The sequence below is a fragment of the Corapipo altera genome, unplaced genomic scaffold, assembly GCF_003945725.1.
Source record: "Corapipo altera isolate COAL_440 unplaced genomic scaffold, ASM394572v1 2b, whole genome shotgun sequence".
NCBI lineage: Eukaryota > Metazoa > Chordata > Aves > Passeriformes > Pipridae > Corapipo > Corapipo altera.
Window position 1 is genome coordinate 24,224,909 of NW_020884874.1, and position 71,784 is coordinate 24,296,692.

The 71,784-nt window shown below is 44.8% G+C and overlaps 1 protein-coding gene across 3 annotated transcripts; it reads right to left on the reverse strand.

Moving 5' to 3' along the window:
* Window positions 1-4,108: 4,108 nt before the first annotated feature.
* TAGAP (T cell activation RhoGTPase activating protein) lies at window positions 4,109-51,757 on the reverse strand. 3 transcript variants are annotated; one of them, XM_027634182.1, is made up of 12 exons: window positions 51,690-51,757; window positions 44,324-44,412; window positions 11,960-12,001; window positions 11,453-11,537; window positions 11,292-11,345; window positions 10,637-10,703; window positions 9,003-9,172; window positions 8,061-8,222; window positions 7,544-7,653; window positions 6,786-6,981; window positions 6,309-6,426; window positions 4,109-6,103 (listed from the first exon to the last, which is right to left on the reverse strand). In XM_027634182.1, the coding sequence occupies exons 1-12, from the start codon at window positions 51,729-51,731 to the stop codon at window positions 4,926-4,928; spliced, it is 2,313 nt and encodes a 770-aa protein (XP_027489983.1). In that variant the 5' UTR covers window positions 51,732-51,757; the 3' UTR covers window positions 4,109-4,925. The 3 variants fall into 3 exon arrangements, with proteins under 3 accessions (XP_027489983.1, XP_027489982.1, XP_027489984.1); XM_027634181.1 differs by having other exon boundaries at window positions 9,003-9,175; window positions 51,690-51,756; XM_027634183.1 differs by lacking the exons at window positions 44,324-44,412; window positions 51,690-51,757 and having other exon boundaries at window positions 9,003-9,175; window positions 11,960-12,056.
* Window positions 51,758-71,784: the final 20,027 nt, after the last annotated feature.

Consider the following 71,784-nt stretch of genomic DNA (forward strand, 5'->3'; position numbering starts at 1 on the left):
CAGCTTGAGACCTGCCTGTTGCAATGGAAAGTTGCAGTTGTCAATTGCAGTTTATGAAGGAGGAATGAGTCAACCTGGGAATAAGCAGTGCTGGTGTGGTGCTGCAGCAAACCACCTGGTCTCCAGTGATTTATCAGCACCAAAACCAGAACAGGCAGTAAAGAAATAAGAACTCCTATTCCCAGATTAAAAATAACACAGGTGGGATTTTTGTCAGCTGTGATACTTCTTCCTGTTGTAGTTGGAGACATTTGATAGCAATATTATAAGAGGGAACATTGTGGTAAAAATCGTCTGTGTGAAACTCTGTACAATATGTAACTGAGTTATGAGGCAGTAATTTTACTATTAGCTTTTAACATTAAAGTATATACACTCCAAGCAGTATCCCAAAACCATATATTTTGTCATTAGTGCTACAGGAAAATAGAGATCTAGTTCCAAGCAAAAGGCTGAAGAGACATAATCCCATTATAAAAAACCTCCCAAGTTCTTGGCTTTATATTAAGTGTTGGAATTGTGGACCACAATCACATTCTAGACAGTGGTTCAATCCCAAAAGGAACAGAGTTCTGGGTAACCAATGCCAAATACAAAGTGTGGACAGTTATGCTCCAAGCTACTAGTTAGTATAAAGTTGGTGTGATTGTGTTCGTTATATACTTTTACAATGGGTTCATACCAGCAATCTGTGTTGCCTGGGGTACCCAGGTAGCAATCATGGGAGGAAAATACAGAAGAAAGATTTTATGTTGGGTAGCGATTCTCTTCTGTGACAATGTCCAGTGAAGGACTTTCTTGGGTTATGTTGTAACAGTTATCACAGGAAGTGACCATGGTAGTATCATGGTGGTAGCATGGTCCATCATTGCTAAGTGACCAGAAGTTGTTCTTCCTGAGGTGTGAAGGATTCATTGTCTCTTTAGTTTTCACAGTTCTCAGAAACAAGTGCCCTTCAGATAACAGCTTTGAGAAGAGGTCAGACAGGTGAAAAAGCTTCTTCTCCAAGGCCTTGCTTGTAGAGGCAGAAAATAATCAGTGTACTGACAATGCAATTTCCAGAGAACAGGAGCATATTACCAGAAATATCCCTTACATCATAGCTTGTGAATTGCTTTGGTGAGGCTCGGGGAAAATGGCTTATTTTTACTCATTATTTCACCTTAACCTAGCTGCAAATCTCCTTCCATCATAGCCGACAGTCCGTATTTCCATACAACAAGAGATGTGCAGACCCCTTGCTGAAATCTCGTAAATTCAAGGGCCTCTGTCCATGGAAGTTTCATCCTGAGGCTTTCCATAGTTACAGCTGTGAATTAAGGCCATCTCTGGGCTCTATGAATTCTGTATTTTTTTTTCTTGTAGCTTGCAGAGATTTTACTGCTCTTATTCCGATTCTCTGCATTTGCAGAGACTAAAAAGGGGGGGGAGGGGGCATGGGGACAATGTGTGTGGAGTTGAGGCTAGATGAGTGTTGATGGAGCTTATTGCAGTAACAACCAGTGCAGATATGGGAGAAAAACATGGAAGAATTGGAAAAGGAAAACTGAAACTGGCTGACTGAGAGAAGTAGGTCTAGGGATGGAGAGGACAGAAATTAAATTGAGACTTCGACAGCAAGTCCATAGGGATAGATAGGATTTTGTTCAATTAAAAGAGATGTAACTGGATGAGATGAGGAATGCAGGCAATGAAATTGAGAGGCAATGAAAATGAGGCAGAGATGAGGAGTCAGGAGTGGAGAAGATAAAGGTCTGAGTCAGGGTTGTCTGTGGTGGCATGGAACAGAATGCCAGAATTAAGATTTTCTCCTTTGCTGCACAACTTTGGTTCCTCCCCAGAGCAGGTGCATCCTGTGGGGAAGAACAGAGTGCATCATGTGATTGAAAACAACAGCTGGATGCAAACACAAGGAACTGAATTCAAACTGCACCAACAGTCTTAATTCCAGCATTGCCTTACAAGACACGGGCTTGGATTTTCTGCTTTAATATTGCTTTCTTCCCTCTTCTAGTCCTATGTGCTTTGTATGTTTAGAGTGTCTTCATGAAATTAGAAAATTGGGTGTGTGAAGCAAGTGATGCAATAGTGATGATGGGGTAACCTGTGGAGAATGAGAGGCTTATTGCCATCATTCAATTCTTGGGCCAAAATCTTTTGTTTGATCTTTCTGCCTGATGAGTTAAAGGCAGCTTTGGCAAAGGCACTTGTAAAACAGATAATTCACTTGTTGGATATAGCCGTTAAAGTGCCTTACTCTTGGAGGCCAGGATAGCTGGGCTGGATCTTAGAATGTGATTGGACTGGTAGCACGATGAAACTATTTTCTGAGCCAAAGGCAGATGAATAAGTGCTAAAGCAAAGCTCTCTACTTTCTGTGTCATCCTAGGCTTTTGAGGTCTCTTACATGCTTATATAGAAGAGAAATCACTTCTATGGAGAAACATGAGTGAAAATAATGCTGACTAAACAGTCATGTCTGAAGGGGTGAAGGAAGCCAAGTTACCCATCAAAAAGGAGGTAAATCTCTTTTGAGGTCCTTTTACATTAGATTTTGTTTAATTATGATGTTTCCTGGACTGAAGAAATGCAAGAGCAGGGTGAGGGTGACTGGGCCACTCTTTCATTCAATTCCTTCACATTACACCTTTTTTGTTAGTTAAATGTAGAGCTCCTCTCTCTTCCTTTTTCTGCATGGATTGAAATGCCTTACATGAAGTTCCAAATGGTCTTTCCAGGAGCTGGAAGATTTAGACTCATCTATACTGAATATTTAAGCCCAGGTAAGCTTTCTTAGTGTGATTGGCTTATCTGCCTTAGGACACCTTGGACCTAAAGAGAGACTTTCCTCATCTCTGGTGAAGTGACCATGCTTATTCACCCTGGATTTTCTGCTGGTTAGAGGGCAGAAATCTTCAGATCCTTAATATTGGCACACTCAAAAAGAATGAGTCACTTACCAAAGAAGTAGCTGTATTATTGTTTGAGTATATTTTGAGGTTTGTGTTTTCTGTTCTGTGGCTTCTGAGCCTTTCCACTGCACGCGGATTCTCTCTTCACGTTTGTTCTGCCACAAGGGCAAGATGCTTTTGTTTTTTACAAAAGAAAACTGTAATTCCCACTTGACACAGGGCAAAATGTAGAGAGCACAAATAAAAATACATGGAATTCCGTCTGAATGCAAGGAGACGCTTTTTCACTGTGAGGGTGGTCAAACACAGGAAAAAGTTGCCCAAATATGTTGCAGAGCCTCCATCTGTGGAAATATTAAAAAACTGTCTGGACATGGTCCTGAGCATGTTCTAGCTGACCCTGCTTGAGCAGGGAGCTTGGACAGGACAACCACCTATTCTGGACCACTAGGACCACCTGGCCTCACCTATTCTGTCATTCTGTGATCCAGGAGTTGGAGATTCCAGAAAATGGTAAAGGCCTTTAGTAGCTTGCAGCCAAGCCCTCTCATTCAGCTTGCTTGGAAGCAGAGTGCCACTGTTTAGGGGGCTGAGTGAAGTGGCATTTTCCTCTAGTTGCAGCCTACCAGTATGATCCATCTCACATCACTTTTGTCAGACCAGGCATTCTCCTTCCCTTTTCTCTGCGTCCTGTGAACACCTACACTTGGAAAACATTCCTGAGGAGCTGGTGTGTTGTTTTCTAATCGGCTCCACTTTCGGAACAGCATCACCTCTTTGCAGCTTCCTTTCCACCTCACTGAAAACTGCTGTTACATGGCAGTATAACTAGTTTTCCTGACAGAGAGGGATTCGTTCCCAAAATGTAGCCTGCGGCCTCTTACAACAACAGCAGTGATACTGCTAGTCATTTACTTTGCTTCCATCAACTTAGCTATGTCATGTCATTCAAGCAGACTTGCAGTACCTGTAGAATAGTATAAAAGTAGGTACCATATGTGTAGGGCCTGGATGTTTCAAAACCAGACAATGGACAGTTTAGCATTCATGCAGAAAAGTGTTTTATTGTAGTGAAGTTACACAGGACAAAAAAAGTCTCTCTGCTTCCTGATTCAAGACTCTGCTGAGCCATAAAAATACATTGCACTTCCAGTCATATTTACAAGGTTATAAGGACATCACCTAGTATTTTGGGATTTGTCTTTATTTTTTTATTTTTAATGAGCTTGAACTATTTAAAGCTGAAATCCAGAATGTTTCCCTACAGGAGTTTTTGGTTTCATTTTTTTTTGTCCTCCTTCTTTCTTTCTTTCTTCCTTTCTTTTCTTAGCCTATCGAGTTTATTTAAACTAAAACCACTTCAGACCACATGAGGGTTACTTGACACACTCTCATAATGACCTTGTAGAGCTTTGGTACCTCTAACTCCAGGCTCGGTAGATAACACTAATGCTGGTTAGTGCTCAGATCATTCTCATCACCAGCAAGCAGGAAGACAGAATGGCAGCAGGTACAGGAGGTTTATGGAAAAGTACTGAAGTGTCCTTGATGACAGAACAGGTCTTCCCCCTTTAGGATAACTGCCAACCCAATTCTTAATGTAGAAAATCAGCAAAGCATTGCATCACCTGGCGCATACATAACAAATGGTACGGAGTCTGTGACCATACAGAACACAAAAAGAAGGTGAGACAGGTTTTGGACCTGCCAACCTTTTAATTGTCCTTTCAAGATACAAATACAACATGGTTTATCATCTACTAACTAGTTTTCCCACACAACAGGTTATGTACAACACACTCGCTTACATTTTTACATAATGATATACAAGTCTTCACCACCACCACCTCTTGTGGTGAAAGAACATGACATGTCAAGCTGACAGACACTTCAGGAAGAAAAAGTTCATGCAGACCTAGCTTATTCTTAGTCTCTTGAAAGTAAAATCTTACAAAGGATGAGAAGATATCTATTTTTACAGTATGTACAGTGCAAAGAGGAAGGATAGGCTTTTTACACGTATGATTCCTTAGCATATTGGATCTGGTCTGCCTCAAAAACTGGCTGGCTGCACCTCCGAGCAATGTACTCAAGTTTGTTCTTTTGACAGGATTCAGACATGGCTCTCAATCGGTAGAGTCCTGGGGTCACAGGTAAATTCACACGGGAGTTTACTCCCACAGTGACACTGAAGGTTTCAGTTTCCACATCAGAATCCTTCGTTGCAGAAACTCTGGCACTGGGTAGATCCCTTAGAGCCATATATGCTGTATCCTGTGCACTGTTGCTGCATGGATGAGGCAGCGGAGCATCCTGGTTTGACACCGCTAATCTCATAGTTTGAACCGTGAGATTGTGGAAGGCAACTTTGGTGGCCAGGCAGTTTTTAACAGCCTCTTCATAAGAGGGTGGTCTTCCAGGATTCCTCTGGTCTACCTCTCTGAACACTTCATCAACCGACCTGAAACGGGGCCTTTGCTGATACTCCACAGGCAATGGTTTGTTATCATTAGGACTGTTCTCCTGGACAATTCTGCAGGAGAACTGATCTTCTTTCTTTGTGAAACTGTCTCTCTGAAAAAAAATGTTTTTTCCAGGCCCCCAGCTCTGGGTTTTTATTAGTGTTTTCCTGTGGTTTGCAAAAGAGAATGACATGGAATGTTTTTTGATCTCTCTGATAGGTGTACTGCAGTCTTCAGTGGCCTTGGTGGAAAAGGACTGGGGCCTATTTAAAAAGGTTTTTTTGGGACTAGAGGGCGAAACTACTGGGGAGCTGGTGAAGACTGAGCCATCAGAGCTCTCCAGGGAGCAACTGGAGGATGTTTTGGGTAGAGAGTCAGTTGATAAATGTGAAGGTAAGACTGCAAGCCGTTTCTCCAGTGCCTCCAACCCCAGCTGTTTCTGGGGAACCGGAAAATTGTCCTCACTTTTATTTAGTTTCTGTTTCCTTATTGTGCTGTCAAGGCAATTCCGGAAGGACAAGTCTGACTCTGAGTACCTCCTATCCATCATGCTGATGTCATTTCTGAAATTAGTCAGTGAAGAGGCGGAGATGTGTGTTGGATGTCTTCTGCTCACAGTAGCGTTCCTCCCTTTGCGCTGCTCCATCTCAGAGTTACAGGGGCTGCCTTCAGTTTCGGGATCTGGGCTGTCATAGGCAGAGTCATTCTGACGAGCAGCACATAGCTGTTCTGTAGGGAGAAAGCAGGCATTAGTTTTCACTAACAGGCTGAGGATCAAAGAGAACTATACAGAAAAAAATCCTGCAGAAGAGCACTGGAACAGAATCTTGAACTTTCTACAAATATCTGTGTTTCCACAGTTATATTCAAATATCAAATTAAAGAATTCAGTCCAGGAGCCCCAGTCTGTGACATCCCCAGTCCATTCTAATACCTGTGGAGCTGTCTGTGTGCTCTGGTGACTCCTCAGCTGAGGCACAGACAGGGAAAGCAATGTCCTCCTCAAATATTTCTGAGCAGTTGTTTATGAGGAACTCCACCAACACTGTCACCTGCACACAGAAAAAGTTCATTTCAGTCAAAAGGGGGGAACAGCTTTGGCCTCGCTGCCCAGAGGGCCCATGAGTGACAGTGCTCACTGTGTACCTCTTGCCCTCTGCATGCAAAGTATCCAGGAACTGTGCTGGGACTTAAGGGACTGTGGGCAGCTGCTGCTTTTGCTGAGAGGAGGCAAAATGAGGGGCAGTCTGGCCCATCACGTTGCAGGCTGAGGGGCACCAGAGCTGAGGGCCACCCTTGATATCCAGGGGTGCTGTTCTGTTGAGCTTTTGCAATAGCAGTGGCAGTGGGATCCCTATGGATGGTTCTGAGCTGCCCCAAAGGGAGTGGCTGCTTGGTCAGTTCAAGATACCTTGTCATTCATCTCCTTCTGTACTTCCAGTGGGAGCGTGCTGTCCGTCTCTGGGCTCAGCATATTTGGGCCAACACAGATGGCCAGGTTGCTGGAGTCCATCCTGTTGGTCTCAGCATTTTGGCTGATGTGGCGGAGCAGAGAGAGCAAGTGCTTGAGCAAGACAAGGTTTGGTTTAGGCAGTTTGTCAGCCACCCTGCATGAACAGAAACAAAATGTGACATTAATTGATGGTGCAGTGGCTTCTGCTTCTCTATTTGAGCAAGTCTTAATTAAATTCAGACAGACAATGCTTCCTTCAGAAAGAGTCACGTGTGTGTTTTATTCACTGCTTAGGAGAAGTATCATTCATAAATCCCCAACCACAGCTGAGCATGTGGTTAATTACAAAATTTTTAATTATGAGGTCTTGACTGAAGGGCAGCATTGCAGCAGCCCATGTTCTTGAGTAGACTTTACTGCCAGAAGATGTGAAAGGTCCATGTCAGTGCCTGTCCCACAGCACCATGACTATGTTAGCTGAGACACTGCAGCCTCTGCCCTCTTCCTAAGCTGGTTGTTTCATAGAGCAATCTCAAAAAAGTTCAGGAAGTGCTGCTGTTGGAGCCCTCTAAGCCAAGCCCCATGGAGCAATAGCAAGCTGATATAAATGATAGGCTTTTAAATGAGACTCTTAATTCTGAAAGACATCGTTGGCCTCTACCAGCCACTCCATCATATTGGGTCTGGTTGCAAAACTTCCTGGTTGAAAAACTTACTCTTTCAATTCTTCAATTTTTTCCTGCTTGCTTGGCTTCTCCAGAGCTTGCATCCACTTCTCATAGAGGTCAGCTGACAGGAGTTTGGAGGGAATATTTCGGAGAAAGTCCTGCAAGGCCAAGAAATTTATATGAAGCTTTGATACTATCTCTGAGGACAGAGGGAGCATTACTGTCACATGGGCTCTCTAGGAGGCAGGTTGACCTGAGCAGTACAATACAGGAACCAGCTTTCAGCTGCTCTTTGTTCACCCATAAATCTCACTATTCCTCCCTGGGAGGATGCTGAGGAGGAGGACAAAGTGAGTTTCCTCTGGGCATGCAGGAAATCAGCAGCACAAGTAGGTCTGAAAATCAGGTGGAAAAGGAAAATTCCAAACTTTCCTAAGCCTGAAACATTTAGTCTGGTTTTGTTCTGGCTTTAGTTTGGAGTCCCACCTAGGTCAGCTCTGGGTACTAGAGTGGGCCTGTGCAGATTAGCAATGTCCTCCCACCGATGTAGCTCAGAGTTGCTCACCTTCAAAACCACTGCCAGCAGGTGCACAGATTTGCTTTTCAAATCCACGTTGCCGCCTTTGTTGAGGTCCTCCTTCAATTCTTTTCGTGCTTTCTCATTGGCAGCTTTTCTGAATATCCCTTCAGAGAAAGGTCCTTTCATATACAATATAGCTAGGAGATCCTTCAGGGAAAAAAATCAAACAGAAATGAGAGAACAGTTACTTGGGTGCAGGAAGGTCCTTCAGCAGGACATTTCTTTAGAAACAGAAGAAAAATTGTCCAGATGTACATTGTGCTCTGATTAGTTCAGTATCTAGTTCCTGCTCCAAGTAGATTACATAGGCAAGAGCCTGATTTTCCCCCAGTCCACCCTCTTTTTGAACTGGTGAATTCCACTAACTTCAGTGGAGTCATCCTTGCCTCCTTCCATAAGGAAATAAAGGGATGGCTTAAGTCTTAGTTTGAATCCCTTCCCTCACAAGCCAGGCAAATATTGCTTGTAAGAGACCAATGCCTGTTATCAGGAGAGCCAATTCGGTGGCAGAACTGTTACCAGACCGTTTTTATCCAGAAGACAATGTTTAGGTATTTGTTGGTGGCAGTCCATAGCTGTACACTTTTTTCAGGGAAATACAGAAATCCTTGGAAGTTTATGCTGCTGAAAGATTTATTTAAATTACTGCTGTAGAATCACAGAAGTTTATACTAAGGAACAGATCTTCATCTCCTATTCCTGGTCCTGGTTTGTGTCCAAGTTACTTCCAGTGAAATCTGAGTGGGCTCAGCAAAACCCATAGACCTGACCCTTGTACATCTGGGATGGGCCCTGAGCTTATCAGGAGTGGGTGTGGAACGGAAACACCAAAATCACTCATTTCCTGGGTGCTGCAGAACAAGTACTGGTGATCCTGCCTCCCAATGAAGTCAGAATTATGATAACTGTATCCCCATCCTTCCTTACCTGGACTGGCTGGGGCAGTGTGTCATCTTCTCCACAGATAATTGCCAGAGGCTGGCCAAATAGAGTGATTTTGGCACCCAAGTCTAGCTGCCCTGGAGAATTTCCATTGGTAAAGCTTCGTCTCAGAGTAAATGATTGTGATATCAATTTCTTTCTTTTCTTTGTTCCATCTGCTGCAAGCAAAAGGAAATAAAAAATAGATTAAAAAACCCCAAACCCTGACAGAGCACTATATGGTCTTTCACGTGCGTGTAGTGCAGAGATGTATGTTGAAACAACTCAAACTAAATGGGGAGGAACTTAAAGACAACTAAGTGGTTACTAGGGAAACAACTACCTAAACTGTAAAACTGTGACCATCCCTCTAAGGCCACCACCTTTCCTGTTTTGGGTTGGGTGTTTTTTTCATTCTCGTCACTGTTTCTTCTTAGAGAGTGGGAACATACAAGGCACAGAAATAGCATTTATAGAGATTTTTGATATTGCAGTGGCTTCTGTGATAACTTTGAGGCAGATATGCCACTTGGGCAGCTGGCAATGACAACAATTTTCACTACATGGTCTGACTGTGACCCAGCCGTAGGGCAAGAGTGGAAATAGGGGCTTCTGCTTTTTGGCCTCTTTTACAGCCTGAAATAAAAACACATTGCTCCACCTCTGCCAGCTTTGGAGCCAGCTCTAACAACAGTGTCCTTCTAGAGCTAGTCCTTGCCCCCTGCCAGCCTGCCAGTGGAAGGTGATACTTGCTCCAGAGAATGGGAGCATCACAGTAGTGCCTCACTGGCTTCAGGGTCAGAAATCTCTTAGCATGGGTTTTGCATCTGCTTAAGAGGAGGGCATGATAAGAATTTAGAGATGGTAGTTGTATTGCGGTGGGGTGTGCCTTTTTTTCTCTTTCGGAAACAGTGAGAGAAAGATCCTTTTGATGGAAAGCTTTCTAAAAGATTTGCCTTCTACAAATTTCCAGTGATGTGCCTTCTACTCCAAAATGACATTGTCTTAAGCAGATGAGAAATTCTCAGGACCTGTCTTTGTGGCTTAGCACAAGTAGGGAGGGGTTAAAAACTATGAGAAAGTCACTTAACATTATAGTGTCATATAAAACGTTTGCTTCTGATACTTCTGAAAGCTGATCTGATATGATGGTGTGCTCCAAATCTGACCCTGCCCTGCTAATGGTCTCCTCTGGGTTGTTTACAGTTTGCTGAGGTTTTGCATGGTGAGAAAAAACAAGTGCTGTTGCTGCTGCCAGGAGGGTTTATTTGCTCTGGCGAGCAACAGCTGGTAACAGTACTCTACTGGCTTCCGGTGCCACACCTCAGTGGGGATGCTCGAGTGAGAAAGAAACACATTAATTCCCAACGTTGCCAGGGAACACACTGAAACAGCTCTAAGGACCAGGGGACAGGGATACAAGACCTCTGGCACTCAGCACTGTCACCTCTGCCATTGGGCATAAGGCAAAGAAGTGATCTACAAGCAAGTGGCACTCCAAGGCTTAAGCCCTCTCCTGGATGTGGGCTATGGATTACTCTCAGGGAGGGGAAGTGGGCAGTTTTGGGTGGTTTTGCACAAGTGCTGACTTGCAAGCATTATATAAGAAGGCAGTTCCTCAGTCTGTTTTTAAAACTCACCAGCTGAGAGGCAAAGTCTGTCTTCAGCATCTGCTGGGACCAATAGGGGACATTTCTTGGCATCAGCCTGCAAAAAGCATGTTAGGGTTAACAGAACTGCCACCAGTAGCAAGGGGCACCAGCAAATTGCTGAAGCTCCTCATTAATCTGCGGGAGGCTCCAGAGAATAACCAGAGCAAGCCCAACACCTGCTGAAGAGGTGCCTCAGTCCAGGATTGACAGTGCTTCACTGCCAAATAGAGGGGTCTGAGGTAAACCCTGCAGCAGCCACCCCAGTCATGCCCGGCAGGTCACAACTCTGTGCTTTTGCAGGCTTCGTGTTTGTTCCAGAGAAGCAACAGCTGGACACAGCCTGCTCTTTTGTGTTCTCCCCTGGCACTGGAAATTTCCTCCCAAACTCCTCCAGGGAGCCTTGATGGCTTTGAAGACTGAAAGATTCCTGAGCAAAGCTCCTCGGGAGCCAAGGGAATGCACTGACTGCCCCCAGCGATCCCCAGCTCCTGCTCAGTGCTGCACAGAGTTGCCTTTGAAGAGCTCTGCCTGCTCCTGGGTGAGGGTAGGCAGCCGGCAGCTCTTAGAGGGGCCACCCCCACTTTGCTAAGATATCTCACACCAGTACCCAAGAAAGAGCTGGGAAAATGTAGGGGCTGCTTACCTCTGACTGGCACTCAATCAGACTCTCCATGTTCCCAGCATTTAGTGTCTTTGACTAGGCAAGAAAACAAAGACACTGTGAGTAACTGAATGGTATAGTTTAGAAATCAGAGCTTTTAAAAATCACTCTGTTGACAGAGCTGAAACAATTAAGACACTCACAGTATTACAGCTGCTAAACACTTTCATTAGGAGTTTGATTGGGGGAGCTCTGGACACTCTGGTTTCCTTCAATCTTTTTGTTTGCCTGTTTATTGAACAGAGAATGGACAAAGAAAGAGCTTTGTAAAACTGCACCCTTCTTGTCTTTCTCCCCTGAAAGCCAATCTAGCATGTATGATCCTGAACCAGCAAGATCTCCCTTGAAAGCCCTTCTCTGGAAGGATGCTCAGCCCTGCTGCCCTAGCTGCCTCTTGATTAAAACAAAATAAAAGCAGCTTTCCAATTTTAATTCATGCAAAAAATGAGCAAATGGTGACAGCTACATATTGTCATTAATCTGCAAACATGAGGCTAAGAGACACAGTCAGCTCTGCCCACGAGCTACACTTAGCAGTGGGTACACCTCTCCCACGTCTATATTTTCATACAGCTCTGTACAGCTGCCTCTGAAGCCCCTCTGCTGACTTCATCCACAGTGCCACAGATTTTATCTCAGTCAGTACTTACCCAAGGAGTGAGTCCAGCCAGAGCTCCTTTACCTCCCGTGAACTGCAGAGGAAAGGAGAAACAGCATCACTTCCCACTGCTGCTAATCCTTTGGACGGAGGCAGGCAACTAAACAGTCTATACCACGTGTGCTGCCTTATATATGCAGAAGGGGCAGGTGGAAATTCACAGACAGGAAGAAGCATCATTGGGCAGGACAGAGACGCTACAAAATTTCTGGCTTCCTCTTTCCTTTTAGAGAAGCTACCATTTTTTTCCTTAAAGAAAAAAAAAGCAGCTCTGGTAGCTGTTATGGGTGGAAAAGATGAGACACTCACCAGGTAAAGGTTCCAACTCTCATCACCAGCTAGAGGTGGGATGTGCAGAGGGGGCTGCAGTGTGGGCAGGTTCTCCTTACCGCTAAAGAGCAGTAGGTACAGTCATTCCTTTGACTGCTCAGAGACATTAGGTTTGGCAGTTCAAAGCAGCACCACCAAGTCAAGTTACACTAAGTTAAAGTCATGGAGGAGTGGAATAGACAAGATTCGGGGAAATGTTTTTGTATATTTTTCTAAAAGCTAATGGCAACAGTTTACTGTCTGCAAGATGTAGAAACAAACTTTGCCAGTGCCAAGCAGTTCTTCACAGTCTTAGCACTGGACTTCTATAGAAGAAGTGGCACTATGTAATAATTTAGTAATGTATGACAATATGTAATATAAAATCTTGCTTAAAATATGTCTTATTAAGAATTATGTGTCCACATATTAAACTTTAATTCAGCTGAAGAGATAAAAATGTCCAGGAAAGATCTCTCTGCTCTCCCTGTAGTTTTTCATGATCTGTTGCTAACTGCCCTCAGCCTGGGCACATCAGGAATATAGTACTCCCTCTACCAGGCTATTATGAAAATTCATCAATGTTTGATGTTAAATGCATGATATTAGTTCTTTTGATTTATTGACCAAGACAAATTACAAACCTCTTCTGGGTGCCAGTCTTTTAAACTTGTGAAAAAGAGGAGTTAAAGCTGAGTCAAACAGTAGGGAATTCTTCAGCAGTGGATTTGGGTGTAAAGCCCACTTGTGAAACTGGTTTTTCTGCTGCTTCCCCCATGGATGCTCCATTTCACATGTGCAGAGGGTGGGGCTGTGTCTTAACACAGTTCTTTGCAGATGCACGTAATGGCTACATCCGCTGCTGAATTTACCCTGAAAGCCATTCTTTGCTTAACCACATCAGACCTGGCCTGTGTAGTACTGACCCTGTCTCATGCAAAACACAAAGGTGATCTCAGCTTGACTCTGGCAGAAATCCAAAGTGCAAAATTTACTTTTGGTTAGATACAGATCTGTCCAGAAGGGCAAAAGGAGAGCCACTCTGCTTTTTTTTTTTTTTTTTTTTAGGGAGGGGAGTTACTGTAGAAGACCTTTCAAGTCCTCCTGAGGTCTATCATTTCCATGCTTCTGTAGAGACAGTGGTCTGTAGACTGGTTTAAGGCTGAAACTTAGTAGAACCTCAATCAATTACTCTGCAGCCCTGTGCATTTACCACTGATCTTTTACTCACTGCTGATTTTTTTGTTAATTAGCTGTCCCATGATATCTGTCATTTCACTACTAAATTCCATGGGCTGATGCATGTGGTTGCAGAAATACTGTCATCCTGCATCACTTTCTCCTGAGAATTTCTTATGAGGCTGCTTGGCAGCTGCAGCACTGCTGCTGCTATTCCCAGCAGGATTTCTGAGACAAGGGGCATCTATTTTTTACAACATCTGTTAAATGTATATCCAAACATACCTGTCTGTTAAGTATCTCAGAGGCTTAGGGGACCTATGGACTTCAGTTCTGCCTTGCCCTCAATTCCAGCACTGTACACAGATGTATTTCTGACCTCAGTCTGTTGCATGACTAAGACACAGGGTTTGATCTGGAAAATGTGTGACTTGTGAAGAGAATGTGAGTTTAATGGGTGGTGATTAGGCAGGCCAGAAGCTTAAATTACAGTTAGGCCACAGCTGTACACAGGGCGTAATGCTTTGAGTTTCCCAGGAAAAGATACAGTAATGGGTGGTGTGTTGATAGCACATCACCAGACTGTGCATTGGCACACACTGCTGTTTCTTTATCAAATTAGTTCTAATCCATTAACAATTGTGGGGATATAATGGCCATTGAATGTGGAAGATATGTGTGTATAGGTCCACCCATATGGAAAACAATTTGATTTTTTTTTACCCTTCTGATAGCATTCTTTTTTTAATAGCTCTTTTATGGTATGTATCACAAACACTTAATTTGTGCCAAAATTATTTTAAAACAGCTTATTTTATTACAAACAAGCATGCCCCATGTGACTAGCAGGCATCCTAAAAAGCAATGGTTTGGTGAAGTAATTGTATGGCAACACAGAGGGAATCTTGACTGTTTTTCTGAAAAGCAGTAAGCAAGTATGTGCTGGCTCCTGCCAAGCACTGCAGAGCTGTGTGCAGGGTCCCAGGGTCAGAAGAGCTGCCCTCACGCCTACCAGCCAGAGCAGCTTCACAGCTTCCTCCATCAGTGTGGAAAGGGTAACACAGATGTAGCACCCAAAGCCAATCTCCACACTGCATATTAACAGAAAAGGCCTGTCCTATGGGGCTTTTACAAACGAAATTCCCTTACATGAACAGCTTCTCCAAGATCTTTACCACCCTCTACAAAAGCTCTGCTTTGCTTTGCACTTGAAATCTTTGCTGTGGTCTGATCCTCCCTCAGTTTGGTACAGATCTTACACCATGATGCTTCAGAGCAATATGTTTCTTGTCCCACAGCCACTGCCCTGTGCAAGCAGAATACATGGCAGGTGGCTTGGGCACACCTGGAGCTGTTTGCAGGTGATGTATTACTCCCAATCCATCCCTGTCTAAGTGAATGCACTCTCCTTCAAAGACATGAGATGTTTACACAAAGATCAGGGCATGGCAGAGAGGGTGGACTTGCAAGGGTTTTGTAGGAACTGTGTAGAAGCCTTTGTAGAAGCTCTTTCTCTCTTGTATGTCAGGTTGCTTCCCTCAGTTCTGCTGAAGTGCTTTACATTCACTGGAGGGAAAGCAGGAACAGAGAGGTCCTGCAGAGCAGTCAACCCTGGATACATTCAAACCTCTCAAGACTAGGTTTGCTCCTCAAGATGTGAAGGATTTTCCTTATAGAATCCAGGACATCAGTTTGATGCCTCTGCTTCCCCCTGGTCCCAGACAGCCCCTTTCTTCTCTGAGACCGTAGTTGATTTTGTGCTCCACTCCTAATCACTTTGCCCAACCAATTTTTGAAGAGAGGGCTTATATAGCACTTGCTGTCAACACAGACCAAATGGTGATTTTCCCCTTTGTGTGAGTTCCAGTCAAGCTAGGCATTTTCTCCTCTTACACTTGTGGCTCAGTGAAGAGCAGCATCAGTTGGCATGAGAAAGGAATCAGTAGCTGGCAGCAAACAAAGGAACAAAAGAATAAATCTACTGTGACTGGAGAGTGACTGTTTTCTTCCCTCCTCATCAAACCACAAATGGGAAAATCCCAGCCACAGCTCACTTTTATTCATTTCTATTACTCTTGCAAATGTTTGACACAGGAGCTTCTAGAAACTAAGGTTTGTGTGAATGAATCCTGAAACCCAGCTTTGCCACGTTGTACCAGCAAGGAGGCAGCAGGAGTGTAGCTGTGAGAAGGATACAGCAGGATGCGCCTGGAGCAGTGACTCTTTCAAGTCCATATAGAGCAGAAAGAGCCTTCAGCAGTGCCTCTCCACATGAAAAAGGGATTGTATTCCAGTTTTGTCTTCATTGCCACAGCTGCAGTCTCCCCAGGGAACAAAATGAACATTTACCAAAATAAGGAAAGCAATTATGCCCAAGTCAGAGGTTGTTGGGTTGGTTGTTTTTTTCAAAAAGGAAAGCTCTGTACAATCTGTCCATGGACTCCAGGAACAGGCTGGCAAGTGGGTTCCTGGTAACAGGTCACATTTATACATGCCTTCTGAAGGCAGCTCTGATTTCCTACCACTCACTCTCCAGAGCGTGTTAGGGATTGCATAGGCACAGTTCAGGGTTTGATTACAGAAAAGAGGATGGACGGAGCTTTGATCAGACCAATCCCTACCTCCTACCTGTAACAGTTCAGAACGAGATCCATCAACCCAGCTGGTGCTGAACTCCTGCAGGAGTCACGTGGAACCTGGGCTCGTACTAACCCTGCCTTTGGAAAGTGAAACTCACCGTCAGTTTTTCCCAGCTCTGTTCAGCTGACTTCTATCCTGAGTTAGATATCAAGGTTAGATTGTAGTGTGGGTTAGATTGCACCACCCTTCTACACACTGTGTTACTATTGCACAGGAAATAGTTAAAAATAAAAAATAGCACCATAAATACAGACAAAGGTGTATTCTGTGTCCTTCCCATTACACTCTTTTGGTTATATTTGCTTTGCAGGATGTTTTGTTTATTCTTTCATGGGTGCTTTCCCCAAGACTAAATTGGCAGCTCTAAAGATTTTTACTCATCTTCAGGTGACTGGTTCCAGTAGGTGTTTTTTTAGCTGTGGAGAACAGGTGCATATGGGACATTTTTCCGAAGGGTCTGTGCTGCTGTTCAGCTGTGTCTGAATGGGAATTACTCATTCCTTGGGCTCCCTGAGGTGGCCAGCATAAAGGCATCAGGGAATTGAAGTTGCCCATCATTTCTGACTGAGCAGATGCAGATCTAAACCTTTGCTTGCTTACAAAATGGTCATAGAGAATATGTATATTTCAGTCTGATGCCTGTTCTTCTCAAGATTTTTGGTTTAAGGTACTCAAAAAATACTGGAAAAGTGAGACACTCACTTTTTTTGTTACTCCAACAGGTTTCTCACTTATTTTGCTTCTTTATGTTGTTCATTCACAAATCAGAAACCAAGATGGGACTTTTCTGCCAAGTTCATTTGCTCTCAGGGACAGATTATGCTTCTTAATGAATACAGAGAGGTGTGAGTCTTGATTTTGCTTTTCAGGATTAATACAAATGTTTTCTTTTTGATTCTTTTTTTTTAATGTAGGCTTGTATTTCTCCTGTTTCTGCACCTTTTGTTTGGCTTTGAATTTCAGCATCGAAATTATCTCAGATCTCAACATGAGAATCAGGGGAAACCAGAGATAACCTGGTTTTCACATTGAATTCTAACTTGTGTGTGATTTTCAAGCAGAAGTCATCTCACTTTCACAAAAAATATGATCTGCAAACTGGCCGAGGAGTCAGTCTGGAATAAGACTGAGAAAAATTGGCCTGAGAGTAATTTTGGGTTTCATTGTGTATGTGCCCCATTGATAATAAAACTAGAAAAGAAAGCCAGCCTCGAGAGATGCAAGACCTTACCACTCCCCCAGCAGAGCAGGAGATGCTGTAGGCAAAGCAAGTGCACATCGCCATGAACACAGCTGTCACCACAGGTGCCTAGGAGGAACAACTAGAAGTAGTTGGATTTTCCCCATTGTTTGTCTCCACCTGGCCTCCTCCAAGCCCCAATGGTATGATGGAAACATCCCCAAACTCTTCATCATAGTGTTGCCCTTGTGAGTTTACCATTCCTCTGTTGTACCTACTTCCTAAGTAATAAGTAGAACTGCTAGTAACTGCTCATCACCACTAAGTTAACCAAGAATAAGAACTTCTATGACCATGCGCCTAGATTCCATCCTCCAGGCAAAAGTAGTGTCAGGCAAAGCAAATCTTTCCAGGCACAACTCTGCTGACTACAGTTAAACTCCCCTGAGAATATTTGACCCTATACTTGGGGAGGGTTGCTTGCTGTCATGTGCTGTCCTTGTGCATGCACATCCACACACAGCAAAATAAAATGTTCTTCTGTGAAGCTTTGGCCACCTATCAAAATCGAGATGATAAATTCAAAACAAACATCTCCATATTAGCTGGTGATTGCCATATTGTTGCTACTAGCAACAGCAGCCCTGTTAGTGTTTTATATAAACACTCCACTTCTGTATCGCTGTCCTGTTTTGAAGCATGACTACCTTATGAGGATTTCTGAAAGCAAATGCTTCTTATGGCATGGGCTCTGCCTCCTGCCACAGGGCATCACAAGATCCCTGGGCAAACGAGACCGTGGCTGCTGCTGCAGAAGGGACATGGGGAGTATGGAGGGGCACCGTAGGGTAGGGCACCAGCTCCGACCGCCACAGCTGAAGGGTACCGAGGGCTGCCGCACCTGGAACCAGGGCGGCCAGGTCCTCACTCTCACATTTGCAAAAGCACAGTGACACTTCCAGGCCAGGAATAAGAGAAGCATTCCCACCCTCCAGGGCATGCAGGACCTGGGATCACCTCCTAGTGAGAGTGGGGTCAAGGGAAGAAAAAATGCTTTTCAGGTTGAGTTCTGCTATTTGACTCATTACTGGAGAGGGCTCAGCCAGAACCACCAGGCTGTTCTTTTCAGGCTTGCATTCCTGCAAAGTTGGCCATTAATTTATGCTGCTGACATGCAGACCAGGTGCTGTTATGGCTGCCTTTGCTTATTCCACTTGTGTGTACCTGCTCTAAATCCTGCATTTGCTTTCAGACATGCAGTCACTGCACAGAAATGACAGTAAAGAGTATGTAGAGAAGATACCCTGCATGCCACAGTGCCCATTTCCCTGATCAGTGGTGGCTGAGGCTTGAAAAGAAGAATTTGTTCTCCATTTCCACTTCCTTTTAAAGGTTTGTCTGTGCTTTGTTTGGGCTTTACCTTTTCTCCAATCTATCAGATGAGTATGTTTCTTTCAGATTTTTCAATCTGAAAACAGTTGGTGTGTGTGGTATTATAGTCATGAACTGTCTTAGAATGAGCAAAGCAAATTTGTTAGGGAAGGATATATCTTTGACCAGGCTAGCTGATACAGGTGCAAAACCCTTCCTCAGGTCTGAAAAGAAATGCCTGTCCTCACTCTAAGGACAAATTGAGAAGAAATGCTATGAATTTTACTAGATCCTTTTATCAGTTACATGGTTACTTGTTGAGATAAGATTAGGTGCCCCAGAAGTACCTCAAGAAGTGTCTTTTCAAAGAGAGATGGAATCCTCTTACCTTTGGGCACCATAAGATCTAAAAATTCTAAGCCAAAAGATGTACAGTTCAGCAACTGCTGTAACATTTGTGTAAACCAAAGACCATATTTCTACAGAGTCTTAGTACTGTTTGTGCAACACTGTGAACCAATCTTTTCCTCATATAACTTAACTGAATTTAGTATTCAGAGAGTAAAAATGAACACTCATTATCCTCTAAGTTATGCCAAAACTAAGATGCTAGTACATTTTTAAGGGTGTCCTACTTCCATTTAGTACGTAGCAAGGCAAAGTGGCTATTCTTACTGCATTATACACAGATCCTCAGAGTGAATCTTTCAAACTTGAACCCCTGGAATTATTATAGCTCTAAGTAAGTCCTATCCAATGCTATACTCAGCACAAAACTGTTTCCTAAAATCAGGCACTGAAATATGGCATATCTCTGTAATTTACTCCTGTCCGTGCTACCTTAGGAGAGCCTGACTGTTGGAAGAGAGAGTTTGGGGGGCTTTCGTTACACCCCAGTGGTTGTCCCTTCTCCCTGCAACATTTCTGGTTGCTTCCAGAACTAAGCATTCCCACAGTTTTTTTGGATGAGAGTGTGCTGCAATGTAAACTTGTCATAACTGTGAGACTGACATGAATAAACAATGCAGATAATACTTCTGTTCTGACCTTAAAGGAAAAGTCCTAATGAACGTCACAAGTATGGAAAAAAATCATTGTTTTAACAATTGAACAGGCTTCCTCGGCACTCAGTAATCAAACGGTAGACAACCTATGACACAGGAATCCCCCTATTAGGGAATTTTCAGACTAACCAAAGACTCTAATTGTATTTTTGTGTTAGGATTTTGTGTGTGAACTCCAGGAGATGCTTCAGTTTGCCCTTTGATTTTCCATACAACATCTGAAAGATAGCCTGCTTTCTTTCTGCCTCAGTTTCTCATGAATAACATGCTGAAAATAATAGGTCACTGCCAGGCATAACGTGCTTTGGTATCTTTTGGTGAAAACTGGAACATACAGGACAATCCCATAAAGAGTTGCCTCTTCTATCTCCTATGTGCCATGTAGCAAAGAGAAGTCCTTAATTTTAGCCTTAATGACAAACCTTTGACAAATTAAAGCATTTTTTAAGTGCATCACCCATGAGGAAAATATGCTATTTTCCTGGACATTATTTGTGTACCTCCAAGGTCTTTACAGTTCTACTTACAGTAGAATCAAAATGCAGCACATTTCTGGCCACATCCAATACTCACTTATTTTAAGCATGCAGCTTGTCAGGATAATATATGATAATGTGACAATTAAATAACCATTTAATATGGCAACTGAACTACCCATTTTACCTAGATTCTGTAAAAAAAGTGGTTTTGAGCATGAACTCCTCTCCCTTTTCCTGACCTCTGGGAAGGGATTTGGCATGGAGACTCCAGCATGATCACAGCAGAGGCTATGCTCTAAACAAGTGGGGCTGACAGTGGGGCTGACAGTGGGAAATGGTGTCACCCAATATCTACATGCTCTTCAAGGGGTTACTTCCTTCACCGTGAGCTTGGGAAGGGCCACACAGCACTGAAGTAATTGCAACTGCTGTGTACCTTCAGGCTCCTAAGGAGGCTCTTGCCTTGTATTTTCAACATAGAATAACTGCTGGAAGTAGGAGGTAGCTGCCAATTTCATAAACTTTGTATTTAATCTTCCAAAAAAACACTGCGATAGTGACTGGAGGGATGTGTGTATGGAGGTTGACTTCTTGCTCTATATCCCAACAACAAGCCAGAGAACATTCCTTTCCACCACTGTGACACAATCTGTGTGAAAGCTGAGATGTTCGGTGTGTCAAAGTACTTGATTCAGTTCATCACTTTTCACCAAAATGTTTAGACAAATGTTTAGCTGAATGCGCTGAAGTGTGAACTGAATACTTTTGGTTCCAAGAGAGAAATCACTGCTTTATCCTTGTAATTTATAGGTTTGCCCCTTTCCTCTACTCTCATCTCAAGTAAGTGAAAATCAATGGAATTTGGATTTATGTATCACTGCAGAGCTTGAAATTCCCCTCTTTCATTTTCAGTACACTGGAGTACCTGGTCCAGAGGCAAAGGCCCATTTTATGCCCCAAAGATTACTTGTTTTAACTAATGGCAACAATATCCTTTCTTTGGTCGACCAGCAATTTTTGCTTAGCTTACCTTAGAGAATTTTGGCTGAGGTTTGGCCAGTATTCTGTGTAGATAAGGTGATTTTAATGAAAATAAGGGAAAAAAGATGCTCGTATTTTCCAGTTTCATTTCTAAATGCTGAATTATGTTGTACTGATTAAAAAAAAATCCACATGTTTCATCAGTTGAAAGCAGTTTGCTTAATTTCTGATACAGAGCTAATTCTAAAAAAGGGAATTACAGTCAGAGACTGTGGTTGTTCTTTCATCTTCCTTCTCTTTTTTCCTTCTTTATTATTATTGCTTAGCAGGTCCTAGTTTCAGTTCCTCAAAATTCAGGTTGTGTTCATTCTCCTTTTCTCAATGTGCAAGATAACACTAGTTTTGCAGAATTAATTTTCCCGCCAAAAATGCCTTCCCTCACAGTGGTTTGTGTGGCTGTTTCTGTATCCGTGTAGGTATAACTGAAAAGGGCCTGATTCCTGCAGCCTGGCTCTCCATGCACCCCAAATTTAAAACACCACCATCCTGTTTAGGTGGTGTTCAAAATTAAACAGTGATAAGTTGCTACAAAAAATCAGAAAAAAATCCCAGGCCTTTGTTTTTGGATTGTGTCTTGTGAGAGAAGACCTATAAAAGCCTGCTGTCATGAAATATTCTGTTACTTTTAATAAAAATGTCTGTCCTCAAAATGGGAATTTCCATTAGAAACCACAGACATGGTGATTTCACAATAATACATATGTATGAGGGATCCGCTTTGTGTGGTCAAGATATCACCCTCCTCCCTGTTCCTTGGAAGAGAAGAAGGGATGGAAACAGCATATGCCTACTGGTGGGATTTTATCTCCTTTGCCGTGACTTGTGCACCAGCTGAGCAAGAGGAGGCTGGAGCTGCTCTTGTCAGCTGTGGGCATCCTTGTGTTGGGGAGTTACCACTGAGGGCTCTGGTGAGGAAGTGTAGCCAAGGACCAGATCGTCAAAGTTACTTAGGGACCTGTTGCCTTTTTAATCACCACCCTCATTTAAAACAGGAGGTGGGAACGTAACTGCTTTGGCAAATTGTGTCTGAGATCGGTGTCACCAAAATCTTATGAATTAAGAGATTTCATTGTGTCCCTAGTGGAACTCTGCTCTGAATGAACTCTGCCTTGGACTAACTTATGGGGCCACGGTGAGATATTCCTTAAGTGCAATATCCTTTACTGTAAGTGGGTGCTGGATCACTACTATGCTTTGGAATATCTTCACTATGGTACCATGTGTATAAACCTTCAACAGGACTTTGACCTGCTAATAATCTTGTGCACAGGCAGAAACCGTTCCTTCTCCACAGACTTGGTGCATTAAAAGGGACACATTTGGCTACAGAAAAATGAGAAAGGTACCATTTTCCTTCATGAGCAGTGCTATAATGCAAAGTGTAAAATATGAATCCTTTAAAGGTCTTGCAAGAATTCAGGAGGTGTTTGGATCTTCCCGTATAATATGCAACAACAACAAAGGTGTAAAGAAAACCAAGCAATCGTCCTATTGTGTTGGCTGATTATGGATAACACCACTTGCGCACGTCATAGCTGATTTGGACTACAGACTCCCCAGCTTCCACTGGGCCTCACGCCATTAATGCTGGCTAACCTGATTCCTACTAACCAGCTGTCCTATGGCAGAGTGTGTGTATGCTCACACTTCTCTCAAAACCTCCAGGGATGGTTACTGTTCAATTTAAGAGCAGCTAGTAACAAATCTTCAATATACCTACTGACTGAGTTCTCTGTAGATGGGGGCTAAATTTATTTTAAGGGGGATTTGATTGTGGTCCCTGTTTTTGCTATGTATGAATCTTAAAATCTTTCATCTGAGGGACCCACAAACCTTCACAGTGTCTCTGCTGTTCAACATAAATACATAGTTTTTATATATAAGTTACAGAGTGATAAAAATACCTTTGCATTATTTTCTTTAAAGTCCACTCAGCTTTTGGGGAGGTAGAAAGTACCAAACATTGTCAAAGACATTTGCAAGCTTGGATTGCCTTGGGAACACTTTGTTTGCCCATCAACCAATAAGTGCAGGAACACTAAAGGCAAAGTTCCCATCAGTACCAATCCAGCAGCAACAGCAGCCACCATGCTGAGAACATCTGACAGCTGTCAAATTGGCCGCAACAGAGCAGGGAGATGTCAGTTGAACAGCTTCCACCTCTGCTGTGGCACATATTGCTTGTGGGCTTATGAGACGGGGAGGCAGCAGTTGATAGAGATGCTGAATGAAGAGATGCTCCTCAGATGCAAATATGCATCTTTATCTTTGAGACAGCAGCACTCACCTGGTACAAGCCACCATGACTTGTTTTTCGACTAAACTCTTAAAATAACAGTGTTCAAGCTCCTCAGCTGGTGCATAGAGGGGGAGCAAGAACACCTGGTGACATCTTCAAGGATACAAACATAACAAATAATTATTAGCAAAGACAAAGAATTATTTAACACCTATGCAGGTATAATATTCTTCTACTTTTCTCTCTCATTTCTCTTTTCAGACTGATGGTGGGGTGGAGTAAGAAATCCACATACTAGTGGATGTTACATATAATGAAATGTAGAAGTTGGGTAGATGGAAGAGAGTGCTCAATGAGGAGCAAGCAGCTCTCATCATGCCCATGTCACCCAGCTTGTGCAGTGCCCATAGTTGAGGGCAGGAGTAGCGCGGAGGTCAGAGACAGACAGGAAAAGTGACAAGCAGAAGGAACCTGTACTCCAGCTCCTCGGCTATTTACATCTGTTTTTCCACTTGTTTTGCCTTTGGGATACAGATCCAAAGTCACAGTAGAGATTGTCAAAAGGGAAAACAGACTAGAAGGGGTCTGCTGGGTTTCTGTAGAGCCACCTGAAGTTACTGAAAAAAAGCTACACATCATGCTTGCTCTGGATGAGAATGAGAGAGAGAAAAATGGTCTCTGGAAAAGTCAGCTGTCTTTACTAACCCTCACTGTTCTTTTTTTTTTTTTTTCCCTCTCCAGTTGATGGACCCTTTTATACCAAACAAAAGTGGAATGGGAATCTATGACTTTGGTATTAATAGCTGTCCAGTCATAGCCACCTCCCTGGACTTGGCTTAAGCTGGGTTGCAACTCTTCTTCCATTCAGGTTTATAAACACAGCTAATTTTCCTTGTTGGGGGCTTGGGAGCCCCAGCTTTCAAACTCAGGCTCACAAACAAGGAAATCTGAAATGAAAGGATGCATATGCCTGCACAACAAGAAATAATTTTAAAAAGGGAGGGAGGTTTCCCTCTAATAAAGATGTGGGAAATTACATTAAAGAATTGAAGAAAGAAAGAAGAATTGAAGAAAGATCTCGATTGCCAGGTCAAACTGGGAAGTAACTGGGAAGTGTCCACTTAGTGGTTGTATGGGCAAACCTATTTTAGCTGCTTTGACTCCATGTGCTCCCCTAATGTCTCTCATATGGCTACATAGAATTTTTTTTTCTTAAAATCCCTTTCTTATTCTGGATTTGAAATAAATGCATAAGGAGTGGGCTTAAGAGAAATATAAATAATATTCTTATCTTTCTTATTTAAAAATTTTAATATATCTCATTGCAACCCATGTGGTGTTTTCTAGCCCATTTTTATTTCTGCAATGAGATATGCAGCTACCTCACAGTAGCTGTGATTATGTTTCCCCTCCACACTGTTCAGTTTCTCTTGTCTTTGTCCCATCCAGCCTGAAGTTGTTTTTTTTTTTCCTGGAAATGGATTCCTCACTATACTATTAATTCTCTCATCATTTCCTGGAATAAGTTTTGCAAGAGGGGCAGAACGGAAGTTACTTCTGCAGATTACGAAGATGTTTTTCTTAGAGGCTCAAGATATCCAAAACCAGACATCACAGGGAATGATGTTGCAATTAAAATTCACTCACTGAATTTAACTTTCGTTTTGCTAGTTTGCAACAAAAGACAGCCAAGTGGCCCAATGTTGCTAGGTCTGTGACTGACATTGTTTGTCTAGCCTGATTTTCACACTGCTGTTTATTTAAGTGCAACTCTCTTCCCTTCCGGTTTCTTTGGAAATACCTTGGGAAATTAGAGTTTTGTGCAAACTGAACAGAATTTTCTTCTGATAACTTGTAAGACTCAGAAATATTTCATGGGATGAGTAAAGTGTTCCTCATCCAGCTCATCATCCTGTGTCTGAAAAGATCGTGAATTCCTCATGTAAGAGAGATCAAGGAGGCCAGGGAGGCTTGGATATCAGTCAGCAAAGCCTAAATCCCACCTTTCGTTTGACTCTGAGCATAGAGCATAAGTTTCTCCTGAAGCAGAGTTGGTCCTTCAAGTGCCTGTGCCAGCCTGTGCTATCCCAGAATGAAGGAGCTCTGCTCCTATGTGTGATATCCACATGGCTGGCCTTTCCCTTCTGTTTTCCCATTCTTACTTCTGCTGAATGTTCAAATGTTCATTTGTAGTCTCTCCATACCAATATAATGTTTTCCAGGACTGCTGTGTCAGGATTGTTCTTCAAAGTGGTCATGGCACTGTCCAAGGGAGGTGGGTGATCAGGGCTTTTCCAAATCAGGTCACTCCTCTCTTCGCTCTGTGCAAGGTTGGTAACAGGATCTGACATGCCAGGATCTGGCCCTATCCTATACTGTGGGGACTGCTCTTGGCTATTTCTAACAAGGAGCTGCCACTGCCCCCAGGAACACACAGACTGCAATGAAAAAAGGAGGTGAGGTGGAAGAAAGGTAGTGTTTTCACCCTCCTCTGGCAGACTAAGAATGGAGAAACATAAAGTTACTAAAGGCTTGTCTGACACAAAGATGGGTGAAGCCAGAAGACATCTTTATGGGAGTCCCTTTCAATCCTGTATCTCTACATCTTGTATAACTTTCACTTACTAGTGAGCTGTGCCATGAAATAAAGAGATCTCAGTGGTTCTCTAGATTTTATACAGGCAATTCATTCCTTCCAGACCTGTCACAGCCTGCAGTTTAGGATTTCTAAGAGGAATGGTGCTTACTGGTGTTCAACTAGTTTTAGACAACTCAGGTGAAAGTAAATCTCTGGTCTCCTATGACCAAGAGTGACCACTTTCCTCTTGATAGGAGTACACAAAAGATGCATGCCTGCACATCTGCCCTTCTTGTCTCAGCCATCTACACCAGGCCCTTTAATCTGACCAGCTATAATGATTTTTAGACTTACAACAATCTGCAAGGGAATACAGAAAGGTAAAAGTTTGCCCTCTTTCGTCTTGCTGAAACTGGGGGCCTTTGTCCATCTGTCCCATCTACACATACATGTCTCAGCACAATTCCTCTTACAAACCTGGCCTTGCTGTTGTGGTGCTGCATGCTTACTGCATGGCCTGCTTACAAAGGGAAGAATAATGTGATCACAGTCTAGATACAAAGTGGTGCCTCTACTTCCACTTCCCACATTCTGATACAAGCCTGAGATGACCCAGATAGAATGGCAGATGAATGTTGTGCCATGCAACCCAGCCCAGCTCTGTGAAATGTCACCAAAATTCACCAGAAGAAGGCAACAGGGAATTTAGTGGGTCAGATAAGGATAAGAGAACTACTACATCTGAAGATGAGTACCTCCTGCTTTTCATCACACCTGAATGTTGCCTTTTTGCTGCACCAAGACCCAGCCTGTGCTTCAGCCAGAAGGTTGTGCCACTGCTGCAGAGGGGAGTGGCAGGGACTCAATTCTAGGCTGCCTCCTTAGAGCAACCATGGGAACCACCTCTTGGAGAGTCACAGAATATTCTGAGTTGGAAGGGACCCACAAAGATCATCAAGTCCAACTCTAAAGCAAGTAGCCCATACTGGGATAGAACTTGAAACCTTGGCATTATTAGCACCATGCTCTAACCCACTGAGATTATCCTAGGGTCTTTGGGATTGGAGGCTCAGAGTTTCAGATGGTAGAAATCAGCAACAGTCACTGCTGTGAAGACATTCTGACTGACATTGCCATGGTTTCTTACATATGTTCTGATTTTTTCCCTCCATCCTGCCATTTACACTGGCATCGCTATCCCAACACTGCAATTGCAGAAGCGTGACATGAGCATACTTTCATTTTTTGAGATGATGGTTATTGTCAGTTTCATGTGTGGCAGCACTAAGGGTTCATGGAAGGAGCACAAGGTGTTCAAACACAGTACAATATAACAGCTTTTGCCCAAAAAGGATGCAGTCAAAATCTAAGACTGTTAGTGGACACAGCCAGTCCAAGGGGCTGGAACAAATGAGACATCCCTGTCAGTGCGAAGGTAGCAGGCATAACACCCACTGGCTATTTTTTTCTGTCTAAAACTGACACTTCTACATCCAAATTAGTTACCCAGACTCTCTCCATAGTTCAGAGAGAGAGTAAGCAGGTATGTCTTCATGGGTAGGAATTCTGTCCTACAGTAGGAATCAAAAACAGCTCAGAGGGTTTCTGCAGTTGGAACTGCCTTTTTCTGCTCATTAACTATAAAGGGATTTAAACCACAGGTTCAGCTCTTCAGTATTTCCCACACTACCACACATGGATTTTAAATACATAGTATGTATAGAGTACCATGCACAAGTAACACGCTTCCTTCAGCCTAAGAGGAAAACTGGAGGGAGCCTGTTTTCCAGATGAAGAAATAAACTGAGATGGAATAAAAATTCCTCCTTGCTCGTCTTTATAGAAAAGTGCTTCTTTCGGTTCCTGATAAAGACAGACATCCTCCTTGTGCAGCTCTTAGGAAATAACGCCACTGTTTTCCTTCCACTCATGCTGCTCACTGTATGCAACAGTAGCACTTTGCTCTTAAACAGTTCTCCCCAGTAGTAGCTCTCACTCAACTCTTTTGTGACCTGAGGTGCATCTCATTTACTCGCCAAGGCTCCCCTCAGCAGCATGGGTCTGTACCACTCTCATGCCTCCCCTATGATAAAGGAAGCCTAGGATTGCCATGTCTGATTTTTCCTGGCAGTTTTGAAATAGCTGCTTTAAGGTGCCTGCCTTGCCACTGGGGATGCTCTAAGCTGAGTTCTCCCCTGCTTTTCCCAAGGCACAGAGTGCAAAACGCTCTCAGGCCCAGACAGCAATTGGGTTTATGCCTCCAGTTTGACCAAGCAGAAGGCAGAAAGGAAAAAAAGGAATGAGAGCAGAGGCAGATCTGCAGGTGTGATTGCATATGTCAACAAGGGGCTCCTGCAAAGGCTACATAATAGCAGGTGCCAGTGAGAGGATGTTCCAGCCCACTGTGCATTCAGAAAGCAATTGCTGGTGATATTTCTTCACGCCAACCTCCTCCTCAGAGAGGAACTTGCTGGTTCTGAAGTGTTACACTTCTTGTTTGGATGTGGGAGGCTGATAAACCAGAAGCAGGGTCTGCTTCCAGGTGATGAATTAACAGGCAAGCCAGGAAAAAACCAGTCCCTTTAATCTGACGAGCTAATGATTTTTAGACATGCAACAACCTACAAGGGAGTACAGAAAGGTAAAAGTTTGCTTTTTCAGCTTGTTGAGACTGGGGGCCTTTGCCCATCTCTCTCATTAATGCTGCTAGGGACTCCTGTTCTTAAATCATATAATGGAACATAATTGGTGAGATAGAAAGCCTTCCCATGGCAGCTGATCTGCTGAGTAACTGTCTAAAAGGCACATCAGAGAGATTTTCTCTGCAACGCTGGTTCATGTGACCGACAACATCGTAAGATCCATGGCAGCTGATTGGTGTCTTGCCTCAATGCCTAGTGGCTTGTTGTGAAAGCATGCAAGTTTTCTACAACTCAGATACACTCGGTTTCTTTTAAATGATCTCTTCATTTTGTTGCCAATCAAGTGACTTAGCTTGGCTTGCGTTATTCTTTTTGAAAGCAACAACGTGCCTTTTGTTATTTGAAAAATTTGCTGAATTGCTCGTTCCCATGACCAGAATTCTCTGTTGTCTGGGACATGTTCATCATCATTACCCCACTGGGTATTTCCCCAGTGCTGAAATGACCATTGCTTGTGTCATCCTCACAGCAGCTGACTGACTTAGTGATTACAAACTACAGTATATTTGAAAAAGACAAAGGTGGGGTTTCAGACTACTTGGTAACAAAGAGAAGGCTCTGTTGTCACATTCATGCTTTATCAACTAGCACTCAACCAGCCCAAAATGAGGCAAAAGTTCTCTTGGCCCCCTGAGAAACTGCTATTTGTCAACACCACCTGTGTATGACTTCAAGCTATTTTTTTTATTTTTCACTTGAGGGTTTTAACCTTTCACAGATGACTTCAAGCCTTCGCAGACCTTCAGAAACCAGCAGACATACACATGCACACACACAAAAAACCCTGTATCCATCAGCCCCAATACAAATAATTTTTCTGTGACATAACACTGACACTCATCTAGGTTGCATTTTAAGTATGCTGAACACCATTTATCAGTCCAAGTCACTGTGGCATATTCTGTGTCTTGTCATGTTCCTGGGGTACCTCAGTGACCCATCAGGTGAGAGTCTCAGTTGATTGCAAGGTTAGCACAACAGCACCTCTGCCATCCTCCTCACCTTCAGGACAAAAACAGATGGTGAAGATGGGTTTTGCAAGGTGAGAAAAAGACATGACCAAGGTAGACTCATTCTTCTCCAGGTCTCCTCAAATCCTGGCTGGTCTCTGGGACCACTGCTAGCCAGCTCCCAGACCTCTCCATGCTTCTTTTCTTTGCAATATGAGGCAAGAGCAAAAGCAATCACCCAAACAAATCTTCTTTCCAGAGTATGAAACCTTAAAGGTCTAAGTCTCTTTTGCAAATATTTTCTAATGTGGAAGCTGTGGCAGTCAGACTCCCAAACCCTAGGGCCAGGAGGAAGGCCTGGAAGCTCTGACTGGTTCTCCAGACACAAACTGCCATCAGCCTGTGTACTCTGTGCTGGGAAGGAGCTGAAATCAGTGCAGACAGTGCTCCCAGTCTTAGGAAGGTCTTCAAGGGCTATCAGGCAACACTGGATACACAGCCACTGTAACAGACAACCTCCTGGCCACTGCTCTGAGCTGATGGTGATAAAGCAGGATTATGCTTTTGGAGTGGGTGACTATATTTCATGAAACAAGCTATTTTTATTCTATCTATTTATTCCAAATTGAACAAGAAAACTTGGATTTTGAGGAGGCTAGCCAGTCTCAGAGCTCTCTGAGCATTATCTTTGTCTTGTTACAAAAGTGCATTGTGTAAGGAAAAGAAAACAGGATCAATCCCACTAAATGCACAGTTACATGTGCAGACATCCATATACGCAGTTATGCCCACATGACTGTCATTTTTACATGGGAAAAAAAATATAGACATACAGGACAGATTTGCAGATTGCATTTATTGTTCATATCCATAATAGTTCTGAGCCACATAGAGATGGGATTTAAGGGGACAACCCTGGCCTTTCTTCATGCTGATTGTGTTGAGGTGTCTGCAGAGCAAACCCCCAAGCAACATTTAAACAACCTGAAGGCTTCTGTGTTGTGGTCTGATCCTCAGGGTTTGTGGTTTTCTGAACAGCCAAGCACAATCTCCTTATATTGTATTTAAAATATACTCAAGGAAGGGGAGGCCCAAAAATCTGAGTTGCAGAAGCATTCAATAGGAATGGAATACCCTGTGAATGAGGCTAGCATTTGTATTAGCTCTGTATTACCAGCTTCCTTCTACTTCCTGATTTTAAAAACATTTTGGGGAATTTCCTTTCTATTTTGGAACTTCTGCTTGTAGTTGCAATTGAAACCAAGACCTGTGAAGATATGTAGTGGTGGTAAGCCCCTACAAATGACCACAGCAAACCTCCATACTCAAATACTCAGCAAGAGTTGGCTGTTCTCTGTAAAGCAGCATACAGGCATGTTAAAGAATGACTAAAAAAAGTGAATTAATACGTTCCGCTATTGTCTGAGTGTTCTCATGCAACATAAGCAAGATGAAAATGTTTGAATGGGCTTATACTCAAAAATCTGTGTTTAATTACTCTTTTTTTTTCCTTGAAGGCACCTTAAAATGACACCTTTTTAATGCTGTCTGCACGCAGCTCTACAGTCTGGGCACAGAGTGGCTGGAGAGCAGCCAGGCAGAAAGGGACCTGGGAGTTTGGATTGACAGGAAGCTGAACGTGAGCCAGCAGTGTGCCCAGGTGGCCAAGAAGGCCAATGGTATCCTGGCCTGGATCAGGAACAGTGTGGCCAGCAGGTCCAGGGAAGTGATTCTTCCCCTGTACTCAGCAGTGGTAAGGCCACACCTGGAGTACTGTGTCCAGTTCTGGGCCCCTCAGTTCAGGAAGGATATTGAGGTGCTGGAGCAGGTCCAGAGAAGAGCAACAAGGCTGGTGAAGGGACTCAAGCACAAGTCCTTTGAGGAGAGAATGAGGGAGCTGGGGTTGTTTAGCCTGGAGAAGAGGAGGCTCAGGGGAGACCTCATCACTCTCTACAACTGCCTGAAAAGAGGTTGTAGCCAGGTGGGGGTTGGCCTCTTCTCCCAGGCAGCTATCAGTAAGACAAGAGGGACAGTCTTAAGGTCTGCCAGGGGAGGTTTAGGTTAGATATTAGGAAGAAATTCTTTACAGAGAGCGTAATCAGACATTGGAATGGGCTGCCCAGGGAAGTGGTGGATTCTCCATCCCTTGAGTTCTTTAAGATGAGACTGGATGTGGCACTTAGTGCCATGGTCTAGTAACCACAGCAGTAGTGGATCAAGAGTTGGACTTGATGATCTCAGTGGTCCTTTCCAACTCAGCTGATTCTATGATTCTATGATTCTGTGATTCTAAAGAAGGTAGAGGAAAACATTTCCATTAAAGGCACAGCCTTTCTTCTTTCAGTGTCAGCTAAGTTCCCCCTCACCTTCTTCTGTCACCCAAGAAGAAGCCAAAAAAAAACAAAGGCAAGATTTATAATTGTCAGTAGCACTACAATGAAAAAATTAGGGAAAACAAACAAATAAAAAAACCAAAAACAACTCCCCCCAACAACAACCAACCAAAAAACCCAGCAACAAACAAACAAAACAAAAACAAAAAAACCCCACCCACCAAACAAACCTCAAAGAACCAGAAAAGACTGTTGCTCTTCCTTGTGCTTCTCAGCAGAAAAATTAAAAAAAAAAAAAAAAGCCTAAATCTGTATCATGGTATCACGAAAGTGACAATTTTAAGAACTCTGCCTATAGATACCATCTAGGGGAATTTCTGATGGGAAGTGTATCTAATAAAATAACTGAACAATAAGTGAAACTTTTTTTCAGTACCCCAAACAATGGAAATGAAAAACTACATCTGAACCGTCTGCGAGAAGAAATTAATAAGAATACATTTAGATCTTTCTGTTCTTTTTCAGTCATCTCTCTCTGATAAGTCACTTCTCAGCAGGCCTGAATAGCATTGATGGGAAACAGAAGATGCTCATTGTCCATTAGTAAGACAAATACTGCAATTGAGGTTGAATGAGGAGGTGCAGACTCTGTTATTTCCCACACCTTCAGGCTGATAGATTAGTTCATCCCCTGAGTAATTTAAGAAATATGGGCTTTATGAAGAAATACCAACTTGTTTGAATGTAGGAGGAAAGCAAAAAGTCAATGAAGTGTGCTGAGCTGTCTGACCTGTGTGCAGGCTGGATGTTTTGCCTGTTTGAAGAGAAAGGGTGCTATGGAGTGTTTGCAGTTTAAGACTATGGCAGAGAGTCTTTCAGGAAAGCTGGTATTTTTTCTTCCCCAAGGATTTAGAGCTTAGGCTGATAATTTTAGCCAAGGAAAGGGTCTTCTAAGAACACAACCAAATCCTTTGGGCCCTGGAGAACAATCAAAGTCCCTTTCTCCATTGCTGCCAGGAAAGGAAAATTAGTCTGATTTGTGGTGCTTTTCCTAATATGCAGCACAATTACCTGGACAGGACACAGGAAAAGGATTCAATCACTTTTACTACATTTTTACTACATGTATGAGCTGCACAGAATTTAGATGCATGCATGCAGAACAGTTACAGGAAAAAACAAAACAACCCCAAAACTCAACCAAAAAAACCCAGATGCTAGGAACATTATACTTCATAATCCATTCTGTGTCTGCTAGCGTACAGTAAACTTTTCCTTCTATTGCTGCAAAAGAGCTGTCCTGGTCCACTGGGCAAAACCTTTGCTAAGAGTCACTAGACACTTGATTTACATACTAGATTGCAACACATCCAGCTGGCACCTGTTTAGAGTAGCAGCATTTTCTGAGTAATGGTCTGCAGTGTCCTAGATTCCTGATGCATTTTTTGTGCAGTAGCCTGCCAAAGTAAGAGTTTGGGCAGCTATTCTTAAGAAATAAAGCTCCTTTCAAATTTCTTCTTCAGGCCAGCACCAAAAAGATCTGTTTGTTTGGTTTGGTGTGGATCAGTAAAAGCAAAGTTGCAGATTTACCCAGCTCACCTGTGGTTTGCTCAGCATGGCTCCAAGCAGAGACTGACTTTTGCTTTCAGTTTGGCTCTGAGCTCTCTCGTGCAGAAGCTGAACTTTGAGAAATCCCCAAAGACGAAGCCCCGCCACAGTACTACAGTTAGTCAAGTGTAGGATTTTCCCGTCATCTGTTTATAACTGACTAGAGAGTTTCTTGGGTTTTTTTGTTATTTTTCAAGAAACACTTAAGGCAGGGGGGTTTCAGGGATTATTTTTAGATATATTATATGAAAATATAGAAACATAAGAAGTAAGAAAATCCATTTTACTTGATATTTGTGAGATATAATCAGTGTAAATATTTACTTGGGTAGAAGTAGGGCTGCTGTTAGCCAAGAGGAGATGAATGCTCATTGCTGGGTTTCTGGGAAGCTGTGATCCAAGGCCACCATGGGTCCAACCTTACAACTGTGGATAAGAGCAAAGTGTGGCTGGCTGTAGTTAAATATTCCTGCTTGCCCAAGAAAGTGAGGAATTGTCTTTCTAGATGTGACTGGGTGAGTTTGGACCCTTTAGATGCTTGCTTATTCTTTTCCTCTCCTGTAACCAGTCCCTTATTTTTGTAATGAAGCTGTGGAAGGGGTACATCAGAGTCATGTTCTGAGCTGGGAGAAGGGCCAAAAGTAAGATCTGACCCTGGCCTTGCAGGAGTATTTGAACATCACTTTGATGAGGTTGATGGAAACTATGCTTAAGTGAGGACTGAAGGATAAGGAAATGTCAATCAGAAGAGATTTTTTTTTTCCTTAGGAAAACAGGTAGCATGAATGCATAGGTTCATCTACAAAGCCAGGAAAGAGTACACAAAATCATCTAGTCTGGCTGCACGTCCACACTGAAATTAGGTCTGATTAGTCTTGGAGCAAGCCCAGCCAGCAATGTGTGTTGAATAAAATGCTTCTACTTTTAGTTAACATATACACCTCCCCTACACACCCTAAAAGACTCTTCCATTATGGTCTCAGCAGAGACCACCATTTACCTTGATTTTTTTTCACCATGGTTCAGACTTTCACAATGGCTATTAATGGTTGGTTATTTCCATATTTTATTTTTCCCATCTTGTACAGCTACCACTTCTCCTAATGCCAATTTCTCCACCTTTCAAGAGACCCTTCTGGCAGTTTTTTCCCCTACATGAATGAACACATACCCTGAGTCATTTGATCTTCCTTGTAGTAAGTTGTCTGGGCTGACATCCTTCAGATTTGTTCTGAAGAGTTTTTTCAAACCCTGCAGCAGTTTTTGAGGGATCTTCCTGCAGTTTCATCAGGTTTTCAAATCCTTAAAAAAAATAGACATGCCAGCATGTCAAAAGTCCTTCACTTCCAGTGTTTCAAACACTTTCCTAAAGTAAAATTAATATCCTTATTTCTGGTAATTGCTTTTGGTATACCCAAAGGTCACATCCAGTTTTCAGTATCTAAAACTTCCATACAAGTGGTTGTCCTGCTAATAAGCATCTGAAAGTTGATTTAAAACAAGCTACCTGTTCCAGTTTCCATCAACTATCTGAATTAAAGCAAGATATGGATTACCAACACACAGAGGATAAAAGCACTAGAAAAGCTGAGGCCAGATGCCAGGGGCCATGCAGACACCAGTGGACAGGTCTGTCCATAGATGCCGTGGACCACTGTGCAGCCAACATCTTTGGCTGCTGGAGAGGTGGGGACAGCTGTCCTATAACTATGGTGACACCAGGTCCTACAGCAGCTTCACACCTACAGTTTTGTGGGAACCCAAATTCATACCCAGGCAGAATAATATTGATAAAACTTCTGTATAGGGATACGCGGTGTAGACATGCCACGTACATTTGTACTGGGGTAACAACAGGACCCAGCTCTCATCTGCTTTTTCTTCACCCATAAATCTCACTATTCCCCCCTGGGAGGATGCTGAGGAGGACAAAGTGAGTTTTCTCTGGGCATGTAGGAAATCATGTGGGACTGAAAGTAAGGTGGAAAAAGAAAATGCCAAATTTTCCTAAGCCTGAAACATTTAATCAAGCCTTGCTCTGGCTTTAGCTTGGAGTCCCACCTAGGTCAGCTCTGGGCACTGGAGTGGGTCTGTGCAGATAAGCAATGTCCACCCGTGGCTGCAGGGCAGAGGAGCTCACCCTCAAGACCACTGCCAGCAGGTGCACACTCACACAGCTTTGCTTTTCCAGTCGGCCCTGGGACTCACCCAGGGCTCGTGAGGATCCTGCATCGAAGGGATACAATGGAGTGCAAGGAGTGGGAAAAGAGTCTCCCTGGGAAGGTTACAAAGGACTTGGAGACACATAGCTGAAGCAGGGCTGTGCAAGCCAGGGTTAGATGAACCTAGGGAACAGGAATATGGAGATGGACAGGGACATCCTCTCCAAAAAGCCTATGGGCTGCCATCACTAAGTCCCAAGTGCAAAAGTCATTCAGGCTCTCAAGATGCTTTAGAGAAAGAATCTTCTGTGTTTGTGATTATTTGACCCTTCACACCAGAGCAGAGAAGACACAGAAATGAAGGTGGGTGGTTGGGTGTGGGTCTGGGCTTCCAGAGGGGCTGCTGCTCCCCAGGGCAGGGGGGTTAGCACACAGGTGCTGTCTGCACATGGGTCTGCACAGCCAGGCTTGAGATACAGGCACCCTCAACTAGTGCAAAAGACCGATTATCTGTCCCATCTTTGCCTCAGATTCCTGCAGCTGGAAATTCCATTTATCCACCTGAACTGAGTGGACTCATAGGAAACTCCTCAAGGAATGCCACAAGAGAGATGTATGCTTTTTCCCTGCTTCTTGCTAGTGCAATTTCTTGCTTTTTCCAGGTGCAATTTGCTGTTTTGAAATGCTCCTCCCTGGGCTGGATAGGCAGTTTCTGTGTTGGTGTTAGCTGTCCCCCTGCTCTCCCAGTCACAGTAACAACCCATCGTGAGTACAGGGCTGGGGACTTCCTGTCAGGCTGAGGAGGGGACACATTTTCTAGCTTGTTCCTACTCCTTCTGCCTGGTTTCATTACCAAAGGTCTTCTGCCCAGTGTTCAGCACTTTCCCCTAATCTTCTCTCCATGGACCAGCCAAGGTGATTGGAACTGTCTCCAGGATAGCCAGCAGGGCAGGGCAGAGCAGGGTGCCTGGCTGCCATGGAAAGTGTCTCCTACCAGTGCTTTGCACACAGGGTAAACATACAAAGGTCCTGTGCTATGCCTTCTGAGAGGAAACAGCTTCACCTCCATGCTTGGTAAGAAACTTTCCACCCCTGCAGGGGAGAGCACTGCAGGTAGCCAAGGTGAAAGTCTTCAGAATCTGTGAGGAAGCCGAGGTTGTTCCATGTGCCCCCAAAACAGCCATGTGCCAGGGCTACTCAAGGAGCATCCTATGAGACCTACTCAAGGGCCAAGGTGCTGCACAGGGCAGCCCCAGTTAGAGGAAGTAGACACTGTTGTTATGGTGGACATAGCCTCTGGAGCACTTTCACAGCACCAGGGAATCTCACACTCAGGTCTTATCTATGAAATGAGTGGGGGGAAAGTGTGTTTGCTGAGTGGAAAAGGGAGCTAAAGAGACCTGGTCATGGCTGGGCCCTGCCCACGCCCTGGACTCAGAGCAGCAAGTGGTCCTTCATAGTGTCCTCACCTGGTGACTGGGGAGATGCCAAACACTGGCCATGGCAATGCTGGCACATTGCACGAGCTAGCTCTGGGATGACCTGGCACAGGGCGGTCCACATCTTTGCTGCCAAGCAAGGAGACCTCATCCAAGCAGTCTGCTGGGGACAGCCAGCTTGTGCCAGTTTCCAGGTGGTGTCAAGGAGCTGCTGACAAGGGCTGGCTGTCCTGGACAGAGCTGTGTTGGCAACACCTGAACAACTTCTGAGAGGAATGATCCTGTGCCAGCGATGGGGAAAGTCCACGACAGCATCTTGTTTGCTAGCAGAGCAGGTGCCCTGGCGAGCACAGGGCTGATGATGTGCTGGCAGGAGACCTCTGTGGGTTGCCTCATGCTGCCGAACATGAGGAGGTCCTGGATGGAGGCTCTAAAGGCATCACCATCAATGGCCACGGTTGCCAGCACTCCTGACAGGTTCAGGAGCACAGGACCTCCTGAATGTTAATGGGTTGTATGTGCCTTTGCAAGAATTCCGAGTGCAGCCCCAAATGCCATGCAGAAAACTGCTGAGGCAGAAGGGATGGTAGTTTACTAGGGGGAGGCATCAGAATGGGGCCCTCTCTAAGTCAGACTGTACCCCTATCAGAGCAATGCTGCTCTCCCCAGACCCCTATTCCAGCCACGTGTCTGCCTGCTCGCTCTCCCAGGCCCAGGGTGCCAGTGGTCTGCAAGGCAGCACACTGCCAGCTGTGCTGCCCACCCTGTGACAGCAACAGGGGGGAAATGGCAGGCATGAATGTCAGCCTTGGGACGCCCACAGCGTGTTTCCTTTCCACCAGCAGACAGGATGTTAGCTGTCATGGGTGCTAATTAGTCCACAATGCAATGCTTCTGATTTTCCTCAGTGAATCTCTCAGTTTGAGGCTATCTCTTCTCAGACCTGTCTTTTAAAAGGGCCACAGCACTGAAGCCCCCATCCTTTTGATGTCTTCTCTAGGTACATTTTTTTAAAAATGCAGAATCCTGTATTCTAAAAGCATCCCATGAGCACCACTGGTCATTTCTGAATAAAGTTTGCCCAGATGTCTGCAGTGCTGATGGATTCAGGTGTGTCCAAAAGCAACATCGTATGTGCCGCTGCACATTTCTCATGGCACATAGATGAGAATAGCTGTGTATATGCAGAAAGGTCATGAAAACCTTTCCTGGCTTGCCTCAGAGTTTCATTTACAAGTAAAGTGAAATTATTAGCTGTTTAGAGATAAGCTGGTTACAACTGAGGCGTGAACACCTAATAAAAGTTTTACTGTTTTAAACAAGATGTGTTGGTGGAAGCACAGATTGTGCCCTGTGTGGAATAACCATTCGGTTCCCAGCAGCTGGATGCTGCTTGTCACTGGCCACATGATGAGCATTCTGGTCCCACCAGTCTGCAGGTGAAATAGAGCAATAGAACAACTCCAAGGTTTTCTCCAGTGGGAAATCTCCAGCTTACTTTGAACCCCATCATGCAGCATCATAATATAGAAGTAGCAGAATTGTACCAGAGCTGTGAGTTACCACCCACCAGCTCTTGCTGCTGTCTATAACTTCTAGACAGGAATGGTGACAATTAGGAACAAGACAGTAACACTGTCCCTCCAGTCATTTTAAAGCTTCATGGATGCCTTGATGGGCTGATCCACTGCAACCTGGACACCTCTTGTCATGGAGCGGTGTGGGCTCTGCAGGCTGATCCCTGTATGGGAGATGCCTCAGGTCCCAATTTACCACATTGAACTTATCTGATCATAGCTCACAATGACTGGTCTCGGAGTCACAGATTTGTGTGTGGTGGCATCAACCAGTGTCAGGTCGATAATGTTTCAAAATATGCTTAACTTTCCTGGTGTCAAAACGATGTTTTTGGTGTTCATTGAATACATTCAGATTGCAGCTTTCATAAGACTGTAATTTATCAAAAGCACAAAGAGGAATCACACAGGCCAAGTTTCTAGAGCTCACATGAAAGTTAGAGAATAGGTAGAATGAAAGTTTTAAGGTCTCTAAAAACAACTATGACATATTTTTCCCAGAGAGAACCTTTTTAGTTTGGGTGATATTTTTAGTGTTGCTTTCTTTCAACACAAATGTTACATTTCCAAAGAAAGTAGACACCTCCTATAATAATGATAGCCAGCCTCTGAGTTTCTCATCGGAACAATTTCTATGAATTGTTTTGAACCAACCCGCACGAGAATCTGGGTACATTATTATGTATTTATAAATAGGTCTGTTTTCACAAAACTCTTTCCCAACCAAATTGCTTCCAATTAATAAGAAGCATTTTCACTCATTACTTTTATTATAAAAAAGAGGGATCCCGCATAGATCAGAGTCCTGTTATGCTAAGAGTTAATAAAGGGATAAGTCTTACTCTGAAAAACCTCATCTTTTGGATTTGCTCCAGACCTCTGCAGTTCCTGATTGTCTTATGCCTACCTCCAAATGAATCAGCCCCATCACTGTGTTGAGTTCTTAACTACTCCTTTTGTCACCACATTCCTGTGAGGAAAGGTAGCATTAGTAACCCCATTTTACAGATGGGGACTTGTGGTGCAGAGAGGTGAAATGTCATGCTGATGGTAATCTGAACCAGAGCAGGGGGTGGATGCCTACTCTTCCCCTAAAAGCAACACCCTGCCCACTAGGCTTCCACACGGCTTGTGCTATGATAGTATTACTTCTTTATTCATTAATTTCCCATCAGCCTGCCTATGAAAGAAAACTTGCAGTACTATTGTCAGGTGGTTAAACAAGGGATCTAAAGCATTTAGCTAGTATAAGCACACAAAGAGTGAAAAATGGAAGTGAGGGAAAGTGAATGAAGAGAAATAGTGAAGGGCAGGAGTAGCATGGCTGTCAAGAAGTAGTAGGAGGGTATGGAAAGGAAACTGAAGCTTCAAGCTGACCCATAAAACTCCACAGTGTTACCAGCAACCTCACTGACTTCACCTTCAGAGATTGTGTTTTGCAATAACCTTCTCTTGTCTCATTGACACCTGCCCACTCCAGTCCTGTGGCCAGCAAGAAACCCTCCCACCTCCTTTAATCGCAGCCTTCCACACAAGGGTCTCTGCTGTCAGCCACCAGACTCTGCATGACTCACCCCTCTGCATTTCTGCAGATACTTCCCTGAGCTTTCTCAGCTTGGCATGGTAAGAATAAAAGGCAAATAAATGTGGTTGCATGATGACAGGAATCAGATCTCCAGTTTTGGGATGAGATCCAGTATCTCTGTAGGAGAGTTTAGTACATGCTGTGCCTCCCTGCTCAGACCTGGCTGCCTGGTCAAGAGAGGGAACCAGGGCAACACAGAAAACACCACACTGAGCCCAAGCTCCCTCACTCTTTGTTCTATCAGTGCAAAGAATCCCCCAAACACATTTCCCTCCACAAGGAAACACAGTGCTAGCTTCCTTATCAGGTTGGAAATCAAGATAGTTGTTAATTAAATGACTTTCCCAAATGTCACAATAAGAGCTGCAGATCAGACTTGCTTCACTCTCCTGAAAGCCAGTTGAGTGTTGTCTTCAGTACACTGCTCCTCTCACCTCATGCAATTGCACCTGAAGTCATAGCGAGAGTTGGTCTGGGTCCACTGACCTCTTCAACATGACATCAGTGGAAAATTCAGTAAAAAACCTGTGGGGGTAGGAATCCTGTCCCCATAAATATTAGAAGAGGATGCACCTTGTTTAATGTCTTCACTGCCAGGAGTGGTCAATGAAGTTAGAATCCAATGAGAAATATGCAAACTCAGCCTCAGGGTACAGAAGATGCCTGGTACAAAAATAAACATCAGCTGTCAGAAATTGTCCTCTAGACAACGTCCCAAGGAATAAGGTCTCAGTTTGCTATGAAGGCTGTGTGCTTTAAAGCAAAAGGTTTGCCCTACTTACTTCCTGAAGTTTGTCACTTCCTCATAGTTTTCCAACATAAATCCAAAGGATTTCTGATTGGCCTGTTGGTTAACAACTAGAAAGTAACCATGTGATTATCCTTATCTTTTCCTAATGCTACTGATAGTTGCTTGGTAGGTTCAGAAAGCAGACACTTCAGTGACTTTTTCTCATGAGCCAACTCTTCACTCAATGTCTAGATCTGCAGTAGTTGATTACAGTGTATCCTGCATGCTGCTGCAAGCAGGAATTGGTTTGAGGGCTGGAGAGAACTAGTTTCTAGATAGTTGAATCTGCAGGATAATAAATTCATTAATTTTCTGGAAATGACTTATGGTTCAGTTACTACAATCACCTGCATTAGCCCAGTCTGGTTGTTTGTGAACTTCTGTAGGGGAGAGGAAAAAAAATCACCATTTAGACTGGGAACAGTCAGGACTGGATGGTTCATGGCAACCAAATCACAAAGGCTATCACCCCCCATGTGAAATTCATCCTCGCTGTATACAGGCTATGAAGAGTAATGCTCCAGTAAGTGCTCTGTGGTATTTGTATAGGTTACTGCCTGCACAGAAAAAAACCCAGGGAATATTCTATCTGTGACTCCTCTCAATCCTGAAAGGTGATAGCTTTATGAAGGTGAGTTACTCGTAACAATTCCACTTTGTGACAATTTTCCTTCTATTTAGTGTAATGGAGGCTTTTCTATTTATGCTTCTATAGATTCAGGGGCTCTAGGCCGTGTCTACAGGCAGCAAGTCTGGAGTATTCCCCAAGATGGCAACGTTTTTTGAAATACAAAAGACATTTTTCATTTAAAGGCTGATTAATTTGTGCCAATCACAGACACACAAAAATCTCTTTCCATTGGGCTTTGTGGGCCTTTTCCATTGCTTCATGTCATGGTGAAGCCACCAGTGGCTTGGTCACAAGGTGTGAGGTCTCGGGGAGGGACTGTGGGTGCAGCACAAAAGAAGCTTGGTTTAACCTGACTTTCACATGAGCCTCTTCTGCACCTCAGAGGTTTTGTCTATTCATTGATTTCAGTGTATTCAGTGGAAATGATACATCATTTTGTGAGATGAGCTGATTCAAGGCCTTCACGGCCATTAGTGCTGTCAGGCACATGCCAATGAAGCAGCTGGGGCTCTACCCAGGCTATTAGGATTAACACCAACTCAAGGAATAGGCTAAGCAGGCAGCCACCCAGGGGAGCAAGCTGCCAAGAGTGTGAAAACCATCACAGCCCTCCTGCCCACACTGCCCAGAGAGCACTATGAAGGCAAGGCTTGGGGCAAAGGGAGGCAGCCACTACTGCTGAACAGCTGCGTGGAGGAGCAGCAGCTCCTGCTCTGCCCTGCCCCAGCTCACTGCCTGAAGGACAAACAGGAAAACCCAGGTCCCACAGGCTATTTGGATATTTCTCCCAGTTCTGCTGCTTGCCCTCTCCCTCCGTTTTCTACAATAGGTGCAGCACAGTGCTGGCATCTGACATATCTTAAACTGGCTTTGTCTGGAGAGGTCGCAATAAAATCTGAGGTTGCCAGAGTACACCTCTCTCTTCCACACACCCAGGGCACAGACAAATTAGGTGCTGGCACTAGCTGCAAATTATCTGATGGCTCCAGCAACAATGTGGATTACACCACACCTATCTCCTTGCAGAAATGGACCATGCTGAGCACAAAGGGGGGATGAGCCACTGGGACCACTTTCCTGCCCAGCATGGTCTGATCCACACAGACACAGCTCTGAAAGCCAAAGCCAGAGGTTGGAGGAGGCAGGGACTCAGGGCTGGACAAGGGACACAACTGCTCCTCCAGCTGATCTCCCATCACCAGCTAACACAGGGATGCTGCTGTCTCCTTCTTATAGAGACATCAACAGCCTTTCTTTTCCTGCAGGCTGCTGGAGTTTGTAGCACTTGTGGAGTAGGGTGTGTGATAGTATTTTTCACTTGTAACACCTAGCAAATTATGGCATCAAAGAAAACAGAGCAGTGAGTTCTCGTTCGGTATTTGAGTTCCACCTGTCCCCCTGGCTGTTGGATGATTCTGGGCTCTGAGATGGAGCTGTATGGAAAGCCAGAAGGTGTCACACAGAGCCACCACACAGACTTCAATCAGGAATGTTTCCAGCAAAAGAAAAATGTGTTAAACTCAGCCTTTCTTACAGTCTGACAGCTCCTGATGTTCATGTCAAGAAATGAATGCAAAAAAATGTGCTCTCTCTGAACAGAGATATAACCGAAGAATAATTAATGAGTAAGGGCTTGTACAGCACAATTTCTCCCATTTCCCAGCAAAGAGTGCTCAAGGCCTTGGACTTTCGGCACCTGAAGACCCAAGATACTGATGCCCTTCCTGCCTTTCCTCTGAAAAAGTTTGTTTTAAATACATAATAAACCTACTTGCAATACCACCATGCCCAGCTAGCAGTGCTGTCTGACTAACTGCACTGTGTCTATTAGAAGGGAAGTCAGGGCTTTGCAGTGAAGTAGCTGCAGCTCAAATAGCAGTGTTCTGCTTATTGGAAATCAGTTTAAGAAAGGAAGGAGTCACTGCCACTAACATCAGCAGGTACTTCCCATCGTTTTTTGTAGGTACGCTGTGACCTGTAGCAAAATAAGGCTATCACAGCCAACTCTTCTGCTTGTTTTAAAGGCTTTGCTACTCAAAAGAAAAACAGCAGGAAAATAAAGAATCAAAATGTATTTCAGGGGAAACTGCCAATGGAAGCTTCTCAACGAAACAAGCTGAAACTAATATGAACAAGGAGCCAGCACTAGCAGTCCTTGGCATGAGATGGGAGAGATGGAGGAAAGAGGCTCAAGTACTGCTGGGCTCACACAGGCCTGGTGGGAGGGAGAGAAAAGCAGCTGGGACCAATGACAGGAAGGGCAGTTCCCACCACCTCTCTCCTCCATCCCCTCTACAACAGCAGCCCCCACTGAACTGACGATTCTGCCAGCTCAGCTGCCCCAGGCACCACATGTGCACTCCCACATCTGCGACTGGCCTGAGGTCCTCTAGTGCAGGACACTGACAGCGGTGACATATGATATATGCATGGGCAAGCCAAGGTGTACCGCCTTGCCCCTTGGCATCAAACATCTGTGCTGGCACTCAATGTACGTACCTGGCTGAAGGCAACCATGGCTTGCTCAAACCTTTGCTGAATAAGAGAGATGGTGCTGAACACCGGCGGGAAGGAACAGTCTTGAGGGGCTGAAAGCAAGAATGAGTTTGTTATCAGTTCCCATCTTCCAGCAAAGCTCCCACAAAGGTGAGGGATTTGAGTATTTATAGAAGTCATTGCTACAAAGCGTTTATGGGAGGAGGATAAAGTCTGTTTGTGCTCCTAAGTCCTGGATGCTGCCAAATTTCCCCTCAAGTGGCAAGGCTCTGACTCCCACAGCGGTTGGTACAACAGCTGCTGCCCCATGGAGCCAGCCAGGCTTGGCAGCACTGGCCAAGGCAGGTGCACAGTTGCAGCACTGTAGGCAAAGCCCTGGGGCCACCAGCTGAGGCACCCTGGTAGGTGTCTGCCTAAATTAGAGCAACCTCAGCACCACAGTGGCTGCTCAACCCAAGCTCCTTTTACGGGTAGTGGGGAGACATGGACACTTGTAGGACACCATTCTTCCCTCCCCGCTTCTGCAGCCAGCCTGGGAGAAGAGGAGCTATGTCCTTTTCCAGAAGTGCCCATTTCTCTGCACTGACTCTGAAAGGCCCATGGAGCAGATGGGTTGGATACAGACCCCCACACTCTGTAATGCAAGGTGAGAGGAGGCTGCTGTTAGTGAGCCCAGCATGCAGAGGCAACCAAGCTTGTTTCAATTAGAAGTGGGTAAGCTGCCTCCTGCAAATCCATGGGGGAGCACCCTGCCTCTTAAAGACCTAAAATCCCTGAAATCTGTGCTTTGGGACAACAGGTTCTATGTGGCTGCCCGCCATCTGAACACAAGCATGAGTGCTAAGGAACAAGGCTATTTTAGGAACAAGTGACACAACAGAGGAGCATCAGAGTCAAGAAATGGCTCCTTGCTGCCAAGTGTTGACATGAGGCCAATAAAGGGCAGGTTATCGCCCTTAGGGGGATGCCTGTCTTATTAAAGTCATATTTCAGTATTTCTTTGAGATACTTGAAAAGCAGGGTGATATATTTACAAAAAACTTTCTGAACATTTGGCCTCATTTACTGAGCAGGAAAAGAATGATTAAAAACACCATCTGTTTTTTATTGAACTTTGTTTCAGATTCATCAGAATTTCAGCAGCTTTTACCTCTAACTCTCAATGTTTACTCCTGAAAATTTGCTAGCAGCATACCATTCCATGTGGTTTAAAATAGCAAACAAGCCTTGCTGCTGGGGTCTGCAAATCTTCTCTACCAAGATCTCACCAAGTCAGTGCAAACCAGCCCAGCACAAAGGGCAGGCACAGTGTCCTCCCTGAAGATGTCAGAGACCAAGCCTGTGAAGGATTATGGGGAGTCCATCTGGCTGAGACAACCCCCATGGTGTCCCAGCCCATGCAACCCAAAATAGCAAATGCGGTTTCCCAGAGGACATGAGTGATGTTCCCAGTTGTTACTACCAGAAAAAAGTAAAGCAGGAGCAGGAGAAGTCACCTTGCTCTGGCTGCAGGGAAAGGTGCTGGCAGGCATGACCATGAAGCTGCCGCAGCACTGCTTTGAGATATTAGAAAACTACTTTCTGCTAGGAATAATGAAAGACAGGAGTGGCCTTGTATATTTACTCCTGGTTTATATCAGTTTGACACTGGTATATTTAATCCCGTGGCCTCTCTGGATGTGGGAATTTGTGTGACAGAAGTAGGTGAGACTGCTTCATACCTGCAGAGGATCTGGTTTCTAAAGGCAATGCTTGTTCCTGCGTGTACTATCATGGCCCTTTTTGCTGCCTACCTTTTACAAATAACTAAATTTACACAATCAGAAGTCAAAGAAATGAACACTGAAATTGCTTACTACGTACATGAGTCTGTTATCAGAGCAGCAGGTCTTTTCTTTGAAGTGTTGACTCATTATTACCAGAAGGTCTTCTACACTCAGCTGCTCAACAAAAGGTCAGTGCGTGACAAAGCCTGCGCTGCTCTCACAGCAGTCACTTCATAGCTCATGGAATTAAAAGTGTTTTGGGGAAAGGTTATTCTCCTAAGATGCTGTAGGGTGCTGTCCTCATGCTTGAGCCCATTGGGACTCTGGCTGGGGGTAGTCCTCCAGCTGCAGTTTAAAATAGCATTTGTGTAGAAGGCACGGTCTAGCCATCACAGGTTTTGCAGTGTCAGAATAAAACACTAGCTTAGTGATACAGCAAGGGAAATATCTGCACCCTGCAGGGGAAGTGAGGATCAATCCTCACCCAGGCAGAGGCCCATTTTCTCCCCCACTTACTTCCTTGTATCATGAGCACTGACCACATCAGCTTATAGAACTCTCAGTGTTGTCTGTCATCCTGCCTCCATTTAAACCCACAAGGACTGTGCAGTGCAGACTCCCAAACAGGATGCACATGGGAGGGCAGACACTAGTTTCTTAATCTGGTGCAACATTTGCCATCACATGGCTCCAAAAGGTTGGCTGGGAACCTTTTCTGAATCCGCCTAGGATCAGCCAGGCACACTCTCTGCAGAGCAGGCAGGAGATGCTCAGGGAAACACAACCTTCCCAACTGCCACCCAGGGTGGGATGGGGGTTACAGGTGGGATGTTCATGGTGCCTGGATCGATATGCCACCAGGATTGGGGAGGAAATAATGCTGCACTGCAGGGAAGAATGGGTTTGTTCCTCTCCCCAAACAAGTGTAAAGCAAATTATTCCTATTGCTGTTATTCCTGTTGTTCTAGAGTTGCCACAATTTCATCTATTAAGCACATATAGCAAAGATTAAATGAGCTATATATTTCAAGTTACATATATACACACACGCACATTTTGACACCGGTGAAAATATCAGACCTGATGTACCTCCTCTCACTCCAAATACAAGGGATTTATTATTTGATTTATTGAACCAAATAATGTTATGTCATGAAGAAACACTTTATTGCCAAGTGTTGCCACTACTTTGGTGGAAAAAAACTAAGTGTGATTTTTATTGAAAGACTGCAGCAGGTGCAGAGAAGACAAATTAACTTTGCCCTGTGGTCCAAGAGCTGGGAGAATTTGATCACATTTATGTCAGTATTGACTATTAGTTACATCATACTTTCTCTCTTCAGGGTTTTTTCCTCCACTTAACAGAAATCTCTGCTTGCTTCATGGAGGATATCACAGTTTCTGCCGCAAGTTTAACTCCAGCCCTTCTTACTCTAGCCTGTGACTTGCTCTCATTCTGAGGCACACAGCAGATAACACAAGGATGGCACCTGCAGACTGCAGAATTTCAGAAGCACTCCCTGGGAGCCATTTGCTTAAGGAAATCACTTACATGCACCACACAAGGGCTTCATCCCAGACACCCACAAGGAGAGCTGCCCAAAGACTCAACCATAACCAAAAAAACAGGAGGGAAAGTCTAAAAAATATCCCATTGCTCTGCAGGCTGTGGTGGGATATAGGTTACTGAGAGTGCTGAACAACGCTGGCACCAAATTACTTCCTTTTTGAAAGTGGCAGAGAAGTCAAATCTCCTTTCTTATCTCAAAGCACTCCACCAAAAAAAACCCTGAAAATCCAGAATTCAGTCATTCTTCCTCAGATGAGCTAACTACATCCTGCTGGTTTATAGGAGCAAATGCATTGCTTGTTTTTACTCATTCAGAAAGCCTTTCAAAGTGTGTATACAGGGACATGATTTTGCCATCTGAAGAGACTTTTAGGTGGCCAGATTGTTCAGCACTAGCTGAAAACTAATCCCATTTCTAAAACCTTGGACTTTTGTTTCTTCGTGACTTTAAGAAATGCCCCCCATCTCAAAACATACTTCTACAATCCTTAAGGACAAACTAAAAGCCTCTTTGCCCCCTTCACCACACTAGGTGAGAGTCCTTGTGAAAACAGCAAACTTCTGTTCTTCCTTCTTCTCCTGAAAAAATCCATCACTAGCAGAAACACAGATATTTCACACAGTTCACATTAAATAGTCACTTAAACCAAACTGCATGAGACACCAGAAGCAGAAGCAGGGAGGGAAGCCCAGGAAGTTTCCAGGAGGTGTGCTGGCAGGTAAACCTGCCTTTCCTCAATCAGCTTTTCCCAGGGTACACAATGAAATTCTCAGGGACTTTCATTTCCCTGGCCACATCTTGCATGTGCACATGCAGAGGAGGCTGGGGCAGGGGCAGTTGTGACCACCCCAGCACACCAGACCACCAAAAAGGGAAGAAAAAAGGGCTCCTGAGGGCACTGAGTCATTTAAATGAGCTTTTGCCTGATTCTCTTCCCAATTTTGTCTCTTGCCTGAGGTCAGCAGCAAGGGGGGATAAGAGGCATGGAGGTGCTGCACTGCCAAACCACACCACCTGCAGATGCTGCTGGTTTCATGGCTCAGGTTGTGCCTGTGGTAGCCAGTGCTGCTAATCCTGAGTCAGGGCTCTGCTCCCCACTGGGAACCGCCCAGGATGTTGCTGCTTCAAAGAGGGCAGTGGTGGAGCAGGGCAGTGCTACTTGGCATGGGCCAAAGCAAGTGTCAGGGTTGGCTTTAACAGTTTATGTGTGATATTCTAATTTATAATGATTAGAGATAATTATGCTGCAGTGCCAGGGAGAATTCTCAAGTGCTTCTTAATCTATTAGTGCAGGCAAACCCTGACTGGTGCATGCCCTGGCTGTTTCTACAGTCAGTCCCACTAGCTGACATTCCAGATGGGCAACCCTCTGTAAGTATTTCCCAGTGGCACACAGATAGGTTGCATTGTCCATCTCGTTTGTCCTTCATGGACCAGGGCATGAACCTTCTGGGAGCTGTTGGGTGTTCTGCTGCCCCACTGCATCCAGCAAGAGCTGCCCTGCAGATACTCCCTTAGGTGAGGGCTTGGTTTGGCTCAATCAGGCAGGCTGGGAAAGAAATTACAAAATTACACAACAGGAGGATTTCTGGTCTCAGTTATATCAACGAGGGCAGAGAGTGGTCTCTCTGAAATCAGCAGCAGCACTCAATCTAAACTAGCCATCCCAAGGTGTGGGTCCAGGCTTATGTAAAATAAATAAAAGTAGAATTTGCCTTTGTCTGGTCTATATTAAAACTCTTCTCCTACATTGTAGCACTAACATCACTCGAGTCAACGCACTTATTCTGGACTTCTAACAACACAATAATAAACAGATCTTTATCTAAATAGGTTTAAAAGCTGACAGCCTGGTTATTGGGACTGATGAGATTTTCTTTATTGACTGTGCAATCAGTGTGATTTAGAGCCTCCACAGGGGCCTTGCTGAAGGCTCTCCAAGACCCAGCTGTGACAAATCCTCCCCTTCCCCCCCAAGTTCTGCTGGGCATTGCTGCTGGAGACAGCAGCGGTGGTAGTGGGATGTTGTTCTCCCCCTCATCTTCCCACCCTCCTGATCCTACCTTCCTGGTGTCCTGACCTCCCACAGGGCCAGTTATTTGTCTGGCATCACACCCCTGCTTTCCAAGGTAATAAATTACTGCAGGAAGCAGCTTTGCAGTGGACCTCATTAACCGCAAACACTGTCGTCCCTTTTCCTGCCACATCATGCAAGCCAGACATCCATGACTGTCTGCTGTAGATACGCATTTCTCAAGCTCCCAGGAGGACCCAGAGGTCTGCGGCAGATGGTGCACTGGACTGATGTATACACAGGGCTGTGGAATCGAGTCACCCTTCTTGCCTCAGGGGATCATGTCCCAGCACAGCCTGAACTTCCTTGTGATGCTCCATTCCTGGCCCATTGCAAGGGGTTTGTGGACATTGTTAATATCAAAAACAGTGGGATGTAAGGTGAAGAGCCTTATTTGTACTAACTTGTTCCATTTTCAGAGACTGCTGGTATTCTGAGAAAGCATCAGACCTAAGTAAAATAGATCCATCTAAAGAAAAAATAGATCTAAAGAAAACAACAAATTTTTTCAATGTGTATTGAAAGGTTACTTTTGAAAAAAGTTAAGTAAAAATTGATCTTGAGGCAGCCAGCATCCCAATTTTCTCTGCTAAATAATCACATACTATTTTCTTTTTTTTTCTTTTATTTTCTTTTTATTTTAAAAAGAAAGAAATGGGAAGAAGAGAAAAATATGCATATCTGAAATTTTCAATTTTTTACAGTGTTTCTACAGACAGTTTCTTTACAGTTTCTTTGAAGAAAATGTAATTGTTGTTTCTCTTTTTTCCTCTTAACTCTCTTTTTTTTTTAAGTAAGCGCTTTCTCATTGGAAAATAATCCATTTCTACCATCAGCCTTAGTTTTGAAGAGTAGGAGGTAAAATGGAAAACCAGATCAGTTATCACATAAAATACTCTTCCAGGCTTTATATTTGGAAGCTCTGAAGCTTCTACTTATCATCCATGCATCTCTGTGTAAGGAATCCATGCAGAAAGCCCCTGCCAATAATCTCATTTTTAACAGAAAAATCTATTTATCAAAGCTGATAATGCCATGAAGAAATGCCATGGCTCAGTGCAGAGATTCAGTCCTCTGCAGTTTTCTTTTTGTTACCCAGCCAGCCCAGCCAGCACCTTGCTCCTGTCTGAGGTCAGACTAAATGATGTAACGGTCCCTTCTGGCCTCGAAATCGATGGGCTGGTGGCCGGGGCCTTTCTCCCTATTGACAGGAGCAATCGCTGCAGCTGAGACACCCCAGGGGACCAGGCTTTGGTCCTGGGCTCATACCAGACTACCAGGTGCTGTGGGACAGAGTTCACAGCACGCACTAATGTGAAACGTGTCTCTTGCAATGATGTTAAACCTCTCCATAAAGAAGAAGAAAGAGAAGAACAACAACAACACAAACCCACAACCCTTTTTAATTCTCTCTCACACAGATATAGCCAAGAACCTCCCCGGTTTTATTTTAACCAATGTCCATTTACTCGTGGGTGAGGGTTTTATTTTGTTTATTCTGTTTTTCAGGACTCTATTGCCCTAACACGGTACCAGAGCAATCTGACAGTGCAGTGATATCGTCAAGCAGACTCTAAATTCCATCTCTGGCAAGCAGCTAGGAACTGCACATCGACCTGGCCCCTGCTCGTCTGACCCTGACACCACCCGGCTCCCGCGGTCCCATTCTCGGGATAAGGAGAGCTCTGCCCTACGGTGCTGAGAGCACGAACCCGCGGAGCCCAGCAGTCCGGCACCGGCCCAGTGCCGTGGGGAGGCGCATCACCAGAGTGGTACGAGGGAAGTCTCGGAGTTCGCTTGTTACCAGATTCAGGACCGGGCTCAGGTCCCTGGCAGTTCCTCAGCTGCCTCTATCCGCAAATCACCTGCGCCGGCAGCGGCCAGCATCGTCCCTAACACCCGTGAAGGAGGGGGGCTGCCCCGCGCCGCACCCCCGCCCCGCCGCGCCCCGCACTCACCGCCTCGGGCGCGGGGCCGCCGCCTGCCCGCGGCCCTGGCATCGCTCCGGGAGGGGCTGCAGGAGCCCTGGGCGGCGGGTCCGGGTCCGCCTCGGGCGCGGAGCCGGAGAGAGTGAGCGGAGACCCCGGCGCCGGCCGCCCCCAGCCCTCCCCGCCGAGGGAGGAGCCGCTCCCTCCCGCAGCAGACCCCGGGGGTCCGCCGGCATGCCGACCGGGCCGCTGGCAGGGACGGGCCTCCCGGGAGAGGAGAGCCCAAAAATCAATAGGTGCAGCGAGAAATGAAGTGAAAAGCGAAAAGTGACTCTCGAAGAAAAAAGCCTTCACAGCTTCTTCCCAGCCAAGCCCTCCCCTGCCAGGATCATTACCGAGGCGACGTGGTAGGTATGAATGTAACACCGTAGGGTGTCGGAAATAACGAGCACCAGTGCTGGAGAACTTGAAGCCTAAATTTGTGCCCGACGGGCATGTAGGAACGAGGGATGGGGCCAAGCCACTTAAGGGGTAGGGGTCCGTATCACCATTGGCCTGGAGGTATAGACTCTGTAATGCATTCATCATCCAAGTGTCCACTTCGGTCTGGAAAACACATCCTCATCGTAGTCCTAGGCACAGGTTTGGGGAATCACCCTTTAAAGTCTAGTAAGAATTGCACAGAGCTCTTTAACTGGGATTGACTTTCTACTACCCAACACTTTCCATCTTCTTATTGAAATCTAAGTTATCCAAGCACTAGAAAGCTTTATCAGTTCAAAGCAGATTTTTTTTCTACAGACTTGCCTGTACTTAACCAGCATGTTTTACAAGTGACCTGCTCTCACTGAGTTGTGCTGCTTGGCAGCTAGAGATAAAGTTAAAGGATTTGTTTCAAGTAATGATGAATTGCCTACAGATAGGACATCAGCTCTTGCAGTCTGGATTATGGTATCTTTGCTAGGAAAAAAAAGCATAGGAATTGCTTTTTCCCATAAGAAGGACAAATGTCCTGTCAAATGTGGGATGGTTACTAAGAGCTCCAGTTTGTCCTTGAGGAGTGGGAGGGATGAATTTTCACATCCCTGACTGTCCGCAATGCACTCCTAAGGGGAAAAGCATCCCAAACAGCAAAATATAGCACCTTTCAGAACCACTCAGACCCCTTGAAAGGACAGGTGGATACAGACTCCCACATAAGTTGCATTGAATGACAGCACTTCTGCCCCTGCTTGTGTACAGTCAGCAACTGCAAACCAGGTGCCTAGCTCTGCCAGCATTATCCTCCCTCTTCTGGCTCTGAGTGATCCAGGGATTTCTGGAGAGCTTTTTCTTTTGTTTGGGTTTTTCCTCTTGCATTTTTTCAGCTTTATTGCTGAGTGCATCACTTGTATAAAATACTAACAAAACTTCTCTCTGAGCTGCTGGGTTCTCTCTGTGACATCCTCTGGCAGCCTGCAGAAATCAACAGGGAAGTTACACGAGGTTTGGCATCGTCAGTGCAACTATTGTGAAGGCTCAGTTAAGCCCTCCAGGACATGAATGCCGGCCAGCTTTTCTGGAAGTTGCAATATGTTCCCAGACAGCATGATCAGGAGTGATTGATTTCTACATTTACAAATGTGTTTATTATTTGATATTAGCTCAAACTGGACAGTTTTGAGACAGACTGTTGCTTTGCTGTTTAGGTCACAAATGTTTTCTGGATTGCTGCAAAGGGAAGAAATTTTTTCTAAGCTCACACAGTGTCTTGGCCAGGACCTTTCTGCATGTAAAATACTGGATAATTTCAAAAGGGGACAACGGAAGACTGCACTGAAAGAAAGAAAATGAAAATCAGAATTGCAAACGGGGTCATCTTATTTCTTACAATTCATACTTCTTTTTGATGCTTATGCTAAAAAGAAAAAAAAACCAAACATGTTTTGATCTACACAAAGCCTCACACGTGTTAGCAGTGTAAGGTTAACTGGGATGCCTAATTAAAACAGTCACCAATTAACATAGTAAAAAAATGCTATTTGAAATTCATAAGAGACTGAGAAGTTAAAGGACACTTGTCCAAGAGCTTAGCAGGTTTTCATTTGCAGATACTTAAGAAAAAAAAAAAGGTGAAGATGAACTCTGGAACATAGCCCAGTAAAATCAGAGAGGAGTCTGCGAGCTCCTGTGACACTTCATTACTAACATGCCTGCTGCTAGCCAGCCCATTTGCTTTTGCACTCCATCTGCCACGTCTTGTACATACTGAGATCCAGGCTCTGGTACCATCCTTTCTGTTGACAATTACTCCTCAGGTGTCGCTAATGGCACTGCTCAGACCACCTGAACAGTGCAGGACCTGTGCCAGCACCTGGGTTTTCCTTGGGACAGGGACAGCATTTCACTGACATTCAGTCAACACTGCTCGCTCTTACTCCCTGGAAGCTGTGTGGAATACGGTAATAGTAATAATTAGTTCAAGGAATTGATGTCAACTCTCCAACCTGAAGTTTTCTTTCGCATTCATTTGCACCATCTGTAAAGCTGACTTGGTCTTCTTTGCCTGCTGTTACTAAGTGAATTAGCTCAGAGGAGAACATATGTATGTTCAGGCATATAAACACATGTACAAAGTCTGTGAGTATGTATGTGCACAGGAGTGTGGTGGGTTAACTTGGCTGGCTGCCAGATGCCACCCAGATGCTTTTTCACTTCCCCTCCTCAGCAGGACTGGGGGAGAAAATGAGATTTAAAAGAAAACCTCATGAGTCTTTCTAATCACTCCTTGGCCCTCCAACTGATGAATCATGGATGGGAACTGGGGAGTCTTGGTTGCTGTATATTGGCAATGGTGCACCATCGTTGTACCCATGGGCACCTGCTGTTCTTTGACATGCAGCAACCCCATAACAGAGGCATCGTCCAGGAGGCTGGGCAAGGCAGGAAGCTACTTAAAAGATGGGAACTACATCAAAAGCCCATCACTGCCATTTTGGGTCCTTGAAGTACCCTCTTCTGAGACAGTCTATGCCAAGGATATATGGAGCCTCTGGGCTGGTCACAATGGGGTACTTTTGCCATTTGTCTCTTGTTAAGCTCACCCCAGCCTCCAATACAGACAGCTGTTGGGATTCCCCTGTCAATCAAGAAATTCAGATGGGTTCCTACCTGATGTACTGTAATGGCATTAGGCTACACTGTGCACCAGTGTCTACCAAAGCTTTAGACTTCTGCGGATCCAGTGTGCCAGGTCATCAAATCCACACAGTCCAGTAAAGCCAGTCATTCACTTTCCTCCTGCTGACCAAAGGCAGTGACCCTCTGTTCCAGGTTGGAGACCCTTTCAGCATCAGACCAGAAGTCCCTTCACCAAAACCAAGAAGACAGCCTTAGTCCTCTTCCATACCTGGTAGATTGCTGGTTGCCTTCCACCATCTCAACAGCAGCTGAACTGACAGCTGTCTTGGATGGCCCTCCTGATCAGCTGCCTTCCCTCTTCCCCCTCAATTTCTGTACATGGGCTCCTAACTCATAGGGGGCTCACCATCTCAATTCCTCATGTCCTCTGCCCAGTCGCACAGGAGGAACCAGAGAGTGGCACGCAGTGTGTGTCTGGGCACCCCTGACAGTCAAGGTGCTGGCCTGTGGGGACAAGGAGAGAAACAGGTTTTCTTCAAAAGTCAGATCAAATGGGTCACTCTCCACAGCTGGTAAATGGGTCGCTCTCCACAGCTGGTATATCAGAGTCTAGTTAGTCCATCATCTCCAGGTGGCTGGAATATAATGCTGGTGAATTTTGGACAACCCTTCTAGTACTTGCTCATGTACACTGGACATCAGGATCTTTGGAGACATGGTTGTCATCCAGGTCACTGTAGAAGACTTTCCAGCACTACTAATTCTCTCAGATGTTGGATGCCTTCTTCAGTGGTAGTGGCAGCAATCTGCTCACCTGGCTGGTGCTATAACACTGCAGCATATCTTGAAGTCTGCCAAAGGTTAGGGACCCACTATCAACTCTCAGTAATTTCTTTTACTTCCTCCTCTTGATTCCTTGCTGAAGGAGCAGCTTCCTGATCAGACCGTTCCTCCTCCTGCTCCTGTACTAATTGATGATATGGACCCATTGACATCTGTATCCAGTGCTTCTTTTTGACTATTAAGGCAATTACTGTAGTTAGGGTTTTGATCCCTGTCTTATCCATAGTGTTCCCAGATGTGGTTTGGGTCCCTGTCTCAACCATTTTCCCTTGATGGTGCTGAAGGGAGGCTCAAGAAGCACAAGAAAAGCCCTAGGGAAGTGCTAAGAACTTCTGGGTTTCACTGGGACAGGCAAGGCACCCCTCCACCAAGTAGTGCACCAATTGAATGGGATTACATGCCTGTAGAGGTGCAAGATCACAGGCTATGGGAGGTGATAACCCAGGCACTCGCCCAAGTCCTCCCACATACCCTGCAACCCAGGGATTAATGGCCTAAGGGCACATTTCCTTGTCACCTCACTGGCAACTCATAACATCAGACTAAAATCAGTTTCTATGCAAATGACAAAAAGATTACATTAATCAAGCGGCTTAGATAGGGATTTGGTGAGGACCTCTGAAGATGAAGGCAGACACATCAGCCCTAGAGGGGAAGAGAGAAATGCAATCCCTCAGCTCTCTGCAGGACAGGCCTCCTGGCACAGGGAGGGTACCTGTGCTAGGGCCAAGCACATGGCTGCTGCTTTTATCAGAATGTTTCCAGGCACAGCAAAACATGGAGATAAGCACTGCAGCAAAGACAGGAGCTGAAAGCAGCCACTGCAGAGCCCTAGGCTCTGCTATGCTGTAAATCAAACAAGCCCTGTGAGCCATGCAGAAGCCTGCCAATTATCAGCTACCACAGCTATAGTATGCCCAGATCAAAACTGGCGTTATCTCGTGCCCCATGTTGGGTGGCAAGAAAAAGGACTAGTGGGTTGATCTTGGCTGGCTGCCAGACATCTCCCTGGATGCTTTCTCATTCCTTCTCCTCAATAGGACAGGGGGAGAAAATAAGATTAAAAAAACCCTCAAGGGTCAAGATAAAGACAGCTTAATAAGAAAAGCAAAAGCTGTGCATGTGACCAAAGCAAAAAGAGGAATTCATTCCTTGCTTCCCATCATCAGGCAGATGTCCAACCACTCCCTGGGAAGCAGAGCATCAGCATGTGTAACGGTGGCTTGGGAAGACAAACACTATAATACTTCTTTCCTTGAGATTTTATTTAAAAAGGTGTGCAGCCTCTCATTTGTGTGCTGGTTGCTCTGTGGGTTGGATCAGAGGGCTGGAAAGTGTGATGATCTGAATCCTTGACAGGGACCATGCAGTGAATGAGAGTCTTACTTCATGTGTGTGCTGGGGGCTGGGTGGTGTGCCTCTGCAGCTCAGGGGTTCTCTGCTCAGAAGGAGATTTAGCAACGGCGACCACCTGGCTCTTGCATTGGGCCACACAATCACTTTGCACCCAGGACAAATGCTGACTGCAGTGCTGGTAGCTGGCAGCGTGCAGTGTGTTTGAGGCAACCTGTGCCCAGGTGGGTTTGTTCAGTCATCTAGATGTTCTTGAGGGACTCTCCTGGTGTTTGTTTCCAAGCTCAGAGTTCATGACATCCCTGGATGGACATTTCTGTTCATGTCAGCTAACAAGGTGGAGGGATGTCATGGATCACACATACCCGCAGCCACCGCGCATAGGTCAAGCATTGCAAATGTGGTGGATCTGAGTATCCTAGGACATTCTACAACAACTGTTCAGGATCTGTACCTTCAAGGGTTGGTACACTTTGGAAAAGAGGCACATCTGCACCCTTTTCTTATCCCCAGCCCTGACTAGCAAGAGCTGCTTGCAAGAGAGTCCAGGTCCATGGTCTGAAGGAAAACAGGTATTAGGCAGTGTGGGATGAGGTAGTATTTGTCGCTTTAGGCAAAAGAGCACCAGAGGAATTACTGATCCTGAGCAGAGAGACAGCAGGAATGCATTCCTTCTGAAAACATTGCTCTAAGTGCATTGCATAATGTTTGCCTAGCACTCCCTCCAGGTTTCCATGAAGAGAAAATGCTAGTGTTTTATGCAGGCAGCTATTTAGCTGGGGAGCAGGGTAGTAGCGGTGTCAGGGTCTGTGCCGGGAGCTCTGCTCTTGGGAAAACAGCCAGAGGAGCTGGAGGGCATGAATTGCCAGTCACAGCTCTGAGACTGCAAACTAAGTGAGTTTAATGCAGTGTGCAAACAGAACAAGGCTGCTCCCTACACAGGGTTTGGTAATGAGCCCACGATAATCTATGCTTTTTGAGGCACAGCATGCATTTTCCAGGTGGCTGTTGAGTGTTTCATTTGGTTTTACACATCCTGCTCCATGTGTAATTGGCATTTGTGTCTCTGTATTCAATTTCAGAAGTAAAGCAGTAGCAAGAAAGGGGCGTCCTGTCATTTCCAGTGAGCTGTGGGACTAGATTTTCCATGTGGCAATGTCCCTGGACATGTTTTCAAAGCAGCCAGGAGCTTAAGTACTTCTGAAAATTTCCCCAGGTTTTTTGGAGCCCATGTGGGATACAAACTGTTTGGAAGATTTGCTCCACAGAATAACTTCTGGCTTTCAATGATTTGACTCTGCTACATCCTTTTTCCTCACAAATATTGCAGGAAGATTTCTGTACGAACCACAAACAGAAAGCAGAAGTTCAGCATCCTGCCTATCTGTGTGCTAAAGCCTCTGCTTCACTCTCACAAAGTGTGCGGGAGCTGCGCTGCACAATTTCTCCCACCTCCAGCTGAGGCATCTCCTAATGGCAGTGGAGAGCTAAAACACCAAATCCTGGTAAGGAGGTGACAAGGGTTACTTACTGGGACATCCAAAAAGGTGGTTGAATATCTACAGGGAAATGTATTTTTTCCTCCAATCTCATTCAAATGACAGACTGACACAGCTCTGCTGAACTTTTTGAAAGCTGAGGCATGCTGTGAAAACACTCAGCAGCTGCAGTCAGAAAGCCCTGAAATCCAGGATCCTGCTTTGGACTGAGTAGAGGACATGTGTTCATGTCAGGGGCATTGGACTAGATAATCTTTAAAGGTCCCTTCAACCCAAACCATTCTGAGTCTCTGGTGCTCTTACTGTGGATTGTGTAGGGTGACCCTAGATTTTGGATTCTCACATTATAAATATGACCAGATTTTGCAAAAGGCCGATGCCTTTGGGGTTTAGCAGAGGAGGGAAGTCACTAGTGCAGGGTGTGCAATGTGCAATAGGTGACATCAGTAGTGTCTTTCTACCTGTTTCTACAGCCCGATCGCTGCGGGCTGTCCTGCCCTCTAGCGCCTGCTGTGTCAGCTTACCGTCCCCTTGCACCCACGTGTACACACACACTCAGGGGATGATGCTGGGGCTCTGAGTAGGACCGGGAGCTGGAAACCCCCGGGGCCTCCTCTGTGCAACCATGAGTGCAGAGCCAAACTGGAGAGCCCTGTGGGGACGTGAAAGTCTTCTTAACAAAGCCACAGACGGGGCAGGCTTCTTATCAAACACAAAGTCAAAACTTTCCTTCCAGCTGACACATTCAGGACCGCAATTTTCCTCAGTCCTCAAAAAACCTGCAGTTGACAACTGCAGCAGCCAAGGACCCTGTAGTGCCCAAGCCCCAGATGTGCAGACCCATGTGCAGACAGCAGCTGTGTGCCAGTCCCCATGCCCTGGGGAGCAGCAGCCCCTCTGGAAGCTGCGACTGACCCACACCCAACTACCCACCTTCATTCTGGGTCTCCTCAGCTATGGGGTGATGGATGAAGTAACCATAGTAACTTTTTCTAAAGTATCTTGAGGGTCTGAATGACTTTTGCACTTGGGACTTAAGTGGTGGCTTTTTGAAGAGATGTCCTTATCCCTCTCCATATTCCTGTTCCCTGGGTTCTTACAGCCCTGGCTTGCACAGTCCTGCTTCAGCTACATGTCTCGGAGTCCTTTCTGACCTTCCCAGTGAGACTCTTTTCCCACTCTTACCACTTACACTCGATTTTGTCCAAGACAGACCCCAATGGTGGTTGCCCTACAAAATGGCTATTATACAAAGAGGGCAGAGGCTGCAGTGTCTCAGCTAGCATCATGGTGCTGTGGGACTGTCACTGAAAGGGAGCCTTCATATCTGCTGGCAGTGAAGTTGGGCACGTGGAGACCACCGCCATGTTTTGCTCTTTAGAAAGAGCAGAAGTAGAGGCTGACTGGTACTGCTTTGAAACCTGCACAGCACAACCACAGGCTTTCACCTGCTTTTGGGAAGCTTCCAGTGGCAGCTCCTGATGTCATCCCATCTACTCAAGGACATGGGCTGCTGCAATGCTGCCTTTCAGTCAAGACCTTGTAATTCAAGATCTTAGAATTAACCACACACTCAGCTGTGGTTGTGGATTTCTGAATGATACAGTGAGCACACACATGCCTCTTTCTGTAGGAAGCATTGTCTGTCTGAATTTAATTGAGTCATGCTCAAATAGAGAAGCAGAAGCCACTGCACCATCAATTATGTCACATTTTGTTTCTGTTCGTGCAGGGTGGCTGACAAACTGCCTAAACCAAACCTCGTCTTGCTCAAGCACTTGCTCTCTCTGCTCTGCCACATCAGCCAAAATGCTGAGACCAACAGGATGGACTCCAGCAACCTGGCCATCTGTGTTGGCCCAATATGCTGAGCCCAGAGACAGACAGCACGCTCCCACTGGAAGTACAGAAGGAGATGAATGACAAGGTATCTTGAACTGACCAAGCAGCCGCTCCCTTTGGGGCAGCTCAGAACCATCCATAGGGATCCCACTGCCACTGCTATTGCAAAAGCTCAACAGAACAGCACCCCTGGATATCAAGGGTGGCCCTCAGCTCTGGTGCCCCTCAGCCTGCAACGTGATGGGCCAGACTGCCCCTCATTTTGCCTCCTCTGAGCAAAAGCAGCAGCTGCCCACAGTCCCTTAAGTCCCAGCACAGTTCCTGGATACTTTGCATGCAGAGGGTAAGAGGCACACAGTGAGCACTGTCACTCATGGGCCCTCTGGGCAGCGAGGCCAAAGCTGTGGCTGATGGCATTTTGTTTGTATTGGGGCAGATCCATCTGTCTGCAGCACCAGGCAGGAAAGACTGCTCAATATGTGTTCTTCCCTTTTGACTGAAATGAGCTTCTTCTGTGTGCAGGTGACAGCGTTGGTGGAGTTCCTCATAAACAACTGCTCAGAAATATTTGAGGAGGACATTGCTTTCCCTGTCTGTGCCTCAGCTGAGGAGTCACCAGAGCACACAGACAGCTCCACAGGTATGAGAATGGACTGGGGATGTGGCAGACTGGGGCTGTTGGACCAAATTCTTTAATTTGTTATGTTAATACGTCTGTGGAAACCCAGAGATTTGCTGACAGTTCAATATGTTAATGCAGTATTTTTCTACAGGAACACTTTCCAGAAGTTCAAATGACAACACTCACAAAACAGAATTAAATCCTAATGTTAAACATCTGCCTTAAGCACATTTTGCTACAGATGTGCGGATACCTCAAGGATCTTTCTGGCAGGCTTGAAACAGCATCATTCTCCCAACCTAATAGGTCCAGGCATCTCTATTTTGTCACTGCTTCTCAGGAGGAACAAGAAAAGAAACACACATTTTCAGCACAGCTGATATGTTATCCATGTCCTTTTTTACACTCTCCTTATCAAAGTTAACTGCTCCGAGAGCTGTTTATTCTTCAAGGTGAGCTGAAACTGTAAAGTCTAGATGCTGGGTTCAGAAATCTGTGCCATGAAACATCCTATCAGGACCCATTTTCAAAAAGAGTCACAGACATTACAGAGAACATGGCATTAGAGCATTCATGGATGCCTGGTGTATGTTTTAAGTTAGGTTTCACGTTTTGTTTCATTTTACTGTTCATTTGTTGGATAATGTTTACCTTACTGAAACACCACATTTAAAAATTACAGCAAAGTCCTTGCAGCTTTTGCTTCCTAGAGCTGCATTCAGAAAAGCAGCAAGAGAGGTCCACATAAGGAGTCAGAAATGTGATTTTCTGGGCAGACAACTTTCTCCATTTTTCACCCAAGAAGAAAAGAGAGTACATGGGGCCATGCAAGCAACAAAAGGAGAGATGCAGTTCCCCAAGCACTGTCAAAACATCTCTCCTGTATGAAACAAGCTTCTGATTCTAAACTAGGGCAAAATCAGAAAGGAACTTCTCAGTGAAGGTATTAAAACAAAAAAGTCTTCATTGTACGCCATGAAGTTAAGTGCAAAATTAAGGAGGGGGCTTCTCCATGTGCATTGGTTCTGCTGCTTTCAGCTGAGACCTACAGAGTCCCCTGTAAAAGGTGTCCAGCCCAAGAAGTTGTTGGGAACACAGAAACAGGGTCCAGGTGAGTGCTTGGCTTCTCCTTGGCAGCCCCTACACTGGCTGTGGTAGAGTGTGTGGTGTCTCACTCCAGCCCACTCATCACTAGCCCCCAGCTGCACTCATGCTTCTTTCTGCCTTAGCTGACACTGGTCCCCCATCTGCACCTATTGAATTGTTGCCATACTCATTGATTTGGAAGGACTATAAGATTTGAAACACAAGGTAATATGTAGCAAACAATAACAAAGAACGGATGTTTATCAACTGCTTTTCAGGCACACTAAATATTTTGGTGGGTTACTTGGTTCCAGTGTTTCCCACCACCAAAAAATACTATGCTATATACAGACGTGGTTAGTCTTTGCTCCTGGCATGTCACACGGTCATTATACAGTTTTGTCAGAAAGAAATACACTTTAGGAAATACAGCTTTGTAAAATACTTCAATTGGGATGAGCCATTTAAAATCACACATAACCTTTAAAAATATTTAAACTGAATTTACTGTCTATTACCACCAGATGTCACTGATAATACTAAGCAAAGCACTTTTACCTGTGGTTAAAGCCTTTCCTCAAAGGCAGGTTTGCATACCCACCTATTTATTGACAACAGTTTGCACCATGGCCACGAGTGACTGACTTTGCAGGCATCACTTTAGCATTTGTCATGCGGACCTTATTCAGTGTAATAGCATTGTTCCTGCTTAGCATGCATTTTGGGTTGTGTAATATTTTTTTCCAGAATCTCTCTAGGCTGGCAGTGAAAATTTGGGTTGATTATTGAAGTCAGTGGGAGCTGGACTTTACACCAGTTTTGTTTTCATGAGAATGGAAACTCCTGTCATGACTTCATATAAATCAGTCTTATTATGGTTTATTTTATCTGGATTAAAATTATTAAAAAGGACATTAAGGTGTGGCATGTGAGAACTGTAAATGTTTTAGCTTCTTTGGTGGAATATTAAATGTCAATTTTAAGGATTACTCATTAGTGGATATCTTGTCATACCTTTACAAGGGACTCAGCATTACTAAGAGGTTTGCTACGGTTATTTGCAAAAAGATGCGAGCAACTGAATGCTGACTTTAATATTTACTTTGGAAATTGTCAAGGGGAAAGTAGTACACTGGAAGATTTTTATTTCTGCCACTTCTACTTTGTGTTTTATTAGCTGGAAAATTTAGTTAGATGGTGTTGAACTGGTGTATTTAAATTGTCTGTGACATTATTTTTGTTCTTAAATTGCTGTAAGAAAAAATAATTAATTATATCCATTGCAATAATTCAGTAATATTGGTTTGTGAAAGGTCAAGAACACATTCAAGAGAAATTCCAAGGCTTCTACATCACAGCTAATCTTCACATAACACTAAAAGTGCTGTTCAGAAAGTCCTATCCTCACTTACCTGAAGTGATACCTGAAGTGTACAAGTAGAAAAAAGAAAGCACGTTTGGTCATATCTAGAAAGACAGGCTCCTGACTTCATACAAATTTTTGTTAAGTATAATGTGAAGAATTTGTTTGGATTTTTATGCTGTAAAATTGTTGAGAGACTACAAGGTCAGCCTAATGTGTTTTAGCTAATGTTGCTTGGGATTTCACCCTCCACCTGCTGTAGTACGGATACAGGGCACTTATGGAAAGTTACGTGACAACTTACATGTAGATATATTTCCTGTAGCATCATTCATATGAGAGTGCCATTTTTACCTCATTAGACTTTACAAATACATCCGAGCCTGTAAATCATACCCACACTTTAAAATCTGCCCTCAAAAAAATGTACCATGAAAATATTACTATCGTGTAGAAATTATCTTACAATAAATTTGCAGAATATATTAGAACAGGAGAGCCAATTCTATTAGCCCCAATATATGGGGCAATCTGTGTTCTTTTGTCAACAGCTAATGATTGTGTTTGATAAAAAACCTTATAAACCTATTTCCATGCCCCCTAAATAAAATATTTGTTTAATGATAACAGCAGCATGGGCACCTGGAATGCTTATTTATTGAAAAATATTTCTTTGCATGGATAAGGTGTACCCAAGTTTAAAAGAAAATTATTATAATGACCATTCCCAAAACACCTTTTGCAAGTGACTCTTAGCTGGTGGAAGGACATGACTGCTCTGCAGTCAGCCCAGCAGTCACATTCCTTTGGCTGAATGGGAATTATTTAAGTTTGCTCTAACTTAAAGATAGCAATAGCAACAGAATTTACTTAGGAGCCAGACAGGCTCCTATGCCAATAAAATTGCACTGCACTGACCCAGAAAGGGCATCTTGCTAGTAGACAGATCAGTGGTTGGGCAGGTTCTGCTGCATTTCCTTCCACATGCACTAAAACATTTGCACAAAGCAGCATTAGAAATGTGTAGCAGGGACAAACTGACATATGGGAAGGGAGCTGGTCGGAAATGAGAGGTAGAAGAGTTGTGTACCTGACAGAGTGACAACTGACCCTTGGGTCTCTGCTGTGTAGCAGTGGCAAGTGAATGTCTTGAGGCTGGAGAAGTGAGGTTACTCCAGGGTGACCAAGCTTCATGCTCCTGTAAGCTGCCTGCCAAAACCCTCCTATGGCCAAAGGTTACGGAAGAAGAGAAAGCTCCAGCTTGGGTTTACCTGATCCCCATGGGACCATGTTTTCCATGGGGCTGGGGAGTCATCTCTGCCAACGTACTTCTTCTCAGAGGTGGTGTCTGAGGTCACCTGGCAGACTCTGTGCCTGCACAACCCACTGCTCATTGTGTGAGTCCACTCCAGCCTGGGAACCACACTTGTCCTGCCCAAGGATCCACTGTTGGACACCCCTGCTCTGTACTCCTTAATGCCTTCACCCATCCCAATAAAAATATCCTTCTGAAGGGTATTTTACTGATGTGGCAAAGCCAAACCCACAAACATTAGGATTTGCCAGAGCAGCCCTCAAAAGTTTTTACACTGGACACTCCACAGGTGCCTATGGAAAGTCTGATGGGTTCTTGCTACATGCAGTGTCAAGGATGGACTTGCCTTGGGATCCACATGGGACCACAGTGCTACAGGGGCTTCTTGGGGACAGTGTTGGGGTTGTGGCAGAGGGTTGCAGGCAGAGACAGAGCAGGCTGGCAGTGACACTAGTTCTGGGCTTCCCCAAAGCTTGTCTCTTTCACTGAGGTTACATGTAATGCTGGGTGACCATGAGTGAAATAGCTGAGAAATGTAATTTTCTGTTCCAGACAAGTATAAAAATCTACTAAATTAAAAAATCTTAAGAACATGGGTTTTGTAAGTAATCAGATCACTAATACTGGAATTCACAAATCCAGTACATTACCATTGTTTAATAAACATTGATTCAGCACATTATTCTGGTAAGTATGCCCAGATTATTTCCAACAAACACTCTAAAAACTGTGGCTTTCTGAATTTTGAATTGCAATTTCCCTTCAACACTAGCTTGACACACCAAATGAAGAAAAAAATATCATTAATTAAAATGTAAAAATTACAAATCTTAATTAATGTATTTTCATGTGTATAACTGTCCAAATGACAGGCACTGTCTAGTTCCAGTTAGTGAAAAAGACAGACTGAATGAAAATGTCAGCGCTGTCTGAAGACATACTAGCCAATAAAAATAAGTCTTTCTCTCATAAAATAAAATATATATATATATATAAATTTAAAATTTTATTTTCTTTCCTGTGTGGCAGACTACTACCTCGGTTCCTTTAGACAATTTATCAAAGATTTCCTCTTCCAAAGTCTCTGAGCTACTGCCCCACTCCAAGAAAATATTGCTGTTCTCCAAATGCTTTTGAGACACAAGATCTCCTGTCCCTCCCCAGCCATGGTTGGCTGGGGAACTTGTGGTTCCCACAGAAGTTATGCTGATGAACTGCACCATATGGACCTGCCTGGCCTTGCAGACAGCACAGGGCTGCAACAGTGCCTGTGGGAACAGACTGGATGAGCTGAAGGAAAATGAAGTCAGGAGAGCTTTTCCCTGTTCCTCTAAGAACTTGGCATGAGCTGAATAGGTGCCACAGCAGCATGGGACTTGAGACTGGAAAACACTTCAACCACAGGGACACAGTGCCAGCGCCACTGACCTCTCCTCTCCCCCTGTGCAACTTCATATGTGTGACTTTTTGACATCTACTAGTAGCCTGAGTTTCATTAAAAAGTTACTGGGAAGTACAGAAGATGGCCATAGGTGTGCAACCAACATGGTATAAACATACACTGAGCATGGGGCAGGTGGAATAACTTTTCTGCAGCTCTTTCTGGGCTGAAGCCTGATCCCTGCTGCTGGTTCTGTGGAACTGAGCTCAATGACCTATCCCATCCCCTTCAGGCCTGTGCCCTCCAACTAAAGATAAAATCCAGTTTTATTGTCTTTATTTGCACTATATGCTAACTTGCTTCTGAGAAAAAGTGCTATAGAAAGCATCCGAGCACAAGGTGCAGTGCCATGTTTAAGCAGCTGTTGAAGAACTACTCATCCTTATGAAACAGCTGGCTCTGAGGGGCTGCTAAAGCCATGATCTCATGGTTATCAGAAATACAATAGGCTGTCACAATGAAGAAACAGGACTTTGTATCAGGAACTGGCTTCCATGGTCAATCACTGTAAGCAGATGCTGTCTGTCGTTCTGTATGCATGCAGCCTCTCCCTGATCCCCTGCAAAATCAGCAGAGTAACAGAAACACAGGTGAGACAAACAGAAAGAACAATAGGTCTGCCATTTGGCTTTTGCTGGTTTACCCATATCCATCCTGAGCTGGATCCTTGTATGCTTTGGAGGTTATACCTCCAATCCAAAAGGATACTCCTCAGAAGAAACACATCCTCTTTTCACTTCTCCTTAGGGAAAAAGTCTTCCCTCAGGTTATTCCCCCCTGCCCTGGGACTGATACACTGGATTTCCGTTATCTTCAAAAAAAGTATGAACGCCTATAGCAGTTCTCCAGCCTTGACAGGAAAGGAATCTTTTTCAGAAGACCTCTGCTGAATATTGTTCAGTACAATGGGACGATCATGCTCCTGTTTTCCATATGATCTCAGGGCACTTCTACCTCTGAGCACTAAAATTTTGCTTCTCTTTGGAAAAAAAAATCCGACGCATATGGACAACTGACTCTTTAAGGGAAAGTGTATGCATCAACCCGTCTCCTTCTGGTAGCAAGGCTGGAACGGGAGCTATCTGTGTCGCACAAGGCAACTGTATCTCCCTGCTACAAGGAAAAATCTGAGGACCCAGCCAATTTCCAAGCCTCATGTCAGCATGTGGCCCTCAGTGGGTGCCTGCCCAACCCCTTGCAAGGCCCTCCACGCCCCCTTGGAGACACCTGGTCCTCTCTGCCAAAGGAAGGCATTGCCACAGGCAGATGTGGGGCTGCAGAGCACCTCTGGTGTGCATGGACCCACCGCGGGCCCTCAGCCAGCCTCTGGCTTCACGAGGGAAAGCACAGCAGGCAGTTCCAGGCAGAGATGGGGGCTGGCACTGCCTGTTCTCCTATGCTGGCCTCTTGTCCTTGATCTCACCCTTCAGTGTCAGCAGGGTCACAAGGTCTGTTCCTGCACTCCTAGATAATAAATACAAGCCCTTGCAGACATGGAGCATGGAATTTGTAATTCTTTAGGCAGGTATTGCTGGTATTTTATCACTTTCTCAAATGGTCCATCTGTCTAATTCCACCAGCAAATAAGGACTGGAGCTCCACAGTTTCTTACTTTGGGTGTTTATGCAATCAGCAAACCTTTTGGCTTGTGGCCATCTTCAGAAATAAAGATTAATAATATTTATTTATATCAAATAATTAACTAGGAAATACAGGCATGGAGCCATGCTCAGCTTGATAATGAGGCATTATACAAACACACAGCAAAGCAACCTTCCATCTCTCAATCAAAATAACAGGGAGGAAAGAATAAGACAGGTACCAGAGCATAACGAAACAGCATTTCTGTATCACAAAGGTTTATTGAAAAAATTGTTGCTTATGGTTTATTAAAGACTGTGAAAAAAAACCCCAATGTTTAATGAAATGACAGTCAATCATAGGGATGACCGTCCTGGGTCAGAACAGCAGCATTTCAAGTCCAGTCCAGGATTCTGACTCCTAGAGCAGCCAACAGTAATTGCCTAATGACAGCATGAGGACAGGGGAGGCTGCTCCCCAAAATGCTTCCGCAGGATGCGGATTTGCACCTCAAAGAGTTCCTGAATCAGAGGTGTTTGTGTGGAACATCTCTGCACAGATTTTTCTGCCATGATTATGCTTAATTGCTTTTGAACTGATTCCTGACATCCTGTAGCAGTGAGGTCCAAGATTTGTTTCGTGTGAAGAGGTATCTTTGAACTTGCCACCTCATAATTTCATTTGATGATCTCTCTTCTACCCCAGTTGCTATGCTACACATTTCAGTAAATAGCTCTCCTTGAATCTGTGGTAACTTCAGGGGGGGAAAAAGAGAATAAACTTCATATTTTGAGAATTCAGCTGTATGAAAGCATATATATATATATATAATTATATAAAATACACTGCACGATATATTCCTAAATAGCAAGTCCACATTCTTTATCTTACCAAGGTCTCACAAAAAAAGTCACCAAAAAACCAAACCAAACAAAAACCAAACAAACAAACCCCAAAAAACCTCCCAGACAAAAAAACACCCTTAAAAAAACAAACCCAGTGATCCTACACCTGACACCTCCTCCGGTATGAAAGGAGCAATGGACTATATGCAATTAGTAGGATGAAAAGAGGTGCAATGCAATTGCACTGTGCAGACCAAGAACATGTGTTGTGGGCATGTCCACAAACTCAGCATACTTTAAGCAAGTAGGAACACATCTTGAAGTGATCCCCTGAGCACTTAAAATCTTGAGCATAGTCAGGAACTTGGTGTATTTTTAACATTTACCTTATCACTTTTTTAAAAAGGTAAGAATCTTCAAACAGGAGACTATTTGCTGTCATTCTGAGTCACGTCAGTTTTAATACAGTTCTCCTCTACTCAACCAGAGGGAAAGGGGATAAAAAGAAAACCCCACCTCAGGTGTCTCCGTGGTGGACATGGGTTTATGCATTCATTGTGTATGTCTGCTTAGGATCAGAAGGCCTGAGCTGTAAGCCCCAAAGAGGGCAGGCCTGCATCTTTTCGTCAGCATCTTACCCAGAAAGGGCCTGGCCCTGTAATATCTCTGCAACCTTCTCCCGTGGCACCATGGCTCAGACTAATGGAGGAGAGATGGAAGAGCTAAGGCCAAGGCGATAAGCTTTATCAGTCCACTTCCTTCACTGGAACGGCCAGTCTCGGGTCTTAAACAGATGCTGTTTTAAAAGCACACACATAGCACAGCTGCCAGAACAGGGTAGTTGTTTTTTTTTTTTTCCTGATGGCATGGCACCGGCTTCCCTCAGCTGCTTTAGAGAGAGGAAGGGCGCACGGTTTGAAGGAAGGAAGGAACGAACACCTGCAGGAAGAGTCACCGAGTCCTTGAGGGAGGACTAAGTGACAAAGCCAGTCACCGAGGCCTCGAGGGCGTCACACCCTGCCCTGGGGCTTCTCCCAAGGGACAGGGACGCGCCCAGCCGGTTCCCCGGGGCGCGGGTGAGCCGGGACCTGGAGCAGGACGGGCGGGGCGGGGCAGGCGATGGCGGCGGGGCCCGGGGCGGTGTCCCCTACCCTGCTCGTCCGCCACACCTGGCCCCGGCCAGGCGGCACCGCCAGCGGGCCGCTATTTATAGTGCGCTATTTTAATCGCGAGGGGCCATTGGGCGCCGCCTGGGTGACGGCACCGCCGCTCCCGGGGCAAAGTCCCGCCGCCCCCGCCTCCCGGGCTGGCACGGGCGGTGCCGGGAGCGGCCGGCTGTGCGCATGCCCTGGGGAGCGGGAGCCGTGTCAGCAGGGAAGGGGAGCAGCAGCGGGAGCGACGTCTTCAGTCACGGACTCGCCGGGCTGGAGTGGGATGGGGTGGGGTAGGGGAAGACTGTGGCTTCCTGCCCTGCTGTAAGTGGGGGTCGTCCCTGCCCCGAGGCCCTGTGTCATCTCCGGGCGCTTCAGCTTCCGCGCAGAATGGCGGGGCTGGGGGCTCCCTCCTCCTGCTTCTGATGGCCAGGATGGAGAGGGCAGCAGCGCTCGAGGGTGGGGTTGCCACAGGTCTGCGGGTAGGGCGGACAGAGGCATATTTCAGGGGGTTCATCCTTAGCCTGACCTGCAGACGGGGAGAACATCCTGTGGTGCAGCAGTCGCTTGTCCCTGTCGCAGCAGCAACGCAGGGATGAAAGGCTGGCAGGGGCAGCTGGGCTCACGAACCTGAGGGGAGGGCGGGTGCGAGGGACAAGTGACAGCAGGCACAACTGCCTTAGGTGTTGGTCTGACTGAAGGTGTGCTATGTCCCTTGGGATATCCCTGACACCAGTGAAATGAACCTGCAGGAAGCAGCCATGTTGAGTCCATCTGTAGATATACAAACTACCTTCACAGAATCAATTAGGTTGGAAAAGACCTCTGAGATCCAGTTCAACCTATGACTCAACACCACCATGTCAACTAGGCCATGGCACTAAGTGCCACATCCAAAACACCTCTAGGGACAGGGACTCTACCACCTCCATGGACAGCCCATTCCAATGTTTAATCACCCTTTCTGTGAAGAAATTCTTCCTAATGTCCAGCCTAAACTTGCCTTGGCACAGCTTGAGACTATGTCCTCTTGTTCTGTTGATAGTTGTCTGGGAGAAGAGACCAACCCCTACCTGGCTACAACCTCCTTTCAGGTAGTTGTAGAGAGTGGTAAGGTCACCCTGAGCATCCTCTTCTTCTGCTAAACACCCCCAGCCCCCTCAGCCCCTCGTCATAGGACATCTACTCCAGGCCCTTCATCAGCTTTGTTGCCTTTCTCTGGACAATACGTTAATTCAACTTTGCTGATTTGGGGGTTTAGATAGGAGTATCCTCACATCCCCAGTCTTCCATGACAAGATGGCACAGAGTCCAATGGCTCAGGTCACTGCAGATTTTTTTTTTTTTTTGCATATAGCTCAAGTGCTTTTAACAAATGGGCTAAATATTACTCAGTGCCATTCAAAAACAGCCTCTAGAACACTGCACCCATAAAAGCCATGTGTGACTTTCATGCTTGATTTATAGAAAGTTTGTGATTATAGTTGGGATATCTGCTTTTGGCTGCTGTAGTCCCTCAAGTCCCCAGTAGATCTGCGTACATTGGTATGCACCTGAAAGTGAGGTCAGAAAACTCCACCAGGAAAGGTGAAAGACCAGATTGCCATTTCATGAGGTCAAAGAACTCAACAGTAAGTAGTGTCAAGATCCAATTGCTTGGTATTCTTACATGAGCGTGGAAGTTTTTCCCATTCACCAAACTCTGTTCAACTAGAACAGCACTTTAAGAAAGCTACAATTATTAGCTTGGCAAATGTAGCATGAGACTGAACAAGCTGTGCAAAATTCCTCCCTTAAATCTTGCAGGAATCGTGATCCCTGGAGTTCTTGGATGTAGCTCCCGGGAGGATGTAGAAATCAAGCCACATGAGCTGGGTGTCGGAAATCCCCAGTTTTCTACAACCAGTAGAAAAGATGCTCCCAGCATCTTCTGGGAGCAATACAGGTTGGAAAAGCAACAACATATTGGTGTGGCCCTGAAGTACTCATTTGTGAAAGTCCTTCATCTTCCACAGGATTTTACCTGCACAGACAATATCTGTGTTAATCTGGAGCCTAAACCCA

Excerpts from the sequence above, each read along its gene's own strand:
- TAGAP (XM_027634181.1), bottom strand. The coding sequence starts at position 51,731 with ATGCCAGGGCCGCGGGCAGGCGGCGGCCCCGCGCCCGAGGCG. Across the intron at positions 6,427-6,785 it reads AGAAGGAGATGAATGACAAG|GTGACAGTGTTGGTGGAGTT; the intron begins GTATCTTGAACT and ends TTCTGTGTGCAG. Across the intron at positions 6,104-6,308 it reads GCACACAGACAGCTCCACAG|AACAGCTATGTGCTGCTCGT; the intron begins GTATTAGAATGG and ends TTCTCCCTACAG.